At 35.4% G+C, this 72089-nt stretch overlaps 3 protein-coding genes across 10 annotated transcripts in view; 1 reads left to right on the forward strand and 2 right to left on the reverse strand.

Moving 5' to 3' along the window:
• LOC144965785 (uncharacterized) overlaps positions 1-7326 on the reverse strand; it is a 10713-nt gene extending 3387 nt beyond the window's left edge. Inside the window, exons 1-6 of one of the 6 annotated variants that reach the window (XM_078901498.1) lie at positions 6451-6467; positions 5766-5822; positions 4455-4900; positions 3361-3545; positions 2109-2215; positions 655-742 (exon numbers count right to left, since the gene is read on the reverse strand). In XM_078901498.1, the coding sequence (XP_078757624.1) occupies positions 655-742; positions 2109-2215; positions 3361-3545; positions 4455-4888 (814 nt within the window). In that variant the 5' untranslated portion in view covers positions 4889-4900; positions 5766-5822; positions 6451-6467. Of the gene's footprint in view, positions 1-654; positions 743-2108; positions 2216-3360; positions 3546-4454; positions 4901-5765; positions 5823-6237; positions 6471-7174 lie in introns of those variants that run through there. The other 5 variants (XM_078901497.1, XM_078901495.1, XM_078901494.1 and 2 more) reach the window with 5 other exon arrangements.
• A 2746-nt stretch (positions 7327-10072) lies between these two features.
• Positions 10073-15043, reverse strand: LOC144965786 (uncharacterized). 2 transcript variants are annotated; one of them, XM_078901500.1, is made up of 2 exons: positions 14960-15043; positions 10073-13428 (listed from the first exon to the last, which is right to left on the reverse strand). In XM_078901500.1, the coding sequence occupies exon 2, from the start codon at positions 13389-13391 to the stop codon at positions 11751-11753; it is 1641 nt and encodes a 546-aa protein (XP_078757626.1). In that variant the 5' UTR covers positions 13392-13428; positions 14960-15043; the 3' UTR covers positions 10073-11750. The 2 variants fall into 2 exon arrangements, with proteins under 2 accessions (XP_078757626.1, XP_078757627.1); XM_078901501.1 differs by having other exon boundaries at positions 14904-15027.
• A 47-nt stretch (positions 15044-15090) lies between these two features.
• Positions 15091-59611, forward strand: LOC144965787 (WD repeat-containing protein 11-like). Of its 2 annotated transcripts, none has more exons than XR_013644104.1 (31): positions 15091-15295; positions 19012-19081; positions 20122-20163; positions 26369-26522; positions 27114-27287; positions 27874-27984; positions 29277-29403; positions 30358-30535; positions 30710-30833; positions 31365-31552; positions 33322-33471; positions 33723-33882; positions 34288-34372; positions 34955-35061; positions 38621-38693; positions 39092-39200; positions 40010-40152; positions 41373-41499; positions 42741-42847; positions 43024-43147; positions 44153-44321; positions 45692-45860; positions 46435-46500; positions 47629-47713; positions 48000-48173; positions 48729-48895; positions 49326-49420; positions 50419-50516; positions 51902-51982; positions 52650-53082; positions 55402-56215. XR_013644104.1 is itself a non-coding variant. In XM_078901503.1 (31 exons), exons 1-31 carry the CDS (start codon positions 15231-15233, stop codon positions 57257-57259), a joined length of 3816 nt encoding a protein of 1271 aa, XP_078757629.1. In that variant the 5' UTR covers positions 15091-15230; the 3' UTR covers positions 57260-59611. The 2 variants fall into 2 exon arrangements, 1 of the variants encoding a protein (XP_078757629.1); XM_078901503.1 differs by lacking the exon at positions 55402-56215 and adding an exon at positions 57111-59611 and having other exon boundaries at positions 52650-52794.
• The last annotated feature ends 12478 nt before the right edge of the window (positions 59612-72089 follow it).

Raw genomic sequence — 72089 nt, forward strand, 5'->3', positions numbered from 1 at the left:
GCTTCATTATTGTAATGGGAATATTTTCAAACCAACTCAAAATATTGTCCATTACAACAATGCTGAAAAAAAGCTAATAAGTACACTAAAGAACAAACACATAGGAATATTGGTAAAATAATTTAAAATAAGATACTTCGAGATTACTTCGGTTTTTGTATTTCTTTCAATTCATTTTTAATGAATTAAACCTAAAGATTTATAGCACCCCCCCCCCCCCCCAGACACACACGCACACGCACACACACACACACACACACACACACACACACACAGACACATACACAAAACACAATCAACTCTTCTTCCCTTACACTTCCGTCTAGCTTTATATAATATAATGTTTATTGAGCTTTTATAAGGCATAACATCCAGTAAATGTGCTAATGTCCTTTACAAGAGACAACAGCCAACAGCAACAATTAAAATTTAAGACAGAATGCTTGTAATCCGCTATTATATATATATATGACATTTTACACTTTTACACTGTTGAGAAAATGTGAGTAAGCAGTCCATTACGAGGATACAACGATTCACCGTCCACAGTGGGCTTTGAACCCTGGACCCACAGGTTACAAACCGATTATCAGACCGCCAGACCAGAAATTCGCCAGCACATTATTATTATGAACATTCGCTCTGATCACAAACCTTTTCCAATAGGGTATGATGTGATTTGGAATTTCCCACCTGTCTCCGGATCTAACCCCATCGCTTCTTTCATTCGATGAGACACGATCTGTAAAGAATCAATTTGTACAAAAGAAATTATCGACTTCATTCTTTTTTTTTTTATTAAACAAACAAAAAGAAGCATTTTAAAAGATACACCCCCACCCTCCCCAGATAACAACAACAAAAACAACAACAACAACAACAGCAGACATAAATAAAATAAAATAAATCAGAATTACAATTTTTTTCGACAGGGATAACGATGTTAGCGGCCAGGTACTCATTTTAGAACACGGCGATGCAACGCGTGTAAAGAGCCTTTTTCAAGGATTAAACTTTGCGCCGCCCATAGAGGTACTCGAATCAGACCTAAAAGGTCCGAAGGCGAATATCTTACCAAAGATCACAAAGCTAAAACAATCATCCAGCTATTTCTTAAAAGGGAACCATAATCAGCCGAACTCTGAAAGTCAAAACAAAACAACACTTTAAAAAAATGTTGGCCATAAAACTCGTACTCTTATCTAAATATTGATTGATTAAAATGGCCTTCATCATGTCAAAAACTCTCAAACCTTGGACTTACAGGTCCGAAGTCGAGTGCAATATCACCAGACCACAAAGCCGTAACAGACGCAAACATATTGGGCACATTGTTGTTATGGAAATACTCCGAAACCAACGCAAAATATTGGGCACATTGTTCTAACGGAAATACTCGGATACCAACGCAAAATATTGGGCCCATTGTTGTAATGGAAATACCCCGAAACCAACTAAAAACATTGTCCATTTCAACAATGTTAAAAGCAAAACTATAATTGATTGTGTTCGGAGATCAGGCCTGCAATAATCCGATGACATTTATGGGGAGAAGGGTGGATTTGTCAGCGAAAGCGTCTGAATAAGTACACCTGAAAATGACCATAATCTCCTTCAACAAGGATTACCTTTACACGTTGACTCGCCGCGTCAATGTGGTATTATAATGGAATGAAATAGATAAGGGAATTTGGTTTTAAAGTCAAAATAGCCAGAATGAGGAAATTAAAGGTTTTGAAGATTAAGAAGATATTGAATGTTGAATATAAATAAAGAAAAAAAAGTTCCCCTCGACATAGAACCGTTTTAAGATGATGAGTCAATTATATGAAGACCAAGAGGGATAACATGCCTAAAACCTGAATTACCACCATGTCATGGTTTGATTAATATTGCACTTTTGGGTGTAGAAAATACATAGTCTAAAAATGATAGGAGTCTTAGAAGCCCTTCTACCATTGTTGGTTAGTCCATCAGTATTTGCATGGAAATAATGGGTACCAGTTTTAAAGAACCTGCATATTTCAATCTAAATTTCAATTTTATTTAAACTCGGAAAATGTGAATTTGCACGTTTTTCCCTCTTGATCTTTATTAAGTCAACTTACTGTTGAAAACTTGCTTTCTTTTGGATAAAACGCCGTGCTGTAACTCCAGTTACTGTTAATCATTGTTTGTATCTGACTTGACAACGTGGCATTGAGACATGTTGTACCTGTAAGTGTATAGGTATGGACAATCTGCAAAGAGCGCCGTGCACATACTTTTAGGTCTGATAACCGAACGCAATTATGGGCCTGGTTTAATATGCGTCTCTCGTCCTCGCTTCCTGTGAAAGCGGCATGAGAAAGCGAGGACGAGAGAGACGCATGCGCAAAACCATGTTGACGTTCTCTCTGTAAGGTGACGTCCAATCAAGGGACGCTACTCTTCCGCTAATCTCATTCCCTATAGACAATGATTTACGTTGGTTTGATAACATCAAATTGGGTTATCCGACATGCGGATAAGTTCATGTTGGCAAAGAGTTAATTTGTACAATATAATTTATCTTTGTATGTACTTCATTTAGTTTTATGAATTAATCCTTTCTTCAAGGCCATGAGATCCATGGAACTACGTTCTATAGCCTAAGCGGACAGTCGCAACTGCTTGCCACCATTTGGACAGAATACAAATCTAACAACGTTGCATCTTATCTTTTTAAAAAAGTGTAACAGCTTCAAAAAAAAAAAAAAAAAAAAAAAAAAAGAAAAAGAAATGCTTGACAAGGAATGTTTCGGGTTCAAAATCCTTCTTCAAATTCTTCTAATTATCAATTCATCAGTTTAATGATTTAATTGTTTTTCTTGTTGGTTGAAGAAGGCTTTTGAGCCTGATTAGTTAATTTGACTGTTTGTTGTATTGACTCAATTTTAGCGCTCCAATTTTCTTGTCTTAAATAGAAATTATAATCAGTTATTGTGCACGCACGACTTTGTTGAACATCTCCAGACCAAGACCGCTTAGCCATTGACATAACCAGTCAGTTCTCTGCGGTGGTGACATACTTCAACACACAAAGATCTCTCTCTCTCTCTCTCTCTCTCTCTCTCTCTCTCTCTCTCCCCAAATCTCAGTTTTTCATTCTTACGTTTTCTCCCTCCCTCTTTGTCTCTATGTATTTATTTCCCTGCCCCCCTCGTCATCTCTCCCTCACCCTCTCTACTCCCCCCACTTATCTATAGCTCACGCGTTTCCTTCCGATTCCTTCCCTTATTTACTCTTACCCCCTCCTCTCTCTCTCTCTCTCTCTCTCTCTCTCTCTCTCTCTCTCTCCCTCTCTCTCTCTCTCACACTTTCTCTCCATCTTTCTCTTACCAGGGCTGAAAACATGTGGAGTGACCGTGATCTTTATTCCAACTTCAGAGATGTGTTGTCTCAATGTATCCAGGCTCTCAAAACAAAGTAAAGGATTGTCATTCATCTCTTTAACGTGTCGGTTGTGGGCCTTCATCAACCCATCACATTCACTGGCCGATAGGAAGTTGTCAAATAGATACAACCTTAGGAGACACAAAATGTGACCAGTCGTCCAAAAACGGTATTATGTCGGGATGAAACTAATGCTAAAATCTAATTTCAGTTATAACAAATTAAGCATTGAGCTTGTAATAGCGTAATGTGGGAGTCCCGATGGCTCAGTTGACAGAGCCCTCTCTTCACATGCAAAGGGGCCGAGATCCATCCCGGGTTATGACGAGATTTTTTTCTGCCCCCCCCCCCTACTTCCCTGTCCACCCAGCAATGGTTGGGTAGAAAGTACTTTGCGATATACTAGCGTTCTATATAAAGGGTAGCAAGCAATTCCAATTGTATGTTTTAAAAATCGGCATCAACTCCGGCTCCATGGGCCTAATGTCTCTTCTTCTTCTTCTTCTTCTTCTTCTTCTTCTTCTTCTTCTTCTTATTATTATTATTTATTATTATTATATTATTATTATTATTATTATTATTAATTATTATTATTTTATTATTATATTATTATATTTTATTATTTATTATTATTATTATTATTATTATTATTATTATTATTATTATTATTATTATTATTATTATTTATTATTATTATTATTATTATTATTATTATTATTATTATTATATTATTATTATTATTATTATTATTATTATTATTATTATTATTATTATTATTATTATTATTATTATTATTATTATTATTATTATTATTATTATATATTATTATTATTATCATTATCATTATTATTATTATCATTATCATTATTATAATTATTATATTAATAACCAGTAAGCTCTATTACAATTACACCTTGATTAGAATAATGTGTACCGAAAGTACACAATATTGCTACGGATCTTGACCAGAGGCCGAAATTAAACTTTTGAACCCGAACTTTTGAACTTTATGTAAAATAGTGACAGTTGCTACTACTTACTTGACACTGCTGTTGGTTTCTTTTTGTGGAATCAACTCTATCGGCGGAATCCGTCTCCCGTCAGCAAATATCTTTTTCACGGTAAAGGATTTTTGCCAATGTGGAATGAAGTTTTTCACCTGTTCGGGAATATTCTTGTTTTGGTTTGTCTTTGGGTCCGTTAAAGGTGACTGTGACTGTATATTTTCGTGATTTATTGTAGAATTAGACTGGCTATCGAATTGGTTTACACAATACATGAATAGTGAAGACAATATATTGGGATAGATCGCGATAATGCAAGCTGAAATCAGCGGTATGAATAATGCACATTTCTTGAGAATTGAGAATTTTCCTCTGTTCTTGGTCTTGTGCCGTGTTTGTTTCTCAATATTATGTTTTGTAGAAATGAGTTTCGATTCCTTGCTCTGTATACCGTTTCTTTTTCTGGCCATTTTCTATGATTTCTGTTAATAAAAATGTTGAAATCAAAGATAAGTAATAATTTAATATATAGATAATATATAGAACTGATGCATTGCGCTCAGTTTAAAAGATAAAAACATTCGCCAGCGGGAAATTACGTTAGAACTCAAAGAGTAACTTAACACGTTTTGTCTGATTAATACAACAATTTTGTGAGAACTATTTTTTTCAAATGGCTGCCTAAAAACAATAACAAATAGAAGGACGTACATTTCGTTCTTGGTTCAATCAATAGAAGAGTATCGGATGAAAAGAACTATAACCGCTTACGACTAGCACTGTTTATTAAAATTATCAAACAATTCCGTTGTGACAGTTCTGTGCTTATTACTCATTTGTAGGCGATTTATTGTCCATTTATAAGAATAAATGATTAAACAAAAAAAAAAAAAAATATATATATATATTAAAAGCAAGTAAGTAAATAAAGAAAGAAAAAAATAAGAAAGACAGAACGGAACAAATGTCAATAAAACAGCAAATGGACAACAGCATCAACAACAAAAACAACCAAAGCACACACACACACATACACACACACACACGCACACACACATACAGAAAGACAAACACACACATATTATATATATAAGAAAACCAAACCCCCCCCCCCCCCCCCCCCCCCAAATCAACAACAAAACGAAACAAAACATAACACACACACACACACACACACACACACACACACACACACACACACACACACAAACAAACAAAAACAAAAACATAAAAAGCAACAGAACACAAAGACAAAAACAAAACAAATACAAACGAGTCAATGACATAAAGAAAAATAAAAGCAAAAGCAACCCTAAAAAAAAAAATATACCAGAAAAATAAAATCACCGTTCAAGTTGGTAAATAATTCCAGTGATTTTCAAATGTTCAATCATTTATATCTAACTGTAATTGTGGATTAATGTCATAGGTCATGGCAGTAAAGTAAATAAAATAGCAGAATCATCAGTCAATAATAGTAATAGAACATCGTATAATCTTACAGTTTGCTTTTAAAACAATTAAAATTTGATACAGATAATAGTATTACAAAGAACAAAAATATTTATTTTACCAATACTTCTGTTATCTATTATATACTTCAAAAATCAATAGTTTGTCCTATTTTTAAAATGTTATATTAATTTGTGTTCATTACTATTAACCGTAATAATACATAACGTAGTTTATTTATTTCATAAAAACGATTTCCTATATGAATGAATTCTTGAACGACTTATTTCGTAAAATCTTAATAACAATAGCCAAATGGAATGGAAGCATCGATTTAATTAACCATGACATCTGCAACCTGTCTTACTTGATTCATTACATTGAAAATTCCATTCTATTTGACAAGTGTTATTTATTATTTCTTCGAGCTTCAAGCAGCAACTTTATCACTAGGCCGTCTATTTCGTAAAATCTGCACAGATTACACTACGTACACAATTAATAATTAATGATTCGACACCAGTCATCTTCGTGGAATATATTGACATTTGAAAATATATTTTAATAATATTGTCAAAACCAGTAATAATTGCCAGTCTAATGTTGTTAGTTGTTTCGTCAGTTACTAAATATAAACAAAAACATCAGGACCTACGTACCTCTTATGTCCATACAAACATAATAATAACAATAATTGTACCAACAACAATGATCGCCGTCTAAAATATGTGTCCACTTGACTTTATGAGATGTGTGCAACTTAAGTATAATTCTATCTATCTATCTATCTATTTATCTATCTATCTATCTCTCTCTCTCTCTCTCTCTCTCTCTCTCTCTCTGTCTCTCTCTCTCTCTCTCTCTCTCTCTCTATATATATATATATATATATATATATATATAATATATATATATTATCGTCACATATTAATTGACACACTAACAGTAGAAGTAAAAAAAGTAATAATATATATTTTATCTATTTATTAAACATATTCATTAATGTTAATTGAATAATTAATAATTATCACACATAAATTGACACACCAGCAACAAGCAAGAGAAGTTTAAAAAAGTAACACTTTAAATATTTTATCTATATATCAATATCAATCTATCTATCTATCTATCTATCTATCTATCTATCTATCTATCTATCTATCTATCTATCTATCTATCTATCTATCTATCTATCTATCTATCTATCTATCTATCTATCTATCTATCTATCTACCTATCCATCTATCTAGCTCTATCTATCTACCTATCTATCTATCTATCTATCTATTTATCTCTCAACTTACATACATAAACAATGACGAAGGGGAATGTTTGCGTAGATTTTCCTGCTGTGTGTTGAATTATTTCCATTTATTCTCTGTGAATATAATTTAGGTTCCTGCTAGCGTCGCATTAAAATTAAAGCAAATGATTGAAGCCCTGCAGAGATGGCAAGTTCGAGTGGGGTGGTGGGTTATGCCATTTTGGAGATAAATTATTGTCAACAATAGCGTGAGATTGGTAAGGTATCTCTCAATTGGAAATGCTGCAAATCAGAAAGAATATTATTATCACATATCGGACATTCATTAGTCGATATTTTCGTTGTTGGCATTGTCCGTCCTCGTTTTTGTCCTCTTCGTCCTCATTATCATTGTCACCACCACCACCACCAACATCATTATCGTCGTCGTAGTTATCGTCATCATCATCACTATCATCACCATCGTCGTTGTCATCACAATCATGATCACCATACTTATCACCATCACCACTACGGCTATGTGGTCTTGTGGTATGACACTCGCATAGTTGAGTTTACTCAGGTGTAAAATGAGTACCTGGCCGTTAACAGCGTTGTCTTTGTCCGAAAAATTGTAATATTGCCTAACAGGCGGCATGTCCCGTCCTACATGTTAAATGTTGCTGTTGACCAGGGACCCCTTGTAAAGCGCTTTGAGCACATTTAGTGGATATTGCGCTATATAATGCTCAATTTTATTTATTTTATTTTATTTACCACCATCAGCAGCAACGACAAAAGCATCAATAGAAGCAACAGTAGCAACAGCAGCACCGTTATATATATATATATATATATATATATATATATATATATATATATATATATATATATATATATATATATATATATGATGAAATGAAGGACTTAGAAACGTTCGTTTCGGCTTAAAAATACGTGAGTGAATTTATTTATTTGTATATGCTCTAACCTAAATTATCGAGCACTCTCGTACCTACAAGTACCCACCAACACTTATATATATATGTATATATATATATATATATATATATATATATATATGTATATATATATATATATATATATATATATATATATATATATATATATATATATATATAATAAATATATGTGCTCGACTTTAGTATCAAAGGGGCGGTAAACATACAAAAATAAAATATTTGAATTACTATTGACTCCTACAGATCTGTTTCATGCCTATTACTTGGGGCAATCTTCGGGAAGATTGCCCAAAGTATCATTTGGATAGTCTATCGCAAAGTACTTTCCACCGGATCTAACAGACCCAGCTACCCAATTGCTACTGGGTGCGAGTGGCCTACCAACTGAGCTATCGGGACTTTGTTTAAGTACTAATAATAATTAGAAAAAATAGTTGCCAATTTAATACAATAACAATAATAATAACAACAACAACAAAACAACAACAACAACAACAACAACACCAATAATAATAATAATAATAATAATAATAATAATAATAATAATAATAATAATAATAATAATAATAATAATAATAATAATAATAATAATAATTTGTATAGCGCGCAAATTCCATGACTTCATGCTCTAAGATGATTTACAATAAAACACGTATTTACAAAATAAATTAGTATTAAATCAATTCTAAATAAATTTCACGCAAAGTTCGGTAAATAGGGAAGGGAAGAATATTCCTAATTTGACGAACTAATAGTTAAAACAAGTAAGCATCGATAGCGTTTGGGTAAGTTTTGATGACAAAGCCACTTATTCACTCAAGTGGTTATGACATTGGACAACGCAATGTATCCATTCGCTTGCAGATTAGATTGTCATTTTCGTAAAATTAAATACCACAAGGTAAAAAACAAACAAATACCCCCCCCCCTAAAAAAAACCCCCAAAAAAACAAAAAACAAAACAAACTTGAGCTTTTATAGAGCGCAATATCCACTAAAAGTTCTCAAAGCGCTATACAAAAGGTCTCTAGCCAATAGCAACACTTAAACGAGACATGACGATTGTTAGGCGATATTATATTTTTGTTTTTGTTTGGACAGAGACAACGCTGATAACGACCAGGTACTCATTTTACGCTGAGTACGATGAGAAAATGTGAGTAAAGAACATTATCCAAGGACTCAACAATGCGCCGATCGGGACTCGAACCCAGTACCTTCCTATTCGAATGCGAGTGTCATACCACTTGACCACATAGCCGCACATCATCACCATCATCATTACCACCATCATCATCATCATCATCACCATACCATAGCTTTATTTTAATCCGAATCGTCAAGATCTTCTGGTCGAATACAATCTAAAATGAGAGCTAGAGCGGAGGTGGAGTCTCTGGAGAGTCTCGTTAAAAGGAGAAGATGGCAATGGTTGGGACATGTCTGTCACAGACCTGACGAAATACTGACATGGAAGGCTTTGTGGTGGACACCCCCAAGTAGAGAGGAAGCAAGGCCGCCTTAAGAACACCCGGAGACGTACCATAGAGAGGGACCTAAAGCAGAGAGATATGTCCCTCGAGGTGGCCCTAAGAATAGCAGCTGATAGGACCAGGTAGAGATCCCTTGCATGGCCTTAAGTGCCAGCAGGCCCGGGGAGAATTGAGTGAGTGAGTTTGTTTTAATCAATCAATCAATCAATCAATCAAAATAAACAATAATTGCATTATGAAATCCATGAAGGTGACATCCGACGTACACATATTTGCAGGTCTGATAGCCGAACGCAGTATAGGCTTGATAAACAGTATTGCAAGCATGTTATCGACAGTATTTTGCGTCGGTTTGAGAGTGTTTCCATTAGAACAAAGAGCCTATAACAATTTGGCTTATCAGACCTGTAAATAAGTACACGTCGAATGTCACCGAAAGTTAAATCTTTGACCAAAATGAATACAAAACGACGAATCGAATTATTGAATTAGGCACCGAATTTATTGAATGTTAGTATAAGTATCACAATAAAAGGTCGATAGTCTGATTGAGTGACCTGGATGAAAATATCACACAAAACGATAAAGAAAATGCGATAAGTATTGTTCATATTCTGATTGGAAATCGTATTGTCGTCCCTATTTCTCAACAAAGCCCCACAACTGATCATCTTCCAACAGAACAAGGCTCGTCAACACTTGTTGACCATCGCAAAGAAATTCTTTAAAAAATAAAAATATAAAAATTATGGCTTGACCCAGTTTAAGTCCAGACATAGAGCAAGTCTAGGATAATATTTTAATGAGTTTTCTTGACAGGAATTGAGCGACGTGTATTTATTTGCAGGTCTGATAACCCAGATTGTTATGGTCTCATTGTTTTAATGGAAATGTTCTCAAATCAGCGCAAAAAAAAATATAAAAATCGTCCATCACAACAGTGTAAAATCAGGCCCAAAATTGCGTCCGGTTGTCAGACCTGCTAATTTGTGCACCTAGGATTGAGATTCTCAACAATTTGACAGAAGCTTTGATCGAAGATTCCGCAAGTGGAAATTCAACATTTTTAAAAATCCATGACGAGGCGAGCTTTTCATTCATCAAAATGACTAGTGATAAGAGGTAACCCTGCCATTACATTGACACATTGCACCGAAAAACACATCCTCTCGTCATATCACCACACTCTTGGTGGGGTTCCTGACCTCCCATAATGGGCAGGGGGGTACATACCGTGTCTTCTATCTCCTTATATCTGTTTTCCAACATGCTTTCTGTCTTTGTCTTGGAATAAGATTACTTGGTTTTGTCCTGACCCTGGCCGGAGTCCTAGCTGGGAGGGAAACAGTCAAATGTATAGTTAAAACTTTGGGATAGCTTTGGGAGATGATATTTTTTTCCTTGTAAATCATCTCTCTGTTATGTATTATTATGTTTGTTATTTTGAATGTAAGAAGTAACCATTTGAGTGTATTCCTCTTTGTTGGATTTTGTACTTGTGTCCGGATGAGACTTATAGGTGGTCTCAAACTAAGTACATTGGTGGTATGCTCTTGGAAACTACATCTGATCCCTATTTGTTCCCAGTTCCCCTTTGTCTTACTTTCTCTTGGGTGCTTTAATTGTAATTCTAGAACTTTTTACTATCCCATTTTCTTCTTTTTACCGGCGCTGATAAAACCTAGATGTGTTGCAAGCGCCGTAAAGCCCTTAAAAAACAAAACAAAAACAAACAAAAAACAACAAAAACATTATCACCACACTACGATAGCCAAATATCTAGTACCGCAGGATGGTAAAGCACTGTAGGTCCTAGGATATATTGACTTGCTTCCCATGTGTACATCTATGCAGGCCTGACATCCGAACCCACTTATGGGCCTAGTTTAACATTGTTGTAATGGACACTATTTTGCGTCATTTAAAAAAAAAAAATGAGATTTTCATTATAACAATAAGCCCATGTTTGCCTCATAATGCATCAATTTATGTTATGGGGATAGGTCAACGATATCTAATGGGCTTGTTAATTTATATCTTATAGCGGCTGAGGAAATATACATGAAATTAAAAATTCATTTTGATAATTTTAAACTCTAAAATTAGCCATCTGGCTATATCTTCAAACTTTCAGTCTCACCCCAAATGACACCCCAATCCTTTAGTCTGACTTGAACTTCAAAATATTCCTATAGACAAGCGGGATGGGCAGAGAGTCTACTCTTTTAGATCTAGATTGATATGGGCCTGCACGGGATATCCACTCAGAGACTGAGAGACAACACCATGTTTCTAGACTGAGCGGCAGATGAAAGAGTTCATATAAAGTCTTCGAGTTATCAATACAAGTTGTTATATTCTCATCAGTGGATACTCGCATGTAGTCCTCAGGAAAATAGTAAATGTGCTTCATGAACGATTTTGTCGCTTCTTCATCGTTCTTCAAAATAGACAAAACCAGAGGAGATACATCCATTCCTTTATATTTGATATTTCCAGGAGAAATTTCTGAATGTAAAGCGGAGAGTGAGACGTCTTTAAAAATATTATCTGGACACCATTTCCATTCAAATATTCCATAATCCATGGTTACTAAAAGTGATTCCAGCGAGCAATCAAAATTATTCTCTATTCCATAAATGGATTTGAGTCCTCCATCCGACAAAACTCTTCCGTCATCAAGCAAGAGTTTCATTAGTTGACCGTTTTCGCATTTCAATGCACACGAAAACACGTTATTTCCATCAACGTCATTGCCAACTAAGTCTGCATTTACATCAAGTAGCATTCGTAAACAATCATCGCCTTCTGGGTTCATTGCTAACATTGTAGCACTTTTCCCAAAACCATCTCGAGCATCAAAATCTGCTCCATGATGTAGAAGAATTTTAACAACATTTCCAAATCCGGATTGACATGCGCATAGCAAAGCTGTTCTCCCATCCTTCCGTCTTACATTTATATTAACACCGTGCTGTAAAAGACAACTAACGTTTTCTTTATTCCCATGGCTACTAGCAACTATCAAAGCCGTTTCCCCGTCAGAATTAATAGCCTCAGCATCAGCACCATGTCTCAACAGCAATCCAATAATATCTGAGTTGTATTTGTACCGTGACGAAACGACGAGAGGTGTCTCATCTCCAAATCCAAGACATTCCAAATAAGCGCCACGTTGGAGAAGCAATTTAATAATATCTTCATATTCATGTTCACACGAAACCAACAGAGATGTCTCTTCATCGTGGTTTGAAACATCGATATCTATTTCAGGACACTGTTGTAGAAGTAACTCTACCACCTTTGTCTGTCCAGCTCGGCACGCACATATCAATGCCGTATCTCCAATATCGTCTTTCGCATTCACATTGGCACCGTGTTGTAGGAGAAGGCTTACGCTCTTGACACATCCCTGCCTAGATGCATACATTAAGGAGGTTTCTTCATCCTCTGTCACAACATTGACGTTTGCACCATTATCTAAAAGTAGCTGTACGATTTTGTCATTAGCAGTATGACCGCATGCAATGATCAATGGTGAATCCCAAGCTCTGTCAACAGTCTTTTGGCTAATATCAAGATTAACGCCGTGATTGATAAACAATTCCACAATATCTTTACGTCCGTCACTACAAGCGTGCACCAACATGTCGTTTAGTTTCCGATTGTCATCTTCGTCCATAGAATCTTTTCTTAGCAATGAAATGATCTCAGCCAAACCGTCGTCCGATTCATAACGTCCTTGGTCTTCATTTGTCTCGGTATCATCTAGATACAGACCATCCGGTGTATTTGATGCCATTGTTTATTGTCAATGTCAACAACCTTGGTTCAATCATCTGTGGAGGAATAAAACTATAATTGATCATTTCAAACGAATGTGACCACTCATACTTATTCAAAGAGTAGAAATAGTGGTAATAATTAAACTTATTTATAGATACAATAATACAAAAACGACTAGTTCTTAACTACAGGTCTAATAACCCAAATTAAACTAATACACAAGTTACTAGATGACATTGACCTTGCGGATGTCATTCATTGTGCTCTAGTCAGACAAACTGGCCGATATACAATAATAATAATAATAAATAATAAGTACATTTCAAAAGCGCTTTACGTCGAAACCTCTATACAATCTAAATTACAGATAGGTAGTCCAAAGTAATGCCCAAAAGTTGGGGTTGAAAATAAATGTGACAAAAACTAAAGTCATTAGGATCAATAACAAACCACAAACTCAAGTGAAGCTTTGGAACGAAAAATTTGAGGATGTTCAGGCATTCAATTGAAATGGAAATTAAGAGGCTTAAAGTTTAGAGACGCTCTCTAAAGCCCGAATGGATTTTTGGCTCTTGGAAATATTTGGAAGTCAAAGAGGACAGAGAACAAAACAAAGATTTTTTTTTTCAAATCCAACATTCTCTCTATAGTGCTGAAACATAGAAGATGACAAAGAGCATCTGTAAAAAAGTTTGACACGTTCCAAAACAAGTGCTTGAGGAAGACACTGAGGATATTCTGGCCAATAACCACCTCAAACAGCGACTTGATGAAGAGAACAGGGCTAGAGCGCATATCTCTTGTGAAGAGAAGGAGATTGAGGTGGACTGGCCACTGGCTATAAGCCTACCAAGGGCCGCCCTCGGATGGACCCCACAGGGAACATGGAGAAGAGGGAGACCCTTGGAGACGAGAAGGACCTTGGGGCGTGACGTGAAGGCCCAGAAGTGGACTTGGGGACAGGTGCAAAAGATGGCAGCACACAGTGATCGTTGTAGATCTATTGTGTCGGCCTTAAGTGCAGCCGAGGCACCAAGAGGATAAGTAATAAAGTAACCCAAATGCCATGGTCTCATAGTTATAATGGAAATATTCTCGAACCAACGAAAAAAAAATTGTCCATTACAACAATGTTAAATCAAGCCCATAACTAGCGTCCGGTTATCAGATCTTCAAAATATGTCGAAGAACTAACGTGTTCATATATGGAAGTCTGACATCCGAACGCAATTATGGGCCTAGTTTAACATTGTTGTCATGGATGATATTTTGCGTCATTTTTAAAGATTTCCATTACAACAATGAACCCATAAGGAATTTGGTTATCAGACCTACAAATAAGTGCACGTCGTCAAAAAACATTAAGGAACGTATCTTATTGTCAGTCAAACAATATAAGTCCTATACTTTTCAATAATTGTTTAAATAAAAACAGATTAATTGGAAATTGATTGTCTTGATTCTTAAAAAGATAACAGAGTGATTACTTGGTTTATTTTAATAAAATGGTTTGAAAATATTATATTACAAATATAAGACCAAGAGAAGTTGAGAATTTGGGATTTGTTGTTAACGGGTACCAACCCCGTAACGTTCTCGTCGGAAGACTGCATTGTACTGGACACTTAAAGAATCTGGAGGGGCGGCGCCCGAATCTTGACCTGAAACAGCTGAGATATCAAAATACCACTCTTTTGTGTGGAGAAAGAAGTAATAGGTATGTACAATAACAACTAACAACATGATAACTTCCGTCTCGGTTTCTCTGATGCCTCATTAATTTTTCTCTTCTTCTTCTTATTGTCTGCTAATTGCAAGACTAATACGGACTATTGCAGTTAGCAAAATCGCCATCATGAAATTATATCCTAAGATAATAACAGGGACTCTTCATGCACACAATAAAGATGCCTGTGACTGGTAAGCCTCACTTTGCTTTGGTTTTCTGAACTGAAATTCCTGTGACTGTGACTGGGCTTAGACTTAGACTTAGACTTAGACTTAGGCTTAGGCTTAGCTGGGACTGAGACTGAGGACTGGCAATATTTCATTAAAAAATCACATGAAATTGAATTTCATGAAGCCAAATCTAATTTTCAGGCCTTTGAAATGATGTATATATGAAACAAGTATTTTTAAAAATCAATGCAATCTTTCCCAAAATCCTCACTGTACTAAGACCTGTTGCTGTTGTTATTGTTACTGTTGTTGTCTAGAGGTAAACTGAACTGGATAAAGTAAAGTTAAGGAAAGGTTGGAAAGTAAGGAAAAAAATATGGTTCTTTTCGAGTAACGCAAGTCTTGCCCCGCAAAGTTTAAAAAAAAAAAGTCACCACTTGTTATTTCCTAGCGGAAAGGGGAGTAACTTGTGACTGGATCCTTCCTCCCAAAGTAATAAGTAATACCATATTTTATTAATACAAAGCGGCTGATCTAAAGCACAGTTCAACGTTAAATGTGTATTTATGTTGATCTAAAAATTGACAGTCCCTTTTTGTGGAAAAATGTTCAAAAATTTGGTCTTTTTGCCTTTATTCAATCTGGCGTTCTTATTCTTTTTATATTTTTTTATCCAGCAACTTAAAATATGTGTCTTATTTAACAGGTAAAATAGCCTGGCTTAGCAAGGACCACTTCTTTCCAAAATCACCTTATGGGGCAGCGTGGCTCAACAGTACATACAGTCTTTGCTTTGTACCCGAAAATAAATACCCACTGCGCTGTGTGGCCTTGAGCAAGTCACCTCGCTCTATCTCAATTTGTGGCGCTGCACTGCGACTGATGCCTGGGTTGTTCCAGTTTTCCCTTGAACAGACCCTAGAGTCAAATTTCCCCCATGGGATAGATGAATAAAGAGAATTTTGTTGTTTTTATTTATTTAGTTATTTTATTTATCTAATTTAATTAAATTTATTTATTTATTTATTTTTGTTTTTATTTGATTTATTTTATTTTATTTTAAATTTTTATTTAATTATTCTATTTTTGAATATTTATATATTTATTTATTTTAATATTTTTATTTATTTTATTATTTTATTATTTACATATTTATTTTATCTCCATTTGTAATTTCCACTGAATTTGAAGATACAACTGAACTGGACAGTTCACAGCACCGAAAATCGTGCTGAAACTGAACATTTAGCAAAAAGCCCCGGTTTCTGTGATCTAGCCTGAACGATGGTACCGCTTGCTGATAACAAGAGATAAAGCTGTCACTGAGTAATTAATTACCGCTGCCGGCGATTGAGTAAGGGGAGATCACTGAGTATCAAAATTATGCATAAAACATGCATTTTAAAATTATTCTGTGACTAAATCTTCAAATTATGAGTCAGTTTTTCTTCAGTTTACTTAAAGATCCATCTTTCTTCTTTTAAATTTCTTTTAAATGAAGAAATTTCATCAGAAATAAATTATTATGGTATGAAATAAAAAGCCACCTAAAATTAGAATTTTACCAGAAGTACATTGAATAAAATATTAATTGTATTAAAATGTCACCTTACAGATTTGATTTTTTTTACGTTATGTGATAGTTAACATGTTCTATTTTATCATAGTGAAAACAGAATTGCCATTTAAGCGACTGTTATTCAGTTATGGTCATTTGAAGTGAAATCAGCTAAAATCCTTGAACGTGAAAGAATGTTATGTTACTGAGTTACTGATAAAGTTAATAATTTGAATTATGTCTTTATATTGTTATGTGTAATCCGTAGCAGTCTATTAAAACCATAAATATCATAAAGCCAATGTTTATCACAGGTTCTCTATCATTTAAAAGACACCAATTATTGCTTCTTAATCTTTATTTAGGACTGTGGTGTATATCCCAAGTAATAGCTGATCAAACAACACCAGCTATCAAATCCTGCGCTTTGAACAAAAAATTAAAAAAAAAAACATCTTTACTGCATCCGCGATAAATATTGGTACTTATAATTGTAAGCTATCTCTATCTTTATTCAAGTTAATAATAGTCGAATTCCACAGTGATATTTCCACTCGTTAACTTGTTGACATTTTCCTATAATATGTGCATTACCGGTGATGTGGAGATTATTTCTAGCCCAAACCCTCAAACCCCACATCACCGATAGATTAGTGTCCGATCCAGAGGGTAACTAGTGATTTCTATCGTAATACTACAGAAACAAGGATAAACTCTGACTCATGGACTCAGTGGCTCTTAGCGACTACTATTTGCCTATGTAAATCGAAAAGAAACTCGAATCTTTCGGGTGGAAAGAATGTCAAATGTAAAACGCCTTCAAAGACAACATTGCATCACAATGACCGACACTAACACGAGGGATGATTTTAAAAAGGAAGCAAAAGATTATATTTAACAGTAATCTTTATTATGCTCAGTGGATTATGCGATAGACTATAGAATCCGTTCATCAGTAACATTGTTTATTTATAATCAAATAAACATTGAATTTTCACTACAGCCGAAACTGCAATATATTAAGAAAGAGTATTAAAAAACAACTCTCTTAACAAATTATTTTGGATTCAATGATCATTTACTATTGATATGAAATTACATTACACTCTGCTATACTAGCCTACTTGCACTGGTAGGTTCGTGAAGGATGGATATTATTCAACTTTACAAGCATGTAACTTGGCTTTGGTGACTTAAATGAGCAAGAAATTTATAGCACTATAATTTGCATTCTCTTGTCTTTCTTTTAAGCCAAAAACATTTTTGGTCTACGGTGACATTATTTAAATATTTCACTTAACAAAACGTAACTTTTTATGGTCTTCTTACAATTTTTATGTCAAAACTTATCTATGGTTTAAAGATCAACGGCACAAAGGATTGTTATGAGTTTGGTATCATAATATAATTTGATTTTATCTCGTTTTGTTCACACCTAAAACAATTCATTAACATAACATAATCTTAAAGTGTGCATGATTAAAGACACCAATAAAACTGGCATATCGTTGAAAAAAAATGGTCAGTCAGAAGTGCTCGTACAGGTAGCACAATGAGGTCAGTCAGGGGTCAGATAGTCGTCGAGGGTGGAGATTTAATGACTTTTGGATTTTCAGCTAAATGTTCGTTCGGTGCCGTGAGTTTATGAATTAAATTACTTAAAAACACAATTTTATCAAGCAAATAGAAAGATGTGTTTTAGTAACATTCCAAGTTATCAACAACTTTTTCAAAACACAACATTTTGGGGAATTAGACATTAAAAATCTAGATTGGCAATCTGAGTGTTTTTCCCTACAAATCTTTCATATCACTACCAGGATAGATTTTTCTGTTTTCCATGGAATTGGAAACACACTCGGTACCCAGTCCGATGGTTTTAAAGTGATTGATGTCATCTTGTTTAACTGAATTCAGTTTTCGTCATATATATAGGCCTCCTCTTTCATTCATGCCCAATAAATCTAGACTGACTTACTTAGGCTCTTGGCTCTTTGGAAGAGCATAGGCCATCATCATCAATGACTCCTCTCCAGTGCACTCTGTTTTGGGCTGCATAAATTAGCACCGTATTAAACAACACAATATATCTACAAGCGAATATAATAATTTTAATATTTTAATCATCTTATTAACATTGTATGATGAATTATTGTTTATTTTGTTTTCTACAAACCAGGGGTTGGCAAGGTTACCTAGCATATGGCTGTCAAAATTTTGTTACAGTGGTTGAGCCGAAAACCATGCAGGTAATGAAATTAAAAAGTCATCAGACTTATTGTGGTTTTTGACATTTGTCCTATATTTATTTTTCATAAAGTGTCAGCATAAATTGTTGATCTAGAGGCTTGAAGATAGAAAGATTAGATAGAGACATATTATGATTTTCATGTTTTACGAGGGAATTCAAAGTTGTCCTTCGTTTATTTTAGAATTGGGTCAAAAGAAAATTGAAGCTTATATTTGTTGTAGAGAAATTGTACATTGGTGTTTGTTGTGACATAGTACTAAGATTTTCCAATTACTTTGACTGTTGACCTGTTCAAACAGATACAATTAGAACACTTATTTGTCTTGCAAAGTCTTATAGCAGACAGACAGTTGACTTTGATGGGATTCTTTAAATAAAGATCTGATGTTCTGTTCTGGATGTGTTGTACAATAGTCGATTACTGTCACTGCTGCAAAGCATTGGACCAGAGAGACAAAGATAGCTTACTAAGGGGTCTTTGGATTGACTACAAAACAGCAACTGCAGCAACAACGATAACAACCACAACAACAACAACAACAGCTTTTAGATCTGGACATTAGAGAAATAATACTGAGCTGTAGGTACCTGATTCAAGCCCCGCTATGGACGATGCAAAATTAAACTCTTGAAAAAGGCTCTTAACTCACATTCTCTCACCTTACTCAAATTTAAAATAAATACCTGGCCTAATACACCATTGTCTATTTAAAATAATGTAATAGCACCTTACAGCATCATGTCTCATCCTACATGTAAAGTTGGCTTGGTACCTCCCAGGAAAAGCTTTGAGCACATTAAGAGGATATTGTACTTTAAAAGAGAACAGTTAAAACAAAAATCAGAAAAATTTCTGTAATAAAAAAATAAAAAAAAAGATTTATGCTGAAAAACGTCGACACATTTTTGAACTTCATTAATAAAGGCTGTTTTGGTTTCAAGAGCGGTTTAACATAATTTTTTTATATTTTTGTATATTGTGAAATTTATTGTCTTTCTTTCTTATTACGACTTTTGCTATATTTCTCCCACATTTAGATCATACAAGTCTTGGACAAACACAGGGGTGTTGTAACTCAGGTATGAAAGACTGATTGTGATATGTTGTGATATTTTATGTGTCATGTCAAAATGTGAAAAATGATTTTTTTGATTATAATTTTTTTTAAATGTCCTACTGCATCAATCTGGTATAATGTCGGAATTAACTTCATGAAAAAAATGTAGTTTTTAGCAAAAATGAGCAGAAATAGGAAATTTAAGTGTTTTTGCAGTTTAAGGGGCGGTTTGGGTCTTTTCTAAAAAAAAATTAATAACCTATATTGGGCGGTTTTAATCATTCTGTATCATCAATATAGGTTAAAAAACAACATTTATGGTGAAAATTTTTAATTATCTGTGTTCATACCCATTTTGCGATCTAATTTGGGGGTCTGACATCAAAAAATATAACAATCTTGTGGCAAACGTTCCACAAAAACTAATGAAGGAATGACCTCCATATTCTTCCCTCTTGTCAACATTGTACCATAGTGTGTCAGATTTTACGGCTTTAGCATATGGAATTTTTATTAGATCATTACAAAGTTGAGAATCAAAATGTTATGACAAAATTGATGAAAAAAATTCAGATTTAGGATTATAATTTAAAATTCACAAATCTTATCAAAAAAATCTCTCTATGGTGACATAATACATTATCTCTGTGATAACTGTGGAAATTTTCAGACAATTCCATTGAAGAGATTCTGAGTAACGTTTGACACAGTTTCCCATACCCTTAGAAAAATGACATATTGAGAAAATAGCAAAATGGCCTCCCGTTTTTCACACATTTCTTACTACCTGTACCATTTTCGACTGTGTATTTCGTGCCTTTATAGTCTACTTTAAGAATTTGGACTTCAATTATATTATTTCTAAGATAATAAAATATCATTTTCCACCAAAATCTCAAAATCAAATTTTTGAAGGATTTTCCTAATAATTAGACCCAAACCGCCCCTTAAGAAACAAGGACGACATTTGTTTTAACTCAAAAGTTATGTGTCAAGCATAGGAATTGAATTTTAAGCACCTGCTCCATCCCAACATAATACGATTTTGACAAGAATGGTTCCTTTAACAACAGCTCAAATGAAAAAAAAAAAAATTCAGATTTTTACAGTTTGGTTTACTTTAATTGAAAAATTCATTGTTACTAGATCAATATTCACGAATAACTGTCAAAATTTATTGACAATTTTAAATAATATTTTCTATTAATGGAAATGTTCAAAGTTCATTATAGATGATCTCATGGGTTATATCATAAATTGATCACCCTGTATAAGCGAATACAAATCTGAAAAGATCAAATTAAAAAATTAAGTAGCAGGTACCAGTGTAAGATAAAGAACTGAACAAGTGTGTATGAAAGGTGCCAGCCAAAGCAAGAAAGAAAAATACAAGAAAAGAAACATCCCAAAAAATCAGTCAACCTTGACTGGGGATCGAACCTCAGATCTTCTGCTAATCAGAAGATATGAGGTTCGATCCCCAGTCGAGGTCGACTGATTTTTTGGGGGTATTTTTTCATGTATTTTTCTTTCTTGCTTTGTCGGGCACCTTTCATACACACTTACTTGTTCAGTTCTTTAAATCTGAAAAGGCTTGTATGAAACAGTACCGGTCAAAGCAGACAGAAAAATCAGATTGAGGAAAAAAATTATCCCCAAAAAACCCAGCCTGCCTCTGCCTCGACTGGGGATCGAACCTCAGGAGGTCACAGGAGATTGGTTTTCTCTTGTATTTTTAAAAATTTCTGCTTTGTGTGGGACTGTTTCATATACACCTTTTTAGATTTTATTTTACCGAAGTGGTTATTCAGTATCAGATACTGAATAATGCTTTGCCACTATTCAGTATCCATAAGGAACTCTTTTTTTATAGAGAGAGTGAAAAGTGCGATAATCTCGGTTGAATTTAAATAAACTGCTGACCTACTTCCAAATTGAACACGTGCAGTAACTGACAGCCCGATTCAAAGTTGTAAAAATATTTTGATCGTAATTTTTAAATTTCTGCTGTTGTGCAATTAACATAGTTCAAAATATCAAAGTAAGAGTGGCATTCAAATACATTTTTAAATGTCTAAATAGACATGATTAAATGTCACCTAATGTTCAGTGACGCCATGGCTTGGTGGATATAAGCTGTTTGACTCTGAGCTTATGGTTCGAGAGTTCAAATCCCGGCAGTGACAACTTTTTTTTTCCCCCCAATATTATTAAAATTCCTTCTGTTTATTGATATTTTTTTAAAATTTTGTTTAGTAATTTTATTTGCTTGTAATATATACTTTAATGTTGATATTATACTATTGTTATTTTATTATTATTATTATTATTATTATTATTATTATTATTATTATTATTATTATCATTATTATTATTTCTACTTACTTACTATTATTATTATTGTTGTTGTTGTTGTAATCGTCATCATCATCATTATATTATGATTATGATTATTATTATTTAATCAAATAGTTGGAGTAATTTAATCAGTTATCGATTTATTACGAATATCTTTTATGTGTTATAATCTCGTTGTTGTTTTTCATTGATGTGCTCTTCTATTGTTTATTACTTTTTAAAATCTTGCTTTTTTCTGTTTGTCTCATTTGTGGTTGTTGTTTGTTTGATTGTTTGTTTTTTTGTTTTTTTTTTCATCTAAGACAAACCCGATTCATTAAAAAAATGTAGCCAGACTTTCTGCCATTTTTAATTGAGCGATGTACTTCCGTGAATTAATTGCCGTATTTTATTAAAATTTACGTGATAATAATAATAATAATAATAATAATAATAATAATAATAATAATAATAATAATCATAATAATAATCATAATAATAATAATAATTTAAATAGATACTGAATATTAGACTACAATTGACATCTATTTACTGAATACACGTGGTATTTTTAGGGGTGTTTCTTTTTTTACGAAACACGCCTAAACCCGACAAAGTTATGGGAAGTAGGCAGCAGTGGGGAGTGAACCTAGGACTGGGTTTCGTAAAAAAAAAAAGCAATTACTTTTTTTTTTTACGAAACCCGACAATATCCGACAAAGTTATGGAAAGAAAGTAGGCAACAGTGGGGGAGTGAACCCGAGACTCAGGGAAGTGTACACTATTGGGGAGTAAACCTAAGTCTATGGTTTTTCGACGGGTTTTGGCGGGTTTCGTAAAAAAAAGTAATTGCTTCATTCTCGTCTGGTACCCAACTCCCATAGTCCGGCTTCATTTCCACTGTTATCCTCTTCTCACAGTCCCAGGTTCACTCCCAACCGGTGTACACTTCCCTGAGTGCCGGTTCATTGCCCAATGCTGGTGCCCACTTCCCATAACTTTTGACTATTTCGGTAGGTTTCGAAATAAATGTACATTCTGAGCTCACTGTCCACTGGTATCAGCCTCTCGCAGTCCCAGGTTCAATCCTCATCGGTGTCCGAATCCCAGATTCACTCCCCACTGCTGCCTGCTTCCCATAACTTTGTCGGGTTTTGGCGGATTTCGTAAAAAAGTAATTCCCCCTCCCCCTTGGTATTGCTTTTTTACAAAATCCAGAGTCCCAGGTTCACTCCCCACAAGTGTACACTTCCCTGAATCTCAGGATCACTCCCTACTGTTGCCTACTTCAATAACTTTGTCGGATATTGCCAGGTTTCGTCGGGTTTCGTAAAAAAGTAATTGCTTTTATATGAAACTCCCTGAAACCCGCCGAAAACCAGAGTCTCAGGTTCACTCCCGACTGGTGTGCACTTCCATGAATCTCAAGTTAACCCCCCACTGTTGCCTACTTCCCATAACTTTGCCGGATATTGCCGGGTTTCGTATAAAGGTAATTGCTTTTATGTGAAACGCGATGAAACCTGCCGAAAACCATAGTCTCAGGTTCACTCCCCACTGGTGTACACTTCCCTGAGTCTCAGGTTCACTCCCCACTGTTGCCTACTTCTCACAACTTTGTCGGATATTGCCGGGTTTCGTAAAAAGCAATTGCTTTTATATGAAACTCGCTGAAACCTGCTGAAAACCAGAGTCTCAGGTTCACTCCTCACTGGTGTATATTTCCATGAATCTCAGGTTCACTCCCCACTGTTGCCTACTTCCCATAACTTTGTCGGATATTGCCGGGTTTCGTAAAAAGGTAATTGCTTTTATGTGAAACTCGCTGAAACCTGCCAAAAACCATAGTCCCAGGTTCACTCCCGACTGGTGTACACTTCCATGAATCTCAGGTTCACTCCCCACTGTTGCCTACTTCCCATAACTTTGTCGGATATTGCCGGGTTTCGTAAAAAGCAATTGCTTTTATATGAAACTCGCTGAAACCTGCTGAAAACCAGAGTCTCAGGTTCACTCCTCACTGGTGTATATTTCCATGAATCTCAGGTTCACTCCCCACTGTTGCCTACTTCCCATAACTTTGTCGGATATTGCCGGGTTTCGTAAAAAGGTAATTGCTTTTATGTGAAACTCGCTGAAACCTGCCAAAAACCATAGTCCCAGGTTCACTCCCCACTGGTGTTCACTTCCATGAATCTCAGGTTCACTCCCCACTGTTGCCTACTTCCCATAACTTTGTCGGATATTGCCGGGTTTCGTAAAAAAGTAATTGCTTTTATGTGAAACTCGCTGAAACTCGCCGAAAACCATAGTCTCAGGTTCAGTCCCCACTGGTGTACACTTCCCTTAGTCTCAGGTTCACTCCCCATTATTTGCCTACTTTCGTTAACTTTGCCCCATTTTGTTGGGATTTGGCGCATTTCGTAAACAAAAAGTAATTGCTTTTTTCTTTTCAAAACCCGCCGAAACCCAGTCACAGGTTCACTCCCCACTAGTGTACATTTCCCCGAATCTCAGGTTCACTCCCCACTGTTGCCTACTATCCATAACTTTCTCGGATATTGCGAGGTTTTCGTCAGGTTTCGTAAAAAGGCAATTGCTTTTATATGAAACTCGCTGAAATCCGCCGAAAACCAGAGTCCCAGGTTTACTCCCCACTGGTGTACACTTCCATGAATCTCAGGTTCACTCCCCACTGTTGCCTACTTCCCATAACTTTGTCGGATATTGCTGGGTTTCGTAAAAAGGTAATTGCTTTTATGTGAATCTCACTGAAACCCGCCGAAAACCATAGTCTCAGGTTCACTCCCCACTGGTGTACACTTCCCTTAGTCTCAGGTTCACTCCCCATTATTTGCCTACTTTCGATAACTTTGCCCCATTTTGTTGGAATTTGGCGCATTTCGTAAACAAAAAGTAATTGCTTTTTTTTTTTTTTTACAAAACCCGCAGAAACCCAGACCCAGGTTCACTCCCCACAGGTCTACACTTCCCCGAATCTCAGGTTCACTCCCCACTGTTGCCTACTACCCATAACTTTCTCGGATATTGCCAGGTCTCGTCGGGTTTCGTAAAAAACTAATTGCTTTTATATGAAATTAGCTGAAGCCCGCCGAAAACCATAGTCTCAGGTTTATTCCCCACTGGTGTACACTTCACTGTCTCAGGTTCAGTCCCCACGCTTTGCCTACTTTCCACAACTTTGTGGGGTTTCGTAAAAAAAAGTAATCTCCCCCCCCCCCCCCCCCCCCATTTTGTTATTGCCGTTTTACAAAACCCAGAGTCCCAGGTTCACTCCCCACTGGTGTACACTTCACTGAATCTCAGGTTCATCCCCTCCCCCCCCCCCCCCCCCCCCCCCCTTACACACAGTAATTGCTTTTTATTACGAAACCCGCCGAAACCCAGTCCCAGGTTCACTCCCCACAGGTGTACACTTCTCTGAGTCCCAGATTCACTCCCACAGCTTCCCTCTTCCCATAACTTTGTCAGGTTTCGGAAAAAAAACACCGTATTATAGTGCAAAACCACTATTCAGTGTCAGATACTGAATAGTGGAAAACCGCTATTCAGTATCTGATACTGAATAGTGCAAAACCGCTATTCAGTATCTGATACTGAATAGTGCAAAACCGCTATTCAGTATCTGATACTGAATAGTGCTAGCCTTATTTTACACCAATGCCTGCTCCATGATCTCTCACTATGAGTGAGTAAGCTATATCCAGACTCAACTGCATTGTTATTGCAGAGTTATTATTATTATGTATAAGTTATTAATTTTTTGATTAAAGGATGTGAAAAGTAATATTTTAACTCTGATTTGTGGGTTTCAGACCTTATCTTATAATGATTCATTTAAAAGTTAATCTTTTATGTATGTTATGCAGGTGAAATGGGCTCATGAAAATTATCACCATGACCTCAACTCCCCGTACACCTTGAGATTGGCTTCATCTGATTCCCATGGACATGTGATAGTATGGGACGTGGGTCTGGGATTACCGCGCTCGGAATTCATGGATGGAAGCAAGCCATTAATGGGTCAGTGTTTTGTCTTTAGACATTTGATACCCATTGCCTTGTAATAATATTATATCAGGATGTTCTAAGTGAAGAAATATGACTATAATTTCAAAAGGATCAGAATTAGTAAAATTTAACTGCTTGAAGTTGAATTCAATTCATCACAATCACCCAGACATATAATACCATTTTGAGACAACTGGTCACATTTGTGACCCATTGACTCAAAACAGTATTATGTCATGATGAACAAGGTGGCTATGTGTGGTTTTGTGGTTTAGTGGTATTGACACTAACTTTTGGATCTGTAGGTCTCTGGTTTGAGTTACACTCTGAGCGGTGCAAAGTTAAGTCCTTGGAAAAGGCTCTATAATCACGTTGTCTCACTCGACACAGATGCAGAATGAATACTAGGCTGGTAACAGTGTTGTCTCTTCTCTGTCAAAGAATTGTAATTGCGTCTTACAGGTGTGATATCTCGTCCTAAATGTTAAATGTTGATGTTGGCTTGGGAGCCATTGTATAGTGCTTTGAACACATTAAATGGATATTACAATATTAAAAAATTCAAGTTTTTGATTATTATATTTTATGTCCACCTTTTTTCAGGCATGAAATGGTTAAGTAACCAGGACACCAGTCGTGATCTTCTAGTCTGTCTTCACCCACCCTATAATCTCATCCTGTGGAATGCTGATACGGGAACCAAGCTCTGGAAAAAGTCGTACACAGAAACACTCCTGAGCTTTACCTTTGATCCTTTCAATACTAAGAATCTGGCATGTAAGAACTTGATTATTATTTTATTTTTCTTGTTTAAAATTTTTTTCTTTTTTTCTGTTTTTCTTTTTTTTTTATGGGGTTTGGTCATTGTTTTGTGGTAAATTTGGTTTTGACCTAACATGAAAATGATAGTAAGGCGTAGAATCTGAGGACACACACACAGACACACACACACACACACACACACACACACACACCAACGCATACATACAATCAAGCAAACATGTATATATATGTATGTATATATGCACACAACAAAGCAAAAGAGCAAGTACCATTGACTAAATTTTATAACATTGTTAATGTTACCGCATTTGAAAGGAAAATATGGTTTCAAAAACAAACTGAAAAAGACAAACTACAACCCTCTTCCCCAAAACAAGTGAACAAACAAACAGTCAAAATAAACATCCAAAGCAAAACCCAAGAAGATTAAGTGTGATTAATTAAATAAATTTGTATGATACTGTGATGGCTTACAGCTGCTTGATGATAGAATATAATTGCTAATTACTGTATAATGGATAGGTTTTAAATTGTAGGAGAAAAAAAATGGAAATTCAGATGTTTCTTTCTTCTTTTTCAGTTTTAGGTCAAGATTGTATAATATTTGTGAATGATTTTACCATCCACAAAACACCTTCAAGTAATGGGAAAAAATTCTATATTTCAAATCCCAGTCAAGGGAAAACTGAAGGTAAGCGAATATTTTTCTTTCTTTCTTTTTTATAAATTATTATTATTATTATTATTATCATTATTATTATTATTATTATTATTATTATTATTATTATTATTATTATTATTATTATTATTATTATTATTATTATTTATTATTATTACTTTTATTTTTATTATCATTATCATTATTACTATTATTATTATTATTAGTATTATTTGTATTATTATCATTATTTTTATTATTATAATTATATTTTAAAGAAAATATTTTGTTGATTCTATTTTTCTCCTCTATGTAAATAATAAATTAAATTTTAAAAGTTTAATCCATGATGCCACAAAACAAAATATTCACTGACTTTTTTAAAAATTCCGTGTAAAGGAGAAAAAAAATTACATTGGAAAAGAATATCTGCTTTAATGCTTATAAATAAAAATTAAGAACGTTTCAGTTCAAATGTCTCTCCTTCTTTTGAATTTAAACAATATTGCATTTAAGCATCAGAATGCTATTTTATTCCATTGAAGGATTGAGGGAACTTTCTCAACCTTAACTGAAAAATGTGATAGCTTTTTAATACTTTAAGACCCAAATCGTAAATAAGAGGAGAAAAACCCCCCCTCAAAAAACAACAAAAAACAAAACAAAATGCTTTTACTGTGTAGAATACTTAACTAGTATTATTTAATCCTGACATTTGTTCTCTTAAATAACAAATGTATCAATACGCCTGGTAAGTGTCCTGGAAAGCTTCATTGTTGTGACCCACTTCGTCAAACTGGTATTATGTGGGAATGAACTCGATGAAGGATATTTAATTTATAGTCGAAAAGATCAGAGTTTGGAAAATATTTTTTTCTCTTAGGTTTAAGAACTAATCTAAATTGAGCTTTTATATAGTGCAATATCCACTAAACGTGTTCAAAGCATTTTACAAGGGGTCCCTAGCCAACAGCAACACTTAACATGTAGTACGAGAATGATGTCTTCTAGGCAATATTATAGTTTTTTTCTGACAAAGACAATGCTGTTAACGGCCAGGTACTCTTTTTACACCTTAGTGCAATCAGTGAGAGAATGTGAGTATAGGGCATTTTCCAAGGATCGTCATAGCAGGACTCGAACTCAGGCCCTTCTGATCCAAAGGTGAGTGTCATACCAAAAGACCAAATAGCCTGTCTTCAATGAAAGCTTTTTTTTTCTGTAGGTCAAGCTTGAGATTGAATTTTAAACATCTGGTTCACCCCAACATAATACCTTTTTGAGACAATAAGTCACATTAAAAAATATTCTCCATTTATTCTCAGCTTCTGCCATGTCAAGATCATCAAGCTCCGGCAGTTTGGACCGAAAACAGTCCAGCACATCTATGTCCTCGTCCAAAAACCTGGCCAAGCGCATGAGCAAGATTCTTATTGGGGAAAGCAAACCCAAGTACGACATTCTGCATTCTTTTTTTTTTTTTTCTGCCCATTCATTGTTTTTCTTTCCAATGATTTACATTGTAAATTTTTTTTTTTAAAAAAGGAAAAGGCTAATATTTATGATTTTTTTTCCTTTTCTAGTAATTTTATTATTAAAAAGTTATCTTAAAAAGACATAAATATTTGGACATGAAACAGGCAAGGAATTGCTTGCTACCGTTTGGATCAAAGTACTTTCCACCATATTTAAGAACAAGCCAAAAATGAAGGCTCATCAGAAGGGCTAGAAGATAAATATCAGCTGAACTTTGATTTCAATCATGACTATTTTTGTGCGTTCGATTACTCTTCCATTTTTTTATTCTCAGACCTCACATTTCAATAGTAATAAATTACCTTTATTTTGATTTAACCATCAAAGCTTTTAGTCTATTACCAATAAATTGATAGAAATTAGTTATCTTTATCTTGATCCAACAGTGAAGACCAATTAGTCTACCATTAAAATGAAATGATTTAAGTTCCCTTTATTATGTGAGATAATGGTGTTCATGATGGAGTGCTTTTCTATTTAAGGAGTTTTAATTACTATAGTATAAGAAGCCATTAGTTCCAAGGAACCGGAGTTTATCCCGGATTCTATTGCATGAAACTGACAATAGCAATTGCGTGCTATTCTTTGGATATGATGCTAGTCTATCGCAGAGTACTTTCCACCAGATCTAACAGATCCAGCTACCCAATCACTGCTGGGTGGACAGGGGGTCAGAAAAATATCTTGACTGCACTCGGGATCGATCTTGGTTCCTTTGTGTGTGAAGCGAGTGCTCTACCAACTGAGCTATCAGGATCCCCTTATTATAGTTTTCTAACCTTTTATTTTGCCTACAATATTGTTTCAACAGTTTCCTTCACTGTTTCATCAGGGCAGAATAAATTACGTCTCTCTTGATTTTACCCTCAGAGGTGTGATGGATGAGGAGTTTGTGACTCTGAATGAATGTTTACAGCTCTGCTTTCATCATTCTTGCCGCCATCATCTCATGCTGCTCTACTCCAGAGAAATGCTTATCCTGGACTTGGAGATCAACCAGACAGTTGGCATTGTGGCGATTGACAGAGCTAGCTCCTCGTTTTCACAGGTAATTTAAAAAAAGCCTGACTCAATAAGCTTGGTTTTGATCACACAATCTCTCTTTTATTATTTGAAAAGACATGGGTTAAATGAGAAGGGAGTTTTCAGCCCTAGCGTCATCTATAAATTTGAGATATATTGTAAGTATATTGTAAGTCATCCAGTCTATTTTTCTTTTCAGGTTATCCCATGCTGGCAAAGAGACATGCTTCTGTTCGTCCATGAAAATGGAAGTGTCTCAGTACGAGTAAGAAGGAGGAATAATTCTGTATCAACACCAGCCCCAGAAGGACACGGCGCTTTTGGTTTGTTGCACTCTTATATATCTTTTTTTTTTTCTTTTTGTTTTTTAAATTTCATTACTTTTCTTTTATTTCTCATGGACCTTCAATTTTTCCTTTATTTTTTTTTGTTTGTTTTTGTTTTTGGTGCTTTTACAATCTTTATTGGACATTTTCATTTCATTTCTTTATTATATAGGACTTAAACATTTTTTTTGTTTTTTGTTACTGTAATAATATACATAAATTTTCCTAAAACATCATTTAAACAGATGGAAATAAGAATGAACAAAGATATGAAAACAGCGATCTTAATACAGGATTTCTGTTATTTAGTAATCACTGTTTAGTAAAAAATTTCTATATTCCTTTAGACTAGATGCTGCAAAGAATCTTATCTATTTATTTCTCATTATTTGTTTTTTTATTCATTTATTTATTTATTTTAATTATATATAAATTTTGAGTGCTGCAAAAATGATTAACATATTGCTATTGGTGTTATTTAATTTTTACAAAGTGAAGAATTTAAGAACTTGAATTCTCTCAAACCAGATGACACACCGACACAGCTGGCCATGGAAGTTTCCTATGACCTGAGATGTCAGTCCGACCCCTTGCGTGTGACCAGACACAACAAATTGTACGGAGCCACCCTGTGTCCCATGTCTGAGAAAGTTGTGTCGTTGATCATGAGTGACAGCAGACTCCTGTTGTGGGAACTGACATCTCATCCCATTCTTGTGAGTAATCAAATTTTCTCATTCATGACTCAACGGACCTATAACAGTATTATGTCGGGATGGTGCGGGTGTTAAAATGAAATTTGAAATTTGATATGACTAGAACTGTAAAATTTTTATGATTTGTCAATTTACACTTGAGCATTTATAAAGTGCGATATCCACTAAACATGCTCAAAGTGCTTTGCAAGGGGTTCCTTAGCCAACAGCAATGTGGGACGAGACATGATCCCTGTTAGGCGATTTTACAATATTTTCTGACAGAGACAATGCTGTTAACGGCCAGTTACTCATTCTACACATGAGTACAGTGAGAGAATGTGAGTAAAGAGCCTTTTCCAAGGACTCAACTATGCATGGGATTCGAACCCAGGACCTTCCAATCTGAAGGCGAATGTCATACCACTAGACCACATAGCCGCACGCAGGCTCTGTCGGTAAAACGGTATCATCTTCATCATCGGAATCGGGATTCTTAGTGATGACAGAAAGTGAGTGTCAAACCGCTAGACCCCATAGTCATTCTCCTCAATAAAACATGAAAATTGAACACAAGCCTGTCAACAAATTAATTTTTACTATCTAAATCTTCCCAACTTAATACCATTTTGAAGCGATTGGTCATGTTTATATGTTGGCTATCATTTTATGGAAAAGAAAGATAATTTAGTGTTTGTTTGTGTGTGGGAAGGGGGGGGGGGGGATAGTAACTGCTCTGTTTTCAGAGGCTATTGCATTTTTATTTCTGTCTTGAGCTTGAGGTTGAATTTTTTTATCATATGAATAGTGCAATATCCACATTGGATCCCTAGCAACAGCACCACTTAATATGTAAGGTGAGACATCACACCTGTAAGGCCATGTTACAATTTTTTCGACAAAGGCAGGCCATGTAATCATTTTATGTCTGAAATACCTTTAAAGAATGTAAACAAAGATCCAAAGACTCAACTTTGCGTCACCCAGAAAAGTTCAAGAAACTACAATCTCCCTTCTAAATGAAAGCATCGAATTTAATTCAAATTGCATATAGTAGACTTTAAATACAATTTTCAGTATCATGTACATCCAGAGATAATGCTGGATTGAATGATTATGATGACGATAATATAATTGATATGATTTGAATGAACACAGATCTGCCAACCCTCCCGATTTGATCTGGAAATTCCTGATCTGGTTGCCCTGTTCCCTAACTCCTGATTACAGCCAGATTTGCCATGTTTTGACTCATTTGCCCATTAATTGTTTGGGATACACTAGCATTTAAAATGGCCTTTTTTAAAAATGAATTTACTAAGTAAAATTTACTCGTCTGTTTGTATGTATGCTTGGAGGTCCTGATTGCTCAGTAGATTGCTCGCTTCACAAGGGGGCCATTTTCAATCCGAGTTGCAGTCAAGATTTTTTTTTTGCTTTCCCCCTGAGCGTAACTGGGTCTGATATATCTGTCAAAAAGTACTTTGCAATTGATAATCATTTTCTTATTCAAAGGGTAGCAAGCAACTGCGCTTTTCAGTTTAATACTATAGAAACTGGGATAAGCTCCAGCTCTATGGGCCTTTTGGCATTTAAGAATTTACAAGAGAGATATATAAAAATATGAACAAGTGTGTATGAAACAGTGCCAGATGTATTTCTTGTATTTTTCTTTCTTGCTTTATATTGCACTGTTTCAGTTTCATACACATTTGTTCAGATCTTTATCTTATACAGGTGCCTGCTCCCTAATTTCACAAAGAGAGATATATGTATGTTTATCATTTCAGGTTCCCAATGAATCAAGCCTTATTTCCCCACTGCTCAGCTCTGATTGGGATGTAAGCTGGGACGAGTCCTTGACTCCATCAGGATTTCCTGTGAAGCCGTCTATTCCTCATCCACAACTCTCTTTGGCGGATACCATATCGACTACTCAGGTTTGATCAACTTGTTACTTTTGTGTTTGAAAACTTGTCTTTATCTCTGAGTCTAATTTCTTCTAATCATGTTTGAAAGAAGGCGCCTAAATAATTTCCAGACAGTTTTCGTAACATTGATTAAATGATTGTCATTCTTGCTTATCAAATTATGTTGTTTCAATGAAAAAGAAAAAGGATTCTGACAAAAAACACTTTTAGAATAGTCTAGGAAAAGTTGTTTTCTTTTGTTTTTTTTGTTTTTAAATCAGATGCTTGAGAGTGACCAGATGTTGGAAAGCCAGTCCGTCCAGTTAAAATTCCTTCTGACTGGCTTGACCAATGGGGTGTCTGCCCATGTGACTGTAGTCAGGATGTGTCCACCTCTCACCAATAAGAACATGGACTATTATCAACCACTTTTAGCTATTGGTGAGTGTGGTCAAAACGAGGCTATGGATGGTTATGGTTGTGATGGTCGTGATAATGATGACGAGGGCGAAAGTGAAGGTGATGATAATGATGATGATGATTGTGATGAAGATGATGATAATGATGGTGATTATGGTGACGATGATGATGATATAATTAATTAAAGTGATAGTGATCATGATAGTGATTATTATATTGGTGATGGTGAGATGGTGACATTGACAACCATTTTCATTGTGCCAGGAAACAAAGTCTCAGAACCCAAGCTTTTTGACAAGTTGGGGGCAAAGAGGAGGGGAAATCATAAACCATCGATATATGAAGTAAGAAGTAACAATTCTTTTAGTGCAATCCACAATGGCAATACCAGTCAATTACTTTTTTTCTTTGATTTATATCTTTCAGGCACACATCTTGGGTCCATCCAAGTGGTGAATGCTGCCAGTGGTCAAATTGACCGGGAGTACAGCTTGCATTCGGGACCTGTCAGGTAAAGTGTCTTTTCTGCTCGGGTAATCAGTTGCTCTACAAAAACTAAGACAGAAATTTAAGTTCATTCACTACCAATCAAAGGATTTTTTAAATTACATTGTTACATCACAATTACACAGGTTTTGCACTCTACAGATCATACATTCTTTTCTCGCCTATGAAAATTCTTCTTCATTAATCATTTTCTTCCTCCACTCTGTTATAGAACAAAAAAATAAAATCATTCATAGGGTGTACGGCTATCTTTCACATAAAGTATTATTTAGATAAATTAAATTCAATACAAATGCCCCATTGATTTTGTCTTAAATTAGCTTTGTATTTTTATCAATTCGTTCATGATAATATTATCAAATATATATAAATCTCTGTTAATATCTTATCTTATCTTATTCACAATTTAGCGAGGAAGAGAAATGTTTTCTTTTCTTTGCAAAGACAGATATAAATTTGCTTTTTCTTTATTAATAAAGTTCTGGATTTTCAATAGAATTCAAGTTTCTCTCTCAAAAAACAAAACAATGCACATTTAAGAAAACAAATAATACAAATAACAATTCTTCTCCCGTAATTCCATCAGAGGTGTAGAATGGTGCAGTCTCAAATCCTTCTTGAGTTACTCCTACCCGAATCCTGGTCCCAGTGCTTTGGTCAAGAATGAGATCATTCTCCTGGATATTACATCTGGTATGCTGTTTCGAATTTACAAGTTGTCAGTTTAATTTCACCTTAATTTAATTCAGAGACTGTTTTCTTTTTTAAGATTAATAATGTCAATCTATGCTATGACTGCATGAGAAATAAATTTAAAGCATAAAGGTCTTGAGCAATCCTCCACACTATTTAATTGTTTTATGATTTTAACCAGTAGATTTTTTATTAATCAAAACGCAGGATTTGTGACACACCCTCAAGTTTGCTATGACAAACAAAGCTGATTGTTTATAAACAATAGAATGAAGGAAGTTGACGTCACTCTGCTCTTTCTTATTATTTTTTAACCACTAGTTTTGTTATTAGTTCTCACCCACAGCGTACACAACGACAACAGTTTAGTTGAGACGGTATCCCGTTCCTGACACCTGCTGACCCGGTCACGGTGGGCGGTCAATCACCGAGAGGAATTTACCTAACGGGGATTGCCGTTTCACTCAATTTAACAATGTTTTGTTTTATTGTCTGTTAGACACCCATATTGAATGAGTTGAAATATCACTACTTGGTATAAAAGTTTATATTTTCTACTTTTACTGTGTGTTTTTTATTTTTTCATAGTATTACTAGATTTCTCAATATAAGTTATCAATGAACGGTAACAAATTACACAAAAAATATAGCGGGTGCAACATTTCAAAAATTAGAGAAAAAAAAACGTTGCTATGGATTTGTCTGAATTTTATGTATTATAAAGACAAGATGTAAATACTTCTCCTCACCAAAAACGTATTTGTCTTCAACAAAAATATATCCGCTACGAGCATTCAAACTCGTCAGTGTAGTTTGGGGCTGGTCTTTAACTGCATTGCGTTGATGACAAATCGCATTTTATTCATATCATTGATAATGCCGGATGCTCTTTTTTTCCAATTTTGCTGTTGTTTGGTGACAGCTCACTGTGCCTTGTTCTCCAAGAAGTCTAAGTCTAAACTTATATTGAGTGATGTGTGGTATGCAGTGGTACTCAAGGAGGTGTTTTGGGATTATTTTGTTTGGAAAATATTTTCTGTATGTATCCGTGTAATGTTTTATTGCACTTTGAATATATTGGATTGTGTCTGCTTTGATCGATTTTGTGTGTGATATAAAGTTGTGCACATGACTATAGGCCTTGTTTATATTGTCGAAAATTAATCCAATACTGCATGCGTCGTCAATGATGAGTGGGTCGTGGGTGCAGTTCTTTGTTTGTTGGATAATTGTAAGTGTAGACTTTTTCTTGTAAGTATTTGTGGCAGTGGTTGCCAATGAATGACCTGCTGTGGTAAGCCTGTTGTGTAATGCGGTATTCTGTCCAATTCAGAGGCAATAGGACCATCCCTGAGGATGAGTGGCTCGTGCATGAGATTTGAAAGTCTCTCCTGCGTTTTGGAGTTTGTTGTTATATTCTACTCTGTCGATATCAAACATGCAAGTGCAACCCGTTTCAAGGTTGATTTATTTATTATTAGCGTCTTGGCAATGAGAAAATACAAAGAAGCTAATGAGTCGTGTGTTCAATGTGCTTTATAATGTGTACTTTTTACACATAAATTATGAGTGTGCTCCTTGCTTGTCCAATGCCGTGTCAGTCCCATAGACTAAAAGAATGTCATTAGAATAATTTGAACATTTAAATTGTTTCTTGCGGGCACGTTTCTATTTCTGTGTTAAACAAATCATACCACATGTCCTACATAATGAATTCACTGCTTGGTTATGACTTGCAATTGTGTGGTCCATGCTGTAAGAGAAAATTCAAAATTGACTGAGCGATGTAAGCAATGATATAGTGAATTAATGAATAAAATGAGTTTTAAAACACTCTGTATTACTTCTCATATCCATGCATACATAACAGCGTACATAAAATTTGGAAAAAGAAAAACCAAATACTTCACCCAATTTGGTGAAAGAAAGGGGGGGGGGGGGGCTGGGGGGCTGGGGGCAGGAAAATTCTAACAAGCAGTTGAGCTAAGTTGAGGCCCAACACACAATGTCATTTAAAATTAAACATTAGCAAGATAATTCAAATTATGCAATTTATAAATCAAATTAACTCATCATTGAAAAAAATAAAAAATAAAAATATAATTAACAATAAAACCGCAGCGAAATATACGTTTCAAGAACAAGGCTAAAGAGTTAATATCATTATTACCTGACCTACCGCGGAAAAATAATCATTACAAAATAATGAAAACTGAAGAGTAAATGAAACTTACCTCATTTCGTAGTAAAACTTGTGCCTTGTGAATCACACCCAAAAAAATTTGAAGTTTATAGCAACGTTTTTTTTAGAATCCTGAGGTAATTACAAGTAATTTTATTTAAATGTTATAGAAAAATAGGCGAATTTGAATCACGGCTTGTGGAATAAGTACTGGAGATATTGAAATAAAAATTGGACCGATGGAAAGAGTAGGTCTGCGAGAATTCTTTGCATTTTGGGTGGAATTGCATCGTCACGAAGATCGTGAGGTTAATTGGTACGGAAATCATCCATTGGTATCACCCAATGCACGTCAAATCTACGTTCTGGGAATTGATATCGGCTGACCGCTGTTGACCCCGTCGGGTGAGGTTACGTCGGCGCTCGGAACAGCGGGAAACTAAACGGTCAGATTTATAGTGCAGTTTAGACGCCGTGCACCAGATTTGCTCAATTAGACTATAAATTTTAATGTTAAAGGTGACACATAGTTTTATGTGACGATTTATCAGGTGTGTAGAAAAAGTGAGCATTTTACTAAAACACATACCTTTTATGGTATTACTGTTTAGTTTGCTTACTTTAACAATAACTGCCATGATTTACATTTGGACGACTGTCCGAGGGACGTGGTTATGTTCCCTTCCACTAGGTGTCTATTAATGGTGCATGCTTCTCATTTTTTTTCTGATAAGGGGACAATTTATAGATCACCAACCCACATCACACTTTCTTTTGATTTAATTTTGAATATAACATAATAATTAATGTATTCAATTCAATCTGGTGCCAGTTCTTTTTTAATGACATTGGCAGCGGCTTGTGATCAGCTTCTGATGGTGACAGCACAATATTATGCTCAACCAGATGCTTGGTAGTCTTTGGAACATTACCACAGCGAGTACAAGTGGGTGAGACCACTATAAGCCACTGATGCAGAATGTCCGCCACCAAAAGTAGATTGTTGATCATCTATCCAATTCTCTCTTCATCATCAACCCTCTTCATAATGTGGGAAATACACAAACATTAATTGTGTGGCTATGTGGTCTTGTGGTATGACTCTCGCTTTCGGATCGGAAGGTCCTGGGTTCAAGCCTCGCTCGGCACATAGTTGATGAGTCCTTGGAAACGGCTCTTTACTCACATTCTCTCACTGTGCTCAGGTGTAAAATGAGTACCTGGCTGTTTACAGCGTCTTGTCCTAAATGTTAAATGTTGCTGTTGGACAGGGACCCTTTGTAAATCGCTTTGAGCACGTTTAGTGGATATTGCGCCATATAAAAGCTCAAAGCTCAATTGGATTCTATTTCTCTTTCCTTTCTTTTCTGTACACAGGAAAACAGGAGCATCTCCGCACCAACAGGGAAAATGAATCCCCTATTGAAATGTTGGCAGTCTCTCACCTCAAGTAATTTTTTTTTTTTTTTTCTTTTATAAGTTTTCCATAAAGATATAACAAAATATGTGAGTTTTTACTTTTAATTAATCATTGTATATTTCGTTATTGTTCTATGATTTGTGATATAAATGAATAAATATTCCTTTCAATGAATAGTTGCCAACAAATGATTTTAATGTTAAAATGACCATTCGTGTCAGATTGTTGGGTTTTTGTCACTTTAAACAACTTTATCAATTTGCCTTATTGAAACATGTGAACTTAATCCAAGTTTCATGTTTTTGACCATCAATTCAAATTTTAGTATCTAAATCACCTCCCTCAACATAATACCAGTGGGAGGTAATTGGTCACAATTGTGCCATTGACATGTATAGATATTGGGTTTTGTATATATTTGTTTTCAGGCAATATTTTGTGTTGATGTTCAAGGACAAGCCATTGGAGTTATGGGACTTGAGATCTCAGACAGTCATCCGTGAGCTTCCTCGCAATTTCCCAAGACCGACTGCAGTGGTAATTAATCTTAAGCTTATTTATAGAGTCAAAAGCTATTTTGTTGTTGCCATGCTTCACTGGATGTTTGGTGTTGACTTTGGACTGTTGTCATAAATCTTGAAATGCCTGGATTGCAAAAAAAAAAAAAAAAAAATTTTCTATTAAATTATCTGACCACCTTTTAAGTTATTAACAACAATTGAAATTCTGTAGTAAATTTTGTTTGCGAAACTTTCAACATTTCCAATGCTCGTAGTCTGTAAGAAAAAAAATGGAAATTGACAGTGATCATACAATAATTAATATTTTTAAAAACATTAAATTTTTAATTTACAACATACAAAAAAGCACTCAGAGACATTGTTTTCAATTTTGTAATTTACACCCATTTGAAAATATAATTGAAAGAGATCATGTTAATAAATGGTAAGACAAAGTTTCCCCTTTACCACTGTATAAAGATTTGCTAGTCTACACAAGAGGGTAAATAAAGGTAATTTTATTTATTTAATCATAATCATTTTTAAGATTAAATTAGTGAATTTGGCAAGGGCTAAACCATAAATGTCAAAATTTCAATCGAGCTTTCTCAATGCTACAAAAGTGGTAAAATAAAGAAAGATTAAAACAAAGAAGCAGTAAACAAATGACTGGGTTATTTCATCCCAAGGAATGGGAACAACTTTTAATCCACCATGTAACATGTAATCCACAATTGATTCAAGGAACAAAGAGGAAGGAGGAATTTTTAAAATTATGTTTTGTCATTATATATGTCATTACATGTAACACAATATAGAAACGGTTCATGATAAAATTTTTCCTAGGTTTGGTCCCCATCCCACAGCCTGAAGACCTTACGTAAGAAACTGCTTGACGATGGAGAGGATGTTAAGTCATCCTCTATGTCAGCATCTTCATCCTCATCCTCCAATCCTCTCACTGCATCGGCTGACTCTGTAGATGAAAAGTAAGTTCAACATTGTGACACAATTATTATTGTAGGAACTATTTTTGGGACCAAATTACCAGCTATTTCTAAGCTCATCAAAGTTATAGAGACCACTAAGAATGTTTTGCATTTTACTACCATTACGATAATAAGGGTGCAGCGTGGCTCAGCAGTACGGTCTTTGCTTTGTACCCGAAAGGTACCGATTTCGATTGCTCTGTGTGGCCCTGAGCAAGTCACCTCGCCTTAGCTGGGTTATTCCAGTCTTCCCTTGGAATAGATCCTAGAGACAAATTTACCCTATGAGATGAATAAAGGGAATTTTATTTTATTATTATTATTTATTTATAATAATAAATCAAATTTCTGTTTTGCTTTTAAAGACATATATTCAGTTCTTGACACTTGGCTGGTCTTTGAAATACAAAGCTGCTAGAAGCTGTGGACTGTACAAAGTAATGATCATAAATGAATATAACAGCTTAATAATTATAAATGTTTTCATTGTTTTCCTTATTGGCTGAAGAAGGAATTTGAGCCAGAAACTTTCCGTGTTTGGTATTGTGTTATTTTCTGAAGATGTGGTTATGTTCATTTCTGGTCTCTGTAGAGGAATTTACTGTTATAAAATCTCATTTTCATCCTTTGAAATTTCGAGCAGCAGACTGAGAAGAAGAAATGGGATTTAAGAGCAGAGTTTATAGTTGATCAAGTGAAATGCGGTTAAGTAACAGGGGTAAAAGATTAGTCTCTCTTCAGATAGGTAGCTGCTTTTACAGATGACTCAACATTACCATGATAAGTTTGAGTATGGTTTAAAAGTTTTGTAAGTGTTGTTGAAGAATGTAAAGATTTAACATTTTATTCAACCCATGTAAGAGGACTGTAAACGATATAAAAAATGCCTAAGAAATTAACCCCCACCCCCATTAGATTTATCTCAAATGTTATATCATAGCCATGTCTAATTTTTCTCTCCTATGAATTGATATAAAATACAAGATACACAGTTAGCATTATTTTCTCCGTTGACAGGAGTTTTCAGGTGTAGTAATACATCATGCTCATAGGAGGGTGGCCATTATAATTAAGGGGAAAGAGTAACTTATTGCATTGTTACAACTATGGCACCTTAATTACCTTGACTTACAGAGGAATTTATGATATTCAATTTTGTTCTATATCTCCGTGTAATAAATAAATCTATTCTCCTATGCCTATTTATTGTTGCCAATCAGAGAGAAGAAAGGGGCGTCCAAAAGTAATGTGAGGGAACATTTTGTCATGACAGACAAGGATGGAACTGTTTTTCACTTCATTGTGGAGGGAACTGCCATATCCGACGTTACAAAAATTCCACCAGAGGTGTGATGTTTTACTTAACAAAATCTTTTTTTTTCCTTCTGTCTCTATTGCCCATAAAATAGTATCGGTTATACCATCTGGTTTAACCCAGATTCAGAATTTTAGTGATATCTATTAAGAATGTAAATTAACAAAATGGTCCAAAATCTCACCCTTTTGAGATCATTATCAGTAGTATTGCTTTTACATGTCCTTGTTACCTTGTAGAGCTGTAATTGTAAAGCGCTTAGAGCATGTGTTACATTCATTATGATTATTATTATGATGATGATTATTATTATTATTATTATTATTATTATTATGATGATGATGATGATGATGATGATGATGATGATGATGATGTTGATGATGATGATGATTTTTATTATTATTATTATTATTATTATTATTATTATTATTATTATTATTATTATTATTATTATTATTATAATCACTATTATAATTGGCTTAACCATAGTTGACTTTATCTTTGTTTTGCTGCCTTAAAATCGCAACATGAAGATATCACATTTTATTTCATCTTTATACTGAATGTTCCAGTAATCTGTACCTATGACACTCTCATGCTTCTAATTTGACCTAGACCTAAAAATGATCTACCTTGTTCCAAAAGAGATATTCCATGGAAAATATCATCCTATAAAACTTCTGAATATTGAGTTGTAAGTGGACATAATCCTTACTATAAAAATCATTAATACTCTTAACACATTAAAGGCTTAACACAGATTTTAAGAGAAAACATGTTTAGGTTCAATGACTTGTCTGGTTTATTTAGTCTGTCAGTTGAGATGATGACTGACAGAAATGAAAATAATGCTTCCCAAACACAAGATAATGTTTGAATGATGATTTTGACAAACTTGGAGGTAATTTGCACATGCAGTGCAAGCTGCTTAATCGGAACAGCACCATTACTCAGAAATCATTCCAATTATGGGGTGCTCCAATTAACCAATTCGCTTGTGGCTTTCATGGGAACAAGCTATCAAGATTACACATATCTTTTGTAATGGCGCTATATTTGTATATAATAATAGACCAACTTTCATTTATTTGTCCATTCTTTGCAACATTTAACATTTCATGTATGTAGTCAGGATGATAGATGAAAGATTTTTTAAAAATCCAGTTCATTTCGAAATAATATTAGATAGATGCTGTGGGTCGGATATAAATTTCCAATTGTTTTGAAAAGCTATTCACAATTTAATGTAGAAAACGTCGATCTATCATACCAGAGTGGTCTAGCCAAAGTGACGGCACTATCTTGGAAGGGAGACAATCTGATCTTTGGTGATTCTGAGGGTTTTCAGTGTCTTTGGGACTTGAAAGCTAAAATATCAAGGTGAGGAATTATTCTACTTATCTTATTTTCTGATCTCATTTTTACACGAAGGCCTACAACTCTTGTTTCCCTGTACATTTTATAACCAAGTTTATTTCACAAATATAATGCAGCTTCAAACAATATTTAGCTCAACGCAGATAAATACAATATTGTGACATTTGTATGTTTCTCAGAACCACCCCGACCAACAGAGGCTGGGTGAGGAAAGTGAGATTTGCCCCTGGAAGAGATAACATGAAGTTTTTCACTCTACACAATGACGGTGTTTTGATTTGGGAAATTGGTTTTGAAGGCAAGGTGAGTTTGACGATTGTTTTGGAAGAAAGTGTTTTGTTTTTGTCAAAGTTGGTCAACTCCATTGTTAAGAGTTTTGAAATAAGGAGGACTTCCTTTGTATCTTAAACTGTGATCAAATTGAACCTCGATTGGAAGAAAAAGGAAAGGAATATTAAAAATGGAGAGCACTGAGAGATAAAAATCTAAAAAAATAGAAAATGCGTCAAAGTTTCTAATTTGCTTTTTATATAACTTGTTGACATTGAAACTGAAATATGATAATGAAAAATGACAAAAACTGAACCAATTTTTCACCCGGACTCTCAACATGGGGGTCAGAAGCAAGGACTGGTTATGATAGATTATGATGATTTTAAAAAAAATTAATGACATATCATGCTTATTGATTTTTCTACGAAATAAAACAATGCTATTTAAAGTATCTAAAATTGTGTGTGTGTGTGTGTGTGTGTGTGTGTGTGTGTGTGTTTGTGTGTGTTTTTTTGTTGTTGTCATTTTGTTGAACTTGATTTAGTGGCAAAACCTGCTCATTTTATTTTTATTTTTAACATTGTTGGTTGTTATAAATCGTCTCTTATTATATTTGTTCTTATATTGTTCTATTTCAAAGCAATCATATATATAAAAAAAACAACAACTCAAAGCAAAAAAAAAACTTGTGCAGTTATATAGGCAGTATCCACTAAACATCCTCAAAGCACTATACAAGATCCCTAAATAACAGCAACACTTAACTGGTAGGATGAATCGTAATGCGTGTAAGGCGATATTGCATTTTTTTTCTTGACAGAGACAACACTTGTAATGACCAGGTACTCATTTTCCACCTGAGTATGGTGAGAGGATGTGAGTAAAAAGCCTTTTCCAAGGATTCAACTTTGTGCTACTCAGAGCAGGACTCGAACCCTGGACCTACTAGTCCGAAGGCGAGTGTCATATCACAAGGCTGCAAAACTGAATATACATGATTTATTTGTTTTTGTTTTGTTTTGTTTTTTTCTCCAGTCAACCGTCCTACACTCTATCAAGAGTCCCAAAGACATCAGTAAGGTGGTTGACATTGATTGGGCTGGCTCAGACAGGCCTGCCCTCATCACTGCGAACAGTGCCCTCCACATATGTGATATCACTCTCAAGTCAGCTACATCCAGCATTGAACATTGGGACTTGCCTGGTAATACATTCCTTAATGTTAAATGAAAGCGATGCACAAGTTTCAATATTACATCTTTACTCGTTGTGATCAATTCTTTTATATTGACTTCATCTCTCTAGTTAAATTATTTTGAATGTTGGGTCTATTTTACGGCTTTTTATGAAGGGAGTAGGGGTTGTCTGGATTGTCAAATTATTTGAATGTTGGATTGCTATGTAAAAAAGAGGGAATTATTAAGGGATTTTCAACCCTTAAAAGAAGGTAATTCAGAATCCTTTATCATTGATTATTCTTTGCTCAATATCAGTAATGAATTCCTATTATCTTTATTTTGAATTTTGGTCAAATAATTTTCAAGAAATGTTATGGTGTAATGATTATTTTTTTATTTCTCATTAATGTTTGTTATTTAAGGCACATTGTCTCAATAAATCTAAACAAAAGAAACTTTTAAAAACAAGGATTTTTTGAAAGTGCAAATATTATGTACTCTTAAATTCTGAATTGATGTGATATAATGATAGCTTTGTAGCTAAAGTTAAGGGGCTCAAATCCTTGTACCTTTTGATTTAAGAAGAAGGTCTTTCCCTCTCATACAGTCTTTTAGGAGGAATGAAATTGACGACACTAACTTGTATCATTCAGTTTATAAACGTTTAAAGTTACTCATAGTTTTGTGTGTCGGATCGTTTCATCTGGAGGGCATGTGTTGTAAGTATTTTATCTAAATGCATAGCATCAATAGTAGTCAGCCAATACAATGGAAACCCCATATTTTGTTAGGTTGTGGACAAAAATGATTGAAGATATTTGAACAGGTTCAAGGATAAGTAGGCTATCCCATCATTTTTCAAAACTCATATGATCAGTTTCTCTCACTCTTTGAAAAAGTCTAAGCCAAGTTGGGTATCCCAATAGCTCAGTAGGTAGAGTACTCACTTCACAAGCAAAAGGACTGAGATTGATCCTGGGTGAAGTCCAGATTATTTTTTGGACCCCTTCTGGGTCTTTTAGATCAGGTGGATAATACTATGCAATAGACTAGTGTCCTATCCAAAGGGAAGCAAGCAATTTCTATTGTCCATTTCACACTTTAGAAACCAGGATTATCTTTAGCTCCATAGGACTACTTTTTACTGTGCCAGGTTTTGTTCACTTCATAATGTCAATGTATCATGTTAAACCTTATCATATAAAAAAAATGGTTGATCTTTAAATAAAAGCAGTGCAATTTATTGAAGATGGCATCTAAGTAACTTTGTCAAAACTTTTTATAATGCAGCAAAGCCCCACTTGTATTTAAAAATGACCATTTAGATAAATAATTTTGAATTGTAATGGTCTGTAATCTACTCTTACATACTCTTACTCCTGCAATATCTCCTCAGAACCTATGTTCAGCCCCCACCTCCTTCCAGCCCGCCTATCTCAAATCATCAAATGCTTACTTCAGCACCAGGAATGGCGGCCTGTATACTCAATGTCCTTGGCTGGTCTTTTGGACCATGATAGACCCACACAGAAGAAGATTTCTGCTCAGATACAGCTAATTGATAAGTATGGGAACAAGACCTTTAGTGATTTGTAATTACATTGTCAATTTCAATAGGACTACGACACTCATTTTATTATTTTCTGTAACATTTTCTCTTGACGAGGGATAATTTTTTAAAATGACGAAAATCACACTGAGTCACAGTAAGAGCAGTACTATATAAAGAGAAAGCGAAGTGACTCATTCATGGCCATACAGTCAATCTGACGTATCACTACTGTAATGTCAAGATCAAAGACCAATGCATCTTTACCAAGCTGTTCTAATGAAAAGTATATTAAAGAATTTTTTGTTTATTTAAGATTTATAAAAACAATTGTTTCTTCCAATTTCTTGAACACTTAAACATCGTGTTGACTAAAGCTCTGTGGACCTCGTGTTTTTTATAAAGACATATTTCATCTGAATCATGTCCTCATTTTAGGTCTATTTATTTTAAATGTTTGTATTACTCTTTTTTTATTTGGTTGATGTTGAGAGATAAGCCTATAAATATAATTTTGTTGTTTTTTAAAAAAAATTGATTTGATTATGTAAAATTGATTTTTATATAATTATTTTCTTTCGACTTCACAGGGAAGTAACAGATTACTTGCCAGTGAGTAAATTTGGAACAGCACACAGATGTCTTATTGTGGCCAGGTGATATGTTATATAGATTAAATCATTTAGTATTGATGGTTTAAGAAAATGACTTTGAGGGCAGCTACATTTCAGAATGTATACAGTAACAGAGCTGCCAGCTGTATGCTAAGAAGGTGTATTTTTACACTTTTAAAATCAGTTTACATTTTTATGCTTTCTTGTCGGCATCAACGTTGTGTGGGTGATTTAAGTAATTTTTTCTTCATGCGGAATTGTCTAATCTAGCTTATCTTGTTTTCTGAAACCTAAACCAGAAGTTGGGCAGAAGTAGCCTTTTACCAAATTTATTGTGGATAGGAATCTTCCAATAGCGATTGAAGATGATTGTGGTAATATATTTTTTTGAATAATACATTTTCACTCCAAATTACACATTTTCTTCAGTCGGGGTTGGCAGCTCTGTAATAATAATAATAATAATAATAATAATAATAATAATAATAATAATAATAATAATAATAATAATAATAATAATGATGATAATAATAATACTAATAATAATAATAATAATAATAATAATAATAATAATAATAATAATAATGATGATGATGATGATAATAATTATAATAATAATAATGATAATAAAAATAATAATAATATAACAACAACAACAACAACAACAACAACAACAACAACAACAACAATAATAATAATAATAATAATAATAATAATAATAATAATAATAATAATAATAATAATAATAATGATTATGATAATTTATATTGTGCCTAATCCTGTTGTCAAGATAGCTCTAGGTGCACACAATTCACCACGAACACACAATTATTTGATTAATTGTTTTTCTTATTGCTTACCTACCTTTGCTTCTCTGATATACGACTATTGGACATTTACCATTTGTTTAGTATCCAGTGTCAATCAATTATTGTTAAAAAATTTTAACTTGTGCCATAGACCACTGATCGATTATCAGTATATCTTCTTGGACTTAAAAACTATATTGACACATTGGGATGTGAAATTTTTTATGAAAAAAAATTTCTCCCTGACAAACAATTAGAATGATTCTGTTCTTTATTTTGTGGTGTAAGGAAAATGTTTTGTTTGTTTTGTTTTTTTTGTTTTTTTTTGTATGATGATGAACTAATTTTTCCATCTCTGTAGATTGTTTGGGGATGAATCTGAGGTACATTTTTGGACTGTTGCTTTGCACTACCTTCGCTCTTTGCGATCAGCTGGTTCTCCTAAGGTAGTTATTGGTTGATGTTAAAACATCTTGCATTGAAAGGGGGGAAAAAGAAACCATAATGGTTTTTTAAATTTGCTTAATGGCTCATTTTATGTTTTTTTAATTATAATTTATACCAAGTAGAGTTAAATTTCAATGCAATTTAATTATCTAAAACTGAATCAAGCATTATGAAAAAAAATAAAAAATTATATTAATATTGCACATTTTTACGGTTGTAATTGAAATTCGTAACATTTAATCCATTGACTCAATTGTTTTATCACTCATGAACAATTCATTGCAGGATGGCGCAGTGCCCGAAGATGTGACAGAAGTTGAGAAAGAAGGAGCCTCCTCTTCCTCTTCTGATAAGCTCGATAACAAAGGGGCAAATGATGTTAGAAGACAAAACTTTATTTTTAAGGACCAGCCTCTCGAGCGATGTTATGACAGTCTCTGTGACAACAATAGCTTCAAGGTAGTTGTTATTTTAGTAAATTGAATAAAAGTTTTTTTTTAAATTGCAGACATTTTATCTATATTTTTTTACCTATTTTGTTTTCTTATTTTTATGAGGACAAAATAAATTCAGTTGAATTCATTTAATTTTCTGTGTGCTTTAATGTCAAAATTTTGGGTGAATTTACAAGAATTTAATAGTAAGAATTTTTGGGGCGAAGGACCAGTTCTGTGATTCATTCAAAAGTTGATTTTAATTTATCATGAAATTTTAGGCAAGTGTTTGCTTAATATTAATCATGATTATTATTCATTTGATATGAAAAATTAAAAAAAGATGGAATCAAGCTGATTACAAACATTGGAAATATTTATAATGTTAAATAAAAATTTTAACAACTGTTTTCCTGTATAGATTTGTAGACAGACTGAATAAAAGTTAGTGATATCATTTTGGTTAATGAATTAATCATTTAATTGAGAAAACAGAAGCCTAAAAATTTTTTTCTCTCGTACATTTTCTTTTATTGCACTGTTGGTGTCGCTTAAGGAGATAAATCCATAAAAATTTCAGAAATACCAATTGGATCGAGTCCAGCTGCAGGACAGCAAACGAGCTACTGTAGAACACACCCAGAAATGTGCCGATAGCTACGTCCAGCTTGGGCAGACGGATAGGGCAGTGCAGCTTTTACTGGAAACAGAAGCAGAAGCCAACCATTATTACATCGACTGTCTGAAGTAAGTTGGAGTGATGAGGCAATGTTTGATTTTATTTTCTCATTGAAATTAATAGCTGCATCTGATTTTTTCAAAGTGAATTTTTTCCCTATTACATACAGTACAATATTGCACTATTTTAGACTGATGTATGATTTGGAAGTTCACAGAAACTAATTGATAAAGTCTCGAAAGAAAGTAAAATTTTTTGCTTTTAGATATGCACATCACAAACATAGACTCATTCATGGCCAATGATTTCGCTATTTTTTCGGTTGATTAGATTTTTTTTTTTCGTTTTAATTTAAATATATATAATACTTTGATTGATATTAAATGTATGTTATATAAATCTTTATAATTTTTTCATTACTAGAAAGCATTTATGATAATGCAGAGCACAATTTTTTTGACATCATCAAATGCCATTGTTATTCCATTTTCATTCCAGAGCATGCCTAGTAGCCAGTGTGAGGTCATCAGGGGCATCTCAAAGCACAATCAAACTGGTCGCTACCAATCTGATTGCAAATGGTCATTTGACAGGTAAACATTGCACTTGTTAAAGATAGAAAGACAATCAATTAGAAAATGAAAGCATCGTTTGTGCAGAATGTTATTGTCTTCAAACTTCAATCTATTCACTAGGGCATCTGTTAATTTTTGATCTAGGTAACAAAAATAAAATGAGATGTAATAAATAGGTTCCATACCGAGGGAAGACGGAATACCCCACACAGTGCCTTGCCAAAAGAGAGCTGTTTGCCATATTTATATCTTACAACACATGCCTTTTTGTTGTGTTGATAAAGCTTATTCAAGAAGAGTAAAACAATTTAATGCACTGTTTGTAAATCAACACATAAATTATACCTAAACTACCTCTTTTCATATAATTACTTAATGATAATGATGAATATTCTTTATATCGTGCATAATTATGACTAGGCCATGTTCTATTTGCTTTAAATCAGAAATTACATCACTCGCACACCACTCACGAAGGCATAACATTTCCCACAACCTCACACGATATGTATTTAGAAATTTATATAAAATATGTCTTGTAGAACAGAAATGTCTTCAGATGCCCTCATTATATATTTGTTCATTTTTTGCTTCCCTAGTTTTTATGGGGATGTAACATAATGTTAATTTAAAGCTCTAAAGAAAAAAATAACAGCTCCATTGATTGAACTTCGCCAATTTTGATTTCTACTATAATTGAGGCTGTGTCAAAAGGTCAATTGTTTGGAAAAACTAAGGACAAAATTGGTTTTCATCATTTTCTCTGGGTTGAATAACGAAAAATAAACCAAAAACTTTACATTATTTAACTGATGGAAACTGATGAAAACTAATTTTTTCTTTAGTTTTTCAAAATAAATTATTATTGGAGTATTTTTGTGATGGACCTCAGACAATATGTCTTTGGCACAGCCTCATATATTTAATCTTCTTCAATTCCAAGAGTTCAGTTTAGTTTCAAATCATCAATTAAAGCTGTACTTTTTTTGGGGTTTTTTTTGTTCATCTTCCTGCAGAAGGTGTCCAGTTGTTATGTCTCATAAACAAAGGCTTGGATGCTTGTCGCTACCTGCAAACTTATGGGTCCTGGGATCACGCTGTTTGGCTTGCTAAAGTGAGTTATTGGAGTCAGCAGTTTTTTAAAGCCTCAATCTTTCTTCATTCTCCTCCTTTCCTTCCACCAATGTGTAGAAGATCTTTTTAACATGGTTTCTTGGCCGTTTTTCTCATATACAGAGGAATTATAGTAATTATTACTTGTACCAACATTTTGAACAGGTCCCCATTACCATATTTAGATTTATTGTAAGTCAGGACCACCGTTCCCAGGATTTTTTTTTGCGGGTGACTTGATGGGGTCTTCTGATCTCCCATGGTTGGCAGGAGGTCACTTGCAGCGTCTTCTATCCCCCATAACTGTTTTCCCTTACCATGTTTCTTTCTGTCTTTGTTCTAGATTAAGAGTGCTCATTTCCCCCCCTTTGCGGGTGGTTGGATGGGAGCATCACCCTTGAATCATATACCTATGATGTTCGCATGGGTGTACGATCCGATAGTGATGTCGTTTCTTCTTCTCTTTACTAGCCTATCCTGCTTCTTTGGTTTGTGATTGTATTTTTGACAGGGGATATTTTTTTTTCTGTAAATCTTCTGCCTGTTTGTTCTTGGTTATTTATAATTTAGCTTATGATATCTTTAGGTTATGATTTTGATTTACATTTGTACTATTTTTGTTAGATTGCTTGTTTTTTTTGTTTCAGCGGTCTCTCATATAACCTCAATTGTGTTGGAAGAGACCTAAAGCAACAAACAAACAAAAAAACAAAAAATTAAAATTCCCCCCCTTTTCCTGGTCCTAGGGGTAATCCTTAGTTGGGAGGGAGACAGTCAAATGCATATTACCCTTTTTTGAGAGATATTTTTTTGTTGTAAATCATCAAATGTAGAGTGATGCTTCATAAAAAGGGGCTTCTACATTAATAAAAAAGGAGAAAAATTAACCATTTTTTGATAGGCTGAGGATGGGATGCTGCCAGATTTTAATTAGATAGACGCAACTAACCATTCACTGCTGAGTTGACAGGGAGGAAAAACAATTCTGACTCATCACAAAGTGCCAGTTTTCAATTTTCTTCCAATTATGCTCTTCCCCCTCCCCCTCCCTCTTTCCTCTGTTGAACATGGATGTAGATCTCCACACGGAGATCACTAAAGACAATAGCTAATAATAGATAATAACTGAAGGATCAGAATGAAGAGGGGTAGGAAAGAGAGAAAGAGAAAGAGAGAGAGAGAGGGGGGGGGGGGAGGTAGAGAGAGAGAGAGGGGGAGGGAGAGAGACAGAGAGAGAGGGAGGGAGGGAGGAGCTTTTGGGTTTTTTTTTACGCTATGTCATCATCCTTCTCATTTTTTCCCCATCAATTTGTTCATTATTTGCCAGTCATCTATATTTTTAGTTGGATGTAGATAGATGAATTTTATTTCCAACATCTCTTCCAGGCCAGTTTAGAGCCATCGGAGTGTTCTGAAGTGATGAGACGTTGGGCGGATTACTTGAACAGCCCTCAAGTCAACCAGAAGGTAAAACCATGAACTCTTTCGTGATCATTAAACCAGGCTGCCTGACAAGGAGAGTAATTTATGCATGCTATGTTGATAAGCAGCACACACATTAAGTGAAATGTTAAGAGTTTCTTTAATTAATACTTTTAGAAATTTACTAGGCTTGACTGAAAAGCCTTGACGCCTATCGGATATTTCCGATTGTATTAAATGCACCAGTATATACTTTAGATCAAAATGTGTGCATTTATTCTTCCATTTTGTCACCAAATTGTATTTGGCTGCTATTTTCTTGTTTTAAATTATCTTACTTTAAAGAATCCCTATTCCATGTCGGTGTATTCCTAATTAAAGTTTAAATGAGATTCAATGATCAAAGACAATATGTGACCCACAGTGTCAAACTGGTATCATGTTGGAATGAACTTCATTAAAAGAAAATTGAGTTTTAAGTTAAAATGATGAGAATTAGAATTTTTTATTTTTTTTGTGAGGTTTAAAATATAGAATTATATCCCCAAAGAAGGCATTTATTTAAACCCAAATTTTATGACTTAAGCTTAAAATTGAATTTAAAGCATTAATTTCACCCTGGCATAATACTGTTTTGAGACTATTTGTGGCATGTAAAGGGGAAAGAATGAGCAGAAGGTCTATAATTGTTTTGAATACTTTCTTATTCCAGAGCAAGTCAGTTTTGGTGTCGTTAAGTCTGGGGCAATTCACCAAAGTGTTGGAACTTTTGTACAGTATGCGCAACTTTGACAGGGCAGCTCTCTTTCTGGAGGCATGTCAACAGTTTGGATTGATTGACAAGACAGAGGTGTCAGGTAGGAGCAGTCTTGAATCAAATACTCTCTCAGGTCACAAAAACCAGTCGACTCCAACAATGCAGTTTTCTAATTTTAAGCCAAGACCAATACTGCTCTCTGAAAACACGTGCATTAAAAATTTTGGCCAGAAAACTTGTCCTTCAAATATCCATTGATTAGAATAACCCTCGTCTTCACAAAAACTATCAAACCTGGTGACTTTGGTAAGTTTGAGAGGTTTTTTTTTGACAAGATGAGGATCATTATAATTAATTGATATCTAAAGGACAAGTTCTCTGGCCAAAAGTTTAAATCACGGCTGTTCGTTTTACCACATATCGTTCCTTTTAGTTTTCATGCTACCTGCGTGATTCATCACGCCGCACAGTGCCAGACCAGGGGTCAGCGAGGTTAAAGTCACTGCCGGCGAACAAACGTAATAAGTGACTTATGATTGTTCTTTTCCCTCATTTTCTCTCCATTGTTACACATCATCTAATATACCCACAGATATAGAATAAAAAGAATTGTAAATTCCAACCACAACTCCATTAACTGTTAAAATTGCTAGGTCATGCGATTATTATAACACATAGTTTAGTTTCGTTTCGTAGAGTGGCTCGACTGAGTACCAGTGATTGTAATTTTTTATTTAATTACTGCGAAATGTTCGTCAAAGATTATTTGCTTAAAAATTGTGTTATGATTACATAAAAATAATAAACTTCATTATGAGTAAGTTTGAAGATTTCGATTATTATAGGTTTTAAATGGTGATGCAATGAATATAGTTGTTTTAATATAGTAGAAAGTCGTTGACATCAGTCATTATCAAATGAAGATTGAAGGACATACATTAGTTCTAATGTACTTTAAATTCACAATGTGGTGTTCCCGATCATTTAACCTCACTGTGTTATTGACGCCCACTGTCGTCTTTATCATGACCACCACCAGCACCACCATCCCCCGTACAACTAGTATCGTCACCATCACCACCCCCAATCCCCATGCCTCTATCACTACTACTACTACTGACGTCACTATTGCTCCAACCCATATACACTACACCATACTTCAACAACACGATCACACAGCATACTTTTTAAAAAACCACACACACATTTTTAAAAATTTGGCCAGAAAACGTGTTCTCATCACATCAAAAACTCTCGAACCTGAAGTTGGATTGAACAGGGTCATTAATTAAATGATCGATACTTAAAGGACGAGTTTTCTGGCCAAATTTTTAAAAATGAAACGTGTCAGGGTTTTTTTTCCGAATACGTCACAAGCATTAACATCTCTAATAGATGATAATGGTCACAAGTATTAGCCCCGACGACAGCATCACCATAATTTTCAGCAGCACCAGTACTGCTACCGTCCCTAAACCACCAGCATCACATACGTTGTTGTTATCACCACCGCCAGCATCATCTACCGTCAACGAAAATGTCGCGATCCACCACATTAAAACTATCCTCACATTAAGACAAAAACTGGCTAAAATCAGAGAGTGAAAAATGTCCATATAAACTGGGCTGGTCATGAAAGTTAGCCACACATAATATTATAATACTATAATATTATAGTCCCTATTAGCATTCGACTGCATTATACTATTATATTATCATTACTACATTGTACTGGTCATTGGTTGTGTGAATACACATACTGTATTACGATAAGAATGGATCTCAATCCCACGGTGTTCTTAATGTTTGCATCTCTTCAACTCTTCTGTACTCGGTGAAAAATAATTAAATTTTGGCCAGAAAACTCGTTCTTCAAATATCAATCGAATAATATGATCCTCATCATGTCAAAAACTCTAAAATCTGATAATTCGTCTTAACTAAAACTCTCAAACTTAAAACTGCAAGGAAGTCTCAGGTTTGAAAGTTTTTGACAAGGTGAGGGTTATTTTAGTTGATCAATATTTGAAGGACAAGTTTTCTGGCCAAATTTGTTAAAATGGCCTTTTTTAAAAGAGTATGACAGAACTGTGGCTATAACATTGCCGGCATCGTATTATTTGTGTTGTTGCCAACAGCGTGAAGTATCGTGATGATTACTTGATGACTTTCTCAGATTTTAGTATGATAACAGTGGTCAGAGGCTTGTTATTCTACTGGTTGGTGGGGAATTGGACCCGACAAGTTGTTAATCAAAACCACATTGCATGAGTTTCAGAAAAATCGCACTGAAGATTTTTGTAGGGTGAAAAGTTCAGTTTTATCCCTGTAATATGTATGGATTTAGAGGGGGGTGGTGTTTGTATAAATGTGTTATTTCTTGATTCAATTTAGTATATGTGTACTTATGAGTATTTGAAATATGAGGTCTTTTGTTTTCATTGTAACTTGACGTACATCTATCCCATAGAAACAGAAATCATATGAGAATAAAGATGAAGTGTCAGATAAATAATATAATACATAACAATAGTTAAAGATTATAACGCAAATGAATTAAAAATGATTACATTTGATCATTTTGATGGAATTTTGACGGTACTGGCAGTAGCTCGTTGACCCCTGCTCGCCAGGTAGTATGACCTCGTGACCGACTGTCGGTGAGAGCAATGTACTCTACAACTAAAATGCAAGCTATTTTCCACAGTGAAATACATGTTTTTAAAAATGACTACAAATGACGCATCATGCCTATTGATAATGGGTGAAACTATTCAATGAGACACATGATGAAATCATTCATATCCATTGTAGAATTGTATTCTCTTTATATTTTGAAAAAAAAAAGATCTCTTCTTTAGTTAAGTTTTCTCAGAGTTTTTTTGGTTTGTGACCAAAGCCATTAAAATAGTTTTCAGAGCCATTTATGCAACAAATTATTTGTTTGAAAATTCTGGAAAAAAATTCACGCGTGTAACTTATGACATACTTCTATCCAGTTGGTTGATAGTGAATCTGAAATGTCTTATCTTCACGTCTTGTCCCGCTATGATCTTTGTTTTATCCTTGTCTCCTCAAGAGTCCTTTTAAAAAAATACTTACTCAGATTACTAATGGTCATATGCGAAAAGCCTTGCTAAATATGTAAAAATGAGTTTTAAAGGTATTTTTTAAAAAATTGAGCTTTTACATAGCGCTATATCGACTAAACCATGCTCAAAGTGCTTTACAAGGGATCCCTGGCCAACAGCAACACTTAACATGTAGGACGTGACAATTTTTTTCGGACAGAGACAACGCTGTTAACACCTGAGTACGGTGAGAGAATGTGAGTAAAGAGTCTTTTCCAAGGACTCAACTATGCACCGAGCGAGGCTCGAACCCAGGACCTTCCGATCCGAAAGTGGTTGTCATACCACAAGACCGCATAGCCGCACAAAAAGGTATGGTTTGATTCAAAACTCCTTTTTAAAATGTCAGTCTGGAGCACCACTTCGTCGTAATTTCATTTAAAAAAAAAATTATTGTAAGCTTCCATCCAGCTATGTCCAGGGAGCAATTTATTTGACCAAGATGAGTCTCATGACCTTGAGTGAACTCTCTCTCTCTCTCTCTGTGGCATATCACTTGGACGTAGCCTCCCACACAGTCCTTCGGAAGAAGTCTCTGTCTTGTGCCCATCTGCCACATTCCGTCACGCCGTTGTTGAGCCATTCCTGTATATCCTGTTGCCATCTTCTTTGTGGTCTTCCTCTGCCTCTTTTGCCCTCCGCCATGCCCTCCATTACATCTCTCTCTAGTGTGTCGTGTCTTTTCAGGTGCCCAAAGTAATTGAGTTTCAGCTTTTTTATCTTACTCATTAGCAGGGACTTTTTTAGTCCTAGTGTTTTCATGATGTTTGCATTGCTTTCTTTGTTTGTCCACGGGATGCGTAAGATTTTTCTATAGCATTTCATTTTGAAGGCGGTTATTCTCTTTTCTGATTCTTTGGTTAGAGACCATGTCTCGCATCCATATATTGCAGTAGGAAAAATACAGGATGTTAGGATCTTCATTTTCAGTCTGACTTCCTCGCTCTTCCAGATTGCCATCATTTTGTTTAGTTTGTTGCTTGCAATTGCAAGTCTTCTCCTGATATTTGGTGCCCAGTGAACTCACTGAAAAATAATTTCATTCAATATGAATGTTTTTTGTAGTATTTCTTGTTCTACTTTGATCTTTGGAAAAAGTTAATTGATGTATAATGGTGAAATTTTTCTTTTGATTGATATGTCATCATATTGAAATTAACTCAAATTTTCTAAAATAACAGGTTCCCTCCATTCACAAACCTTCATTTTAAGTTATGTTAGAGATGTAACTTAAAAGATAAAATGTTCTATGATTTTTTATTTTTAAATATTTTTTTCCACACAGAATCTCTATTTGAAGCGATCTACTTGGAGTATGCACGATACCTCATCAATCTTGGGCTCGGGAATGCAGCCAAACATTACTGCCACCTGGCAGGAGACAAAGGGCAGCAACTCTTAATGGAGGTGGACATCTTGTTTTCAAATAATTAAAGTTGTTTGTAATATGGCAATTTTAAAATCTAGTGTATTTATTTGAATTTTCTGTTAATATTTTATGATAGTCAATCTTCCCAAGAATTAGTGGTACAAGACAGAGCTTCAATGTAAAACTTTTCAATGTTATTTTTTTTTTGGACATATGAAAAATGTTCATAAGAAACATGGATATGTTTCTACTTACTGCATTTATTTGTGTACTGTGAAAAGTAGCTTACTAAAGGCTTTTTGGTTGTGCTTGATTCCAGACGTGTGAAACATTCCTCTCTTTATCTCATTCAGCTTTATGGTCTAGTGGTATGGCAGTCAGGTTGTAATTTGTAGGTCCTAGGTTAGAGTCCTGCTTTTGCCAGTGAAAATTGGTGTCCTTAGAAAGGACACTTTATTATTATAATTATTGTTATTATTATTTTCGTTATCATGATCGTCACAATGAACGTGGATAATATGACAATGTCCATTTGATGTTTTGTGATATAATTATATATAACTTTAACAGTTAGATCTATTCATTTGATTTGGTTGTATTATATTGATAGAAGCCATAAATAAGACGTGCAATAATTTAATAACATTCTCTGTAAAAAAAATGGTTCATATTTGTATATCTATAAATAAATATACATACATAAAATGTTAATATTCTGTTCAAATTCATTGATACTGTAATTGAAATACGTTGGGACCATGCATTTGTTATTGTTCATTGTTTATGCCGATTGCTTGTATTTTTGGATATAATATTATGAAGTTAACTTTACATGTTTAAATTTTAATGAAAAATTATCATAACAGCATAAAGCTTTAAAGGTGTTGGATTTCAATCCGTGTAAAGTTTTGGTAAAAGTCTGGAGAACTTCGGAAAGTTCTGATTAGAAAAAAAATTATTAATTAAATTTAAAAGCTGCATTTGAAGTTTGAAAAGCTTGTGATGTATTGTTTGTTAACTGATAATATATTTGGGTTGAACCAAAATTAAATTGTGGATTGTGTTGTAAACGAATGCAGTATATTGCGCATATTCTGTTTCAATGCCCGGCTCAAGGTGGATCACAAAACTTATTTCTATTAGTAGTAGTTTTGTTTGGCTGCAACTCCAGTTGGACTTTGTGGACCCTTCTTTAAATTTAATCGACTCATGGACAGAGAAAGTAACACATAAAGATGTAGTGATTAGAGATAATGGGTAATCTACTGTATAATAGGTGTGAAAAGCCTTTCCTAGCTTATCCCTGTTGAGACAGGTATTCAAACTTGGAGAACCTTGTATTCATCTTTAGGACAACATGTGACTAGCCATCTCAAAATTTTATTATGTAGGAGTGAATCAAATGCAATAATATTGATATAAAGGTAAATTGATCAGAAATATAAAAGTGTTGTTTTTGCAATTAAAACATACAAAAACCCCCAAAAAACTATGTATTGCCCCAAATAAAATATTTAAATACAGTGGAATCAGCATAACGTCAGCACTTGTAAAGTCAATTTCTCCTTAAAGTCGGTACCTTCTGTTGGTCTCATATTTTCTGTTCTTCATCTAAGTGTGCTTTATTGAAACTGGATAAAGTCAACATTGCTTAAAGTTAACCAATTTTTCTGGTCCGGGGGTGTTGGCTTTTTAAAAGATTCCACTGTAGTCCTTCACAGCCATTTAACCCATGGTACAAAAGTTTATCCCGGTTTCTGTAGAGTGAAATAGACAATAGCAAATACTTGCTACCTTTCAGATAGGATGCTCCTCTATCTCAGAGTAATTTCCACCAGATCTAACAGGCCCAATTACTGCTGGGTGGACAGGAGCATCGAAAACAAATCTCGATTTCATCTGGTATCGATCTCAAGGCCTTTGCATGTGAATTGAGTGCTCTCCCAATTGAGCTATCTAGACCCCCTATAGAACATTTAAGCATGGCCTATTTTTTTTTCATACTGACTATCAATTCATTTTTCAGCATCCAAGTCAACATAATACCATTTTCAGATGATGGGTTATAAATTGTTTGTTAAATATTGATCAGATTTCAATATGTTTTACTAATGTGGGCCCTTCTTAAGTACAAGACCTCATTGGAGTCTTATATGGATGGGGTCTTTGACCTCCTGTGGTGGGCAGGAGGTCACACTGTGTCTTCTATCTCCTATATCAGTTGTCCGAGTTACTTTCTGTCTTTGTCTTGGAAAGGGATTAACTTAGTCTTGTCCTAGCTCTGATCGTAGTCCTTGACTGGGAGGGAAACAGTCAAATGTTTAATTATAGTTTTGGGAGATAATATTTTTTCCCTTGTAAATCATCTCTCTGTCATGTACTGTTATATATTAATCTTTTTTTATTAAAAAAAAAAATACAATGGTTTGTAAACATTTGAGTGTATTCCTCTTTGTGGGGACATGTGCTTGTGATGGATGAGACTTTTGGGTGATCTCAAAGAAAGTATACTGATAGGGTGCTCTTGAAATCTTCATCTGTTCCCTTTGTCTTACTTTTTCTCGTGTGCTTTCAATTGTAAATCTATACATTTTTTTACTATCCTATTATCTTCCTTTTTACTGGCGCTGAAATGACCTAAATGTGTGGCAAGCGCCGTAAAACTCTTAAATACAAACATTTTTAAAAAACATAATTGAAGTCTATACACCTAGTCTTGTTTTAAGATCATCTGTATTTCTTTTAATGAAAGAAATATACTGCAATAGAACTTTTCACCGAAAAGCTTTTCACTGTGCAGCTCGTGTGGAACAGTTTAAGTTTTAGAACAAAATCTCCTAGTCTTCTAACATTTAGAAACACCTTGAAACTGAATTATTTTACAGGGCATTTTATGATTGATGTTTTTTGATTTTGATAGTCTTGTTAATGTTTATATGCACATATGTGTAAGCGTGTTTGTGTGTGTGTGTGTGCGCGTGCTTATGAGTTAGAGTTAATTGTTAAGCGGTGCAGAGCACTTTTAAGTGGATGCTAAGGCACTATAGAAATATGTTGTTGTTGTTTGTTGTTGTTATTATTATAGTTAATGTTATTATTATTATTGTTGTTGTTGTTATTATTATTATTATTATTATTATTATTATTATTATTATTATTATTATTATTATTATTATTAGTATTATTATTATTATTATTATTATTATTATATCATGAATATAAAACACTTCTTTGTTACAAGCATATGACCAGTCATATTTCTGAATATTTTGGCCCATTAGAAAAAAAAAATTGTTATTCATGTTACCTTTGTTGACCCAAGTATGTTATTGTTGACGAACTCTTGCTCTCTACAGTGATAGTGTTCAACTCATCCCTACATTTCCTATTGTGATTGCACCCAGTTTTGCATGCTGTTTATTATTTTAAATAATTAAATAAAATTGCTCGCTATTCCTATTGCTTAAATCTTTCGAATTCATATGAATGGAAAATAGAACAAATTTGTTCGCTTTTCATCATGATGGACTTGAGAGAGTTCAGATGAAGTCAAAACCCACGAAATACCTAATGAATGTGATCAGAGACGCAGCGCAAGGGATATTAAGAATAAACTCATTGATAAATCTCAGTTGTCTTAGTCTTTGTTTTTTTTTGTATTGTATTCGTTTTTAAAAAAACAAGCAACAACAACAAAAACTTTTCCTTCTTTTTTTTCTTTTTTAAAAAAAACTTTCTCAAGGATGTTGGTAAATTTTTCTTTTTGAAAATCATTGCTCTGTTATAATGGTTTTTAATTAATATCGTGTATATTGTACATATTTGAGTTCAGTGATAAGTTTCTGATTATAATGCTTATTTTGTAACTTTTTGAGTGCATTTCTTGTAGCAGAGATCCTGGGTTGGCGTCAATGTGGAACTTTTAAAGTGGTTTCAGACTAGCTACAAGGATAATATTGCTCTTGGATGTACTTCATAACAATGTGAAATTGAATGTAAGCTTCAATTTAATATATGCAAACAGATAAATTAGACGTTTCAGGTTTCCCCTTTATCAACAACACAGGATGATTGAAACACTACAGATGAATGAGATAATGTGTTAGTGGCGTTGTTAAAGAAGACGAATGAGATAATGTGGTTGTGGCATTGTTAAGATGATTCGTCTTAACAACGCCACAACCATCTCATTAGTCTGTAGTGTTTCATTCATCGTGTTTTGTTGATAAAGGGGAAGACCGAAACGTCCATTTTATCTGTTTTCGTATGTTGAATTGAAGCTTTCATTCACTTTCACATTGTTATATATTTCTTCGAGCTTCGAGCAGCACCATTTACATTATTTGGATGTACTTCTGATCTCTGTTGAATTAGTCCCGTTTGTCTTAAGATTTTCTTTGCCTCTTGATACATAGATCTAAATATTTGTGACTATTCATTGTATAAATCATCGGGAAACGGCAAGGATTTAATAATTTTTATTCCGGGTCGGGGAAAAGAGTCGGGAACTCACTGATTTGGGTACATAGGACTGGGGCATGGTCGGGACTTTGTTCAGGTCGACTGAGCCACCACCAGCACCTCATCATCACCATCATCATCACTACCATCACTACTGCAGCCACCACTACCATATCATCATCATCACCACCACCACCGCTACTACTACAACTCCACCACATCATCACTACCACGATTTCAGCAACCACCACCTGGATGGGGTTCCTACCTCCCATAGTGGGCAGGGAGGTACTTACTGTGTCTTCTATCCCCTTATATCGTTTCCAACATGCTTTCTGTCTTTGTCTTGGAATGAGATTACTTGGTTTTATCCTGGCTCTGGCCGAGTCCGAGCTGGGAGGGAAACAGTCAAATGCTTAGTTATTGTTTTGGGAGATGATATTTTTTTCCCCTTGTAAAAATCATCTTTCTGTTATGCACTGTATTATATTTTATGTATTACCTATGATTTGTAAACATTTGAATGTGTTCCTCTTAGTGGGGACCTGTGCTTGTGTCTGGATGAGACGTTTGGGTGATCTCAAACTAAGTACACTGATAGTGTGCTCTTGGAATCTACATCTGTTTCCTATTTGAACCAATTTCCCTTTGTCGGCCTTATTCTTGGATGCTTTAATTGTAATTTACTATCCCATTTTCTTCTTTACTGGCGCTGATATGACCTTAATGTGTTGCAAGCGCCGTAAAACCCTTAAAAACAAAACAAGCAACCACCACCACCACCACCACCACCACATCATCATCATCATCATGTTCATCATCATCATCATCATCAACATCATCATCATCATCATCATCATCATCATCGTCACTACCACCACTACTGCAACCACCACATCACCATCATCATCATCACCTTCACTAGTACAACCACTACCACCACAGCATCATCATCATCACTACCACCACTATCACATCACCACATCATCATCATCATCATCATCATCACTACCACCACTACTGCAACCACGGGTGTGTCATTTTTACGAAAGACGCCGAAACCCGACGAAACCCTGCGAAACCCGACGAAACCCGACGAAACCCGACGAATCCCGACAAAGTTATGGGAAGTAGGTGGCAGTGGGGAGTGAACCTAGAACTCAGGGAAGTGTACACCATTGGGGAGTGAACCTGGGACTGGGTTTCGGCGGGTTTCGTAAAAAAGAACTAGTGCTTTTTTACGAAACCCGGCGAAACCCGACAATATCCAGCAAAGTTATGGGAAGTAGACAACTGTGGAGAGTGAACCCGAAACTCAGGGAAGTGTACACCAGTCGGGAGTGAACCTGAGACTAAGGTTATCGGCCGGTTTCGGCGGGTTTCGTAAAAAAGAATTAGTGCTTTATTACGAAACCCGCCGAAACCCGACAATATCCGGCAAAGTTATGGGAGTTTGGCAACAGTGGGGGGTGATCCTGGGAATCATGGCGGTGTACACCAGTGGGGAGTGAACCTGGGACTGTGTAAAAAGGATATCAGTGGGAAATAAACCTGGGACTAAAGGGAGATGGATACCATTGAAAGTTGAAGGCGGTTATGGGAGTTGAGTACCAGAGGAGAATGAACCTGACACTATAGAAGGTGGGCGCCAGTGGGGAGTGAACCTGGGACTCAGGGAATTGCACACCAGTGGGGAGTTAAACCTGGGACTGTGTAAAAAGGATATCAGTGGGAAATAAATCAGGGACTAAAGGGAGATGGATACCATTGAAAGTTGAAGCCGGATATGGGAGTTGAGTACCAGAGGAGAATGAACCTGACACTATAGGAGATGGGTGCCAGTGTGGAGTGAACCTGGGACTATGTAAACAGGATATCAGTGGGAAATAAACCTGGGACTAAAGGGAGATGGATACCATTGGGAGTTGAAGCCGGATTTGGGAGTTGGGTACCAGAGGAGAGAGAAACCTGACACTATAGGAGGTGGGCGCCAGTGGGGAGTGAACCTGGGACTATGTAAAAAGGATATCAGTGGGAAATAAACCTGGGACTAAAGGGAGATGAATACCATTGAAAGTTGAAGCCGGATATGAGAGTTTGGTACCAGAGGAGAATGAACCTGACACTATAGGGGTGGGCGCAAGTGGGGAGTGAACCTGGGACTATGTAAAAAGGATATCAGTAGGAAATAAATCTGGGACTAAAGGGAGATGGATACCATTGGGAGTTGAAGCCGGATTTGGGAGTTGGGTACCAGAGGAGAGAGAAACCTGACACTATAGGAGGTGGGCGCCAGTGGGGAGTGAATCTGAGACTATGTAAAAAGGATATCAGTGGGAAATAAACCTGGGACTAAAGGCAGATGGATACCATTGAAAGTTGAAGCCGGATATGAGAGCTTGGTACCAGAGGAGAATGAACCTGACACTATAGGGGGTGGGCGCAAGTGGGGAGTGAACCTGGGACTATGTAAAAAGGATATCAGTAGGAAATAAATCTGGGACTAAAGGGAGATGGATACCATTGGGAGTTGAAGCCGGATTTGGGAGTTGGGTACCAGAGGAGAGAGAAACCTGACACTATAGGAGGTGGGCGCCAGTGGGGAGTGAACCTGGGACTATGTAAAAAGGATATCAGTGGGAAATAAACCTGGGACTAAAGGGAGATGAATACCATTGAAAGTTGAAGCCGGATATGAGAGTTTGGTACCAGAGGAGAATGAACCTGACACTATAGGGGGGGCGCAAGTGGGGAGTGAATCTGGGACTATGTAAAAAGGATATCAGTAGGAAATAAATCTGGGACTAAAGGGAGATGGATACCATTGGGAGTTGAAGCCGGATTTGGGAGTTGGGTACCAGAGGAGAGAGAAACCTGACACTATAGGAGGTGGGCGCCAGTGGGGAGTGAATCTGGGACTATGTAAAAAGGATATCAGTGGGAAATAAACCTGGGACTAAAGGGAGTTGAATACCATTGAAAGTTGAAGCCGGATATGAGAGTTTGGTACCAGAGGATAATGAACCTGACACTATAGGGGTTGGGCGCCAGTGGGGAGTGAACCTGGGACTATGTAAAAAGGATATCAGTAGGAAATAAATCTGGGACTAAAGGGAGATGAATACCATTGGAAATTGAAGCCGGATATGAGAGTTTGGTACCAGAGAAGAATGAGCCTGACACTATAGGAGGTCGGCGCCAGTGGGGAGTGAACCTGGGACTATGTAAACAGGATATCAGTGGGAAATAAACCTTGGACTAAAGGACATGGATACCATTGAAAGTTGAAGCCGGATATGAAAGTTTGGTACCAGAGGAGAATGAACCTGACACATTAGGAGGTGGGCGCCAGTGGAGAGTGAACCTGGGACTCAGGGAATTGCACACCAGTGGGGAGTTAACCTGGGAATATGTATAAAGGATATCAGTAGGAAATAACTCTGGGACTAAAGGGAGATGGATACCATTGGGAGTTGAAGCCGGATTTATTTCCCACTGATATCCTTTTTTAGATATTCACAGGTTAACTCCCCACTGGTTTGCAATTCCCTGAGTCCCAGGTTCACTCCCCACTGGCGCCCACCTTCTATAGTGTCAGGTTCATTCTCCTCTGGTACTCAACTCCCATATCCGGCTTCAACTTTCAATGGTATCCATCTCCCTTTAGTCCCAGGTTTATTTCCCACTGATATCCTTTTTACATATTCCCAGGTTAACTCCCCACTGGTTTGCAATTCCCTGAGTCCCAGGTTCACTCCCCACTGGCGCCCACCTTCTATAGTGTCAGGTTCATTCTCCTCTGGTACCCAACTCCTATAGTTCGGCTCGGATACCCACAGTTATCCATCTCTCACAGTCCGAGGTTAACTCCCAATTGGTGTGCACTTCCCTGAGTCCCAGGTTCACTCCACACTGGCGCCCATCTCCTATAGTGTCAGGTTCATTCTCCTCTGGTACTCAACTCCCATATCCGCCTTCAACTTTCAATGGTATCCATCTCCCTTTAGTCCCAGGTTTATTTCTCACTGATATCCTTTTTACACAGTCCCAGGTTCACTCCCCACTGGTGTACACCGCCCTGATTCCCAGGATCACCCCCCACTGTTGCCAAACTCCCATATTTTTGCCGGATATTGTCGGGTTTCGGCGGGTTTCGGCGGGTTTCGTAATAAAGCACTAATTCTTTTTTACGAAACCCGCCGAAACCGGCCGATAACCTTAGTCTCAGGTTCACTCCCGACTGGTGTACACTTCCCTTGGTCTCGGGTTCACTCCCCACAGTTGTCTACTTCTCATAACTTTGCTGGATATTGTCGGGTTTCGCCGGGTTTCGGTGGGTTTCGGCGGGTTTCATAAAAAAGCACTAGTTCTTTTTTACGAAACCCGCCGAAACCCAGTCCCAGGTTCACTCCCCAATGGTGTACACTTCCCTGAGTTCTAGGTTCACTCCCCACTGCCACCTACTTCCCATAACTTTGTCGGGATTCGTCGGGTTTCGGCGGGTTTCGGCGGGTTTCGTAAAAAAGACACACCGCTGCAACCACCACTATCACATCATCACTACATCATCATCAAATCATGAATAGATAAGTAATCTTCATAATATACCATAGGTCTAATTACATCATTTTTGTAGTGTCACCTCATAGAACATGTCCACCCTAATTTACATTTTTTAAAATAATTCGTTATCTCATCTTTTAAATGTTGTTGAGAATATGATAGAGTAATTTTAAAAATATAATTTGTATACGTGTCATATATATTGTGCTCCTAAAGCTGTATTGTATGGGTGTATGGGGCAGGCGCTATATAAATAAATTACATTATCATTATGGAAAAGGGTAGGACTTTTTTTTTGCTTAAGTTGTGGAAACCCTGATTATATTCCTTTTAACTGTGACGAGATGACCGAAAGTGTCGCAAGCACTAGAAACCCCATAAAAACAAACATTTATATCTGTATGCCTGTGTCTTTCAATCTTTTTCTTATTTATTTGATTAAACACCCCTGTGTTTTTTTTGGTTTTTTTTTTATTGATTTTTTTTTTTTTTGAAAAAAGGGAGGATATAGACTGACGGTTTTAGCTTTTTAAAGTCATCTCTTCATTATATGGACATTGATATAGCGCATTTCTACGGGGCAACCATGCTTTACAAAGTTAACTTTATTCTCCAAGCAGGTTTCACCTGCCTCTTTGTATACCAAAAAAAAAAAAAGAAAAAAAAAAGAAAGAAAGAAAGAAAAGAAAATACAAACAAAGACAAAGATAAAACAAACAACAAACAAACAAACAAAAAAGAACAAGACAAGAAAACAACTAGAAAATGAACAGATTGAATATGGAAAACCATATATTTTATTTTTCTGGGAGAGCAAAACCAAGTCCATTGAGTGCTCAACCTTCTATCTCTCACTTTCAATATTCCTTTCTATTATGGCGACTACTTCCATGGCAGTGATAACTTTTCCTAAAAATGACATGTTTTCATCATTCGTGAATTCTAAGCTGATTGGTGGAAAAAACCGCCTCTTGAGTTACATCACCCCTCCCCCCCCCCCCCCCCCCCCCCCCCCCCCCACCCCATTCAAATATCTCTCCCCCATTAGAATTATTATTATCCTTTACCGTATCTTTCTGCATTCCTTTGAGTGCGTATTCACGACATATTTCGGCTTTGGAACCTAGAGTACCAATTAACTTTTATTATAATACGTCACATGACAAGATAAAAAACTTTTGTCGACGTATACCTATATTATGCAGGTCTGACATTCTAACACGATTATGGGCCTAGTTTAACATTGTTGTAATGGACAATGTTTTGCGTCATTTTTTGAGATTTCAATCTTAACGAGCCCTTAATGAATTAGGTTATCAGATCTACAATTAAGTGCACTTCAACTTTAGTCTAAGTGTCTATAAATAAACCACTTGCTTAACACTCCCCCTCAATCTCCCCACCCCCCGAATTTCTTTAGAGACGTCGACAACCACCCTTTGCATACAATTATTACATATAAAAAAACTTAACGCTTGAAATCATAAAACGAAAATGCTTTGTCATCGATTCCAATTCTAATGCGTTATAATACGATGTCGATCATGAAGGAAAAATGCTGGGGTAGGAAAATTGAACCCTCCGATCCCTTATCAAATATTGAATGAACGGAGCATGGAGAAAAAGTTTAAATATACACACAAGCACGCACACACACATACACACACACCCACAAACACACACACACACACACACACACACTATTGAGAATTTTGAAGGCGTTAACATAGAAGGAAAGAAGAGCTACTATGGAGCAATCTTTGTCATGTGTGACGCCGAGATTGATTTACAACTCGCGAAGAACTCGTTGACTTTAATCCACTATCAAAATTATGTGATGCGTTTAGGTAAAATACTCGCAACATCCGACAACCGGATATAACTTACCAACTACCAACACACAACACTATGTGTAACCTTGAACGTTTATAGTCTGATTGATATAATTTTGTGATAACTAATCACCAAAATGGTTGTAACCCCCCCCCCCCCCAAAAAAAAAAAAAAACAACAAAAAAACAAAAACAAAAACAAAGAGCTGATTGATGTCAAGTTCGTTCCATCTATAAGTTTAAGAAGGGCTCAGCTGATGTTGCAGATACATTGTCGAGATTTTGATCTTATTCATTGTGTTACCACATAATATACCGAATTGACCATGTGCGTCATATAGATAGTTCGAAGATGACGTCACTCAGGTCTTTGTTATTGTTTTTTGCCATCCGCGTTTATGAGTAATGCTCACTGAACTGTATTAACTCGACTATAAACGTTCATGGATACACACAGTTTTGTGTGTTGGTCCGATATACTTCCGGATGGCAATGTTATGAGCTTCTTAGCCAAGCGCATACTATCTATATGTAGATTACTCATCTTACTTGTTGTTACATGCCGTAACAGCTCTCGAGACCACAGCAACTTTTTTCTTCTTTTCAATGTCCTTTCATTGAAAACCTTCGCTTTGGTGTATTCGAGTTCATTTTACATTTATCTGAGGACATGAATGTCATCGCAAACGAAATATACAGACTCTATTGTGATTAGGAGAAAGGTTGTCTTTGAATAATTGTATAATGTTTGGGCTGCTCTCTCTCTCTCTCTCTCTCTCTCTCTCTCTCTCTCTCTGTCTCTCTCTCTCTTTCTTTCTTTCTTTCTCTCCCTCTCTCACTCTCTTTCTCTCTCTCTCTCTCTCACTCTCTCTCTGTCTCTCTCTCTCTCTCTTTCTTTCTTTCTTTCTCTCCCTCTCTCACTCTCTCTCTCTCTCTCTTTCTTTCTTTCCCCCCCCTCCCCCTCTCTCTTTCTTTCTTTCCCCCCCCCTCCCCCTCTCTCTCTCTCTCTCTCTCTCTCTCTCTCTCTCTTTCTTTCTTTCTTTCTTTCTTTCTCTCCCCCTCTCCCTCTCTCTTTCCTTCTTTCTCTCGCCCTATTTCTGGGTGGGGTTCCTGACCTCCCAAAGTGGGCAGGGAGGCACTTACTGTGACCCTGTATCTGATTTCCAACATGCTTTGGAATGAGATCACTTGGTTTTGCTCTAACCCAGGCCGGAGTCCTTGGCTGGGAGGGAAACAGTCAAATGCATAATTTTAGTTTTGGGAGATGATATTTTCTTTCCTTGTAAAACATAACTCTTTTATGTATTATTTTGTTATTTTGAATGTATAATGTAAGCGTTTGAGTGTATTCCTCTTAGTTGGATCTCGTGCTTGTGTCCGGATGAGACTTATAGGTGATCTCAGACTAAGTACATTGGTGGTATGCTCATGGAATCTACTTCTGATCCATATTATTTCCCCAGTTCCCCTTTGTCTTACTTTTTCTTTGGGTGCTTTAATTGTAATTCTAGAACTTTTACTATCCCATTTCTTCCTTTTTACTGGCGATGATATAACCTAAATGTGTTGCAAGCGCCTTAAAACCCTTAAAAACAAAACTCTCTCTCTCTCTCTCTCTCTCTCTCTCTCTCTCTCTCTCTCTCTCTCTCCCTCTTGCCCCATATCTCTTTCAACTTATAGAAACGTGAAACAATGGGAGCAATCTATATTCATGTTTTCGTCCAACCAGGTCATCAATCACTTGATTTGTTGCTCTCCAACGATTGGATATTTCTTAAGAAATGTAAACACGTTGCTTTGTTTACAAGTGTTATAAACAGACCCATGTGTCAAGCTGAATCAAATGACCAATCGTGATGTTAGATATTTAAAAATATGTGAACACTTTTCACTAAGTGGGTCACTTTGAGCACATTTTGCAATGTGACCAATGCCCTCGAGCACATGGAAAGTTAATTTAGATCATGCCCAATTGTGCTCAACTCTTAAACAAAGGAATCGTAGAACGGTTTCATGCTTTCGCGTTATTTTCTTGCTTCAGGTTTGTGTCGTATGTTTTTGGCCGAACCAGGACCGAGAGCTCGTGAAATTCGTCTGAATATCATCGAGAGCTTTGTACGCGTTACCATAACAACACAAATGTCAAAGTGACAAATTAAGGTGTGTGTTTATTACCCGACACGAATATGATTGAATTCGACTGTGGATTCAAACCTGAAGACACTGCAAGAAAGAAGGGGAAACCCCCTACAATGCGACAGAGAAGTCGTGACGTCACACCATCTACTCTTCCGGTTCCAAACTCAGTGGAAATGTGTATGTAACTAGTCCTTCGGAGGACTAGTAATGAATAAGTTACAAATTCAATCATAAGGTATTATTATTTTAATTTTAGTTGCAGGATGTATAGGCGAATTCTAAGGATTACAGGACGTAAAAGAACGTGGATGGATGATCCTTATTGACGACCAGCATATATTTAGACTAGAAAATAAGATGCAATCTCTTTGACACCAGAAGATAGATTATACAAGACATGCATCCAGTCTTTTTTTTTTTTAGTTGTAGTAGTAATAATAATAATAATAGTAGTAGTAGTAGTAGTAGTAGTAGTAGTAGTAGAAGTAGTAGTAGTAGTAGTAGTAGTAGTAGTAGTAATAGTAGTAGTAGTAGTAGTAGTAGTAGTAGTAGTAGTAGTAGTAGTAGTCGTCGTAGTAGTAGTCGTAGTAGTAGTAGTAGTAGTAGTAGTAGTGTAGTAGTAGTAGTAGTAGTAGTAGTAGTAGCAGTAGAAAAAGAAGTAGTAGTGGAAGTAGTAGTAGCATGAGTAGTAATAGTAGTAGTAGTAGTAGTAGTAGTAGGAGTAGTAGTAGTAGTAGTCGTATATTTTTGCCATCAATGCCTGCCTTTTCCAGACATGTCATTAATTCTCCATGCTGTACCCTATCAAATGCTTTTGCGTAATCGATAAAGCATGCATAGATTTCTTTTTGATGATCAAGGTATTTTTGTGTGATATAATTTAAACAGAAAATTGCTTCTCTTGTCCCATTATTTTTTCTAAAGCCAAACTGTACATCGCCAACTTCATTATCGATGGTAGACCTGATTCTTTCTAGGATGATCTTCAATAATAATTTAGTTACATGGGGCATCAGACTTATTGTGCGGAAATCACTGCAAGTTGTCGCCTTTGTTTTTTTCGGTAGCGTGATGTAAACCGATTTGGCAAGTTCGTCTGGAATATAGCCTGTATTGTAAATACTATTAAAGAGATCTGTTAGTTAGATGAAAACAAGAATAAGAATACTCAAATGTTATGTCCACTTAGCACTTCTCTACGGCTCAGAAACATGGACCTTGAACAAACAAATAGAGAACAGAATTGAGGCCTTTGAAATGTGGACTTTCCGTCGCCTTGGAAAAATCAGTTGGAAAGAAAAGAAAACAAATCAAGAAGTCTGTGACATCCTTGATATCAGACCGACCCTAATGAAAGTAATGAAAACAAGAAAACTAAGGTATTTTGGACACCTAAGATGCCATCAAACTGTCAACAAGGACATTCTTGAGGGTAGAGTTAGGGGAAAAGAGGAAGAGGCAGGCCAGCAAGAACTTGGATAGATGATATGAGGACATGGACAGGATTGTCGGCAGCCGAAGGCAGTCAGCAAGCCGTCAACAGGGAAGATTGGCGTGTCATTTCAAGTCGACCTCAACCCATGAGATGACACTGGAAGAAGAAATAGTAGTAGTAGTAGTAGTAGTAGTAGTAGTAGTAGTAGTAGTAGTAGTAGTAGTAGTAGTAGTAGTAGTAGTGGAAGTAGTAGTAGCAGTAGTAGTAATAGTAGTAGTAGTAGTAGTAGTAGTAGTAGTAGTAGTGATATCGGTATTAGTAGTAGTAGTAGTAGCAGTAGTAGAAGTAGTAGTAGTAGTAGTAGTAGTAGTAGTAGTAGTAGTAGTAGTAGTAGTAGCAGTAGTAGTAGTAGTAGTGATTTCGGTATTAGTAGTAGTAGTAGCAGTAGTAGAAGTAGTAGAAGTA

The sequence above is a fragment of the Berghia stephanieae genome, chromosome 2 (assembly GCF_034508935.2).
Source record: "Berghia stephanieae isolate SIO BIC M18660-M18661 chromosome 2, UCSD_Bste_1.3, whole genome shotgun sequence".
Lineage (NCBI taxonomy): Eukaryota > Metazoa > Mollusca > Gastropoda > Nudibranchia > Aeolidiidae > Berghia > Berghia stephanieae.

What these genes read in the sequence shown, in the direction of transcription:
- LOC144965786 (XM_078901500.1), bottom strand. Translation starts at nt 13,391, where the DNA reads ATGGCATCAAATACACCGGATGGTCTGTATCTAGATGATACCGAGACA.
- LOC144965787 (XM_078901503.1), top strand. Translation starts at nt 15,231, where the DNA reads ATGAAATTATATCCTAAGATAATAACAGGGACTCTTCATGCACACAAT. An exon ending in CTAGCTCCTCGTTTTCACAG is followed by an intron (nt 30,536 to 30,709) that starts GTAATTTAAAAA and finishes TTTTCTTTTCAG; the next exon opens with GTTATCCCATGCTGGCAAAG. An exon ending in AAATTGGTTTTGAAGGCAAG is followed by an intron (nt 43,148 to 44,152) that starts GTGAGTTTGACG and finishes TTTTTTCTCCAG; the next exon opens with TCAACCGTCCTACACTCTAT.